The sequence below is a fragment of the Caloenas nicobarica genome, chromosome 16, assembly GCF_036013445.1.
Source record: "Caloenas nicobarica isolate bCalNic1 chromosome 16, bCalNic1.hap1, whole genome shotgun sequence".
Taxonomy (NCBI): Eukaryota; Metazoa; Chordata; class Aves; order Columbiformes; family Columbidae; genus Caloenas; species Caloenas nicobarica.
In genome coordinates, this window is record NC_088260.1 from 47,069 (window position 1) to 117,503 (window position 70,435).

The following is a 70,435-nucleotide window of genomic DNA, read 5'->3' on the forward strand; positions in this document are numbered from 1 at the left end:
AAAATCTTTATCTAAGGGTATCGTTTCCTGGTTCAAAATAGAACAAGATACTCCAGTATCAATTAAAAACTCCATTCCTTTCCTGTGTTTCCCTGGCTTTACTAGGACCGGTGGATCTGCTCGGCTGGATTCCTCAGGTTCCCGTCAATCAACTTTTGCCACTGGCCATTACATGCCATCGAGGTTTCTCTATTCACGTTATCCCCAGGTGGCCCCCCCAATCCTCCCGGTGAGCTAAAATACACCCTAGCGGGCTCTTTTTCGGCATTTTTTCTGATTGGCTGCTTTCCACGCCACCGCGCCGTCCCATTGGCTGCTCCTCCCCGTGTTCCGCCCCCACGAACCCTCCTCGGGGCGCAGCCGCGCGAGGACCGCGCCATTTGCGCCCGTTTTCCCCACAAGCACGGCTCCCCGAGCCGACTCTCCGGGGCGGCGGAGCCGCAGCGGAGCCGGCCGGGCCGGGCACTCACCGGGGCCGCGCAGAAACGGCGACGAACGGCGGCGCGGCGGGACCGCTCCGGGCTCGAGCGGGGCGCGCACACGGCCGCCGAAAGCGCCGCCCGCGCTTGGCAGCGGCCATCTTTGCGCATGCGCACCGGGAAGCCCGCGGGACACGCCCCCTCCTGCCCGCCCCTTCGCTTCCCTTCCCGCAACCCGATTGGCTGCCTATGCACGTCAATTTCCATTCTCCCCGCCTATCATCACCCCTCCCCGTTTGCCCCGCACTGCGCTCCGCTCCGCCCCTCCAGCTTTCTCGCGCGTCCCGATTGGCCCGCTCTGCACCGCCCTTCGCGTTCTCTCCACCCACTCGCTGGAACCTCCAGGCGATTTGCATAGCCGGCGCGGCTTTCCCTTCTATTTAATTTCTGCTTCCATTTCTAGTTCTTTCTCGGTCCGTTAGAGCCCTCGGATGCTCCATCTGCATATATATATATATATACACACACACATATAAAATATACATATAGGTATCTCTCTATATACCATCTATAGAAACTTAAAAATAATTTCATATGTGTGTGTGTGTGTATATATATATATGCATAAATATATATGACTAGAAATAGAAATACAGCTTCCCAGGGAAAACAACTGCCATGGGGCTGGGCTGCAGAGCAGCGAGTGGGTGGGGAGGACAGAGCTATGGGGGGAGACAACGGGCGCTTTGGGGCAGCGCAGCTGCCCCGGGGGTCCGCGGGCAAAGGGGCGACGGGGGGCAGTGTGGAACGGGGGGGCCGGAGAGGAGAGAGGAGGGAGCGGGGACACGTCTCACGGGGGAAAAAAATGCCCGCGGGGCACGTTTGGAGAGAAATCGTTTGGGGAGGGGCAGAGACACGCGGGAGGCAGTGCAAGTAGAAAGGTGCGCGGGGCGGGGGGGGCACGGGACGTGTGTGTGGGTGACCTGCACCTGGGGGGTCCACCCGGGACCACCCACAGCAGACGACTCACCTGGGACAACCCGCAAAGGAGAATTCGCTCTGAAGAACCGACCCACGACAGAGACTCCACACCGGATCATCCCCAGCAATGCCCCTGCAACTGCTGGCGTTTCACTCCGTATTTGCCCCAAAAGGGGGGTAGTGTGCCTGTCCGTAAGACAAGTTGGTTTTTTTTTTTTTTTCTTAACCTCTTCCAAAATGCCTAATTTTGAGAGGTTTGGGCACTTTTTCACAACATGCTTTTGGTTTAATGCACGAAAATATGGTTCATTTTGCTTTCCAGCTGCGCGCAGCCAGGGAGAGTTCGCTTTCCCCAGGGCCTAAAATTGTTCTTTTTCTTATTATTTTCCCCATTGCACATGCAGACTCAGGGTGTTCGGCGTGTTTCGCAGCTGCTGTGGCGGTTCATGCTCTCTGTGCGCAGCCCCAGAAGGGGGCATCAGGCGTTCACAGCTCCCCCTCTGAAAAACAAAAACTCCAAATCAGAGTTCAGCGTCTGAAAAAAAAATAGCGCAGAAGAAAGCAGAGGAATTCAGTCGGAATAAGGGAGAGGAGAGCAGCTGAGCTAACGGAGGATTTGGGGGAAATGAGCCACCTTGAAACACAAGGCATCTTTTAAAAGCCAGAGCGATTTGAGCAATTCAAGACAACATTAAGACAAACTGACACCATTTGGGACACACTCAGCGGACAAGGAAACGCTCTCGCTGGCGCTAGAAAGCGTCTCGCCCCTTCCCTCCGGCACCGCCGCAGGAGACAACCCCAGCGAGGCCGCGGGACGGGCTCGCGCCGCCAGCGGGATCTGCGCTCACGGATCCGCCGCCACAGCTCCGGCCCTCGCGACGCTGCTGCTGCTGCTGCTGCGCATCTGGCTCAGTCAGTAAAGCTGAAAGCGTGCAGCTCCAGAGAGTGACACTAAAAAGTAAAGAACCAACCGCGGTCATTCACTTTATACTAAAAAGGCGTGCGGATGGTTACCTACACCAGAAAAAGCCCTTCTCTTTCATTTTCCTTTGGCATTTCCATTGGCACGGGCGCCTGAGCCATCGCCCAGCGGCAGCGCTTGCTGGCCGTGCGCTGCAGTACCCGAGTTTCGCCACACGATGGCAGCACTGAGGCGCGCCGCGGCACCGCATTGGGGCGGCCGCCTGCAGTACCGCGCTTTGCCCACAGGGCGGCAGCACTGAGACCCGGCGCGGCAGCCCCGGGCGAGCAGGCGGGCCGCGTTCCGCGGGAATCCCGCAAAAAAACCCAAACCAAAACAAAACAAAAAATCCAGAGAGCCGCGGCAGGAAAGCGCCCCTGTCGCAGGGACGGCCGCAAGTCCCGAAAACGAACACCGCCACCCGCCAGCCCGGTGCCGGAAGGCTAACGCGCCCGGCTTGCTCTGCTGGCCGACGGCACCCGGAGGCAGCGCCTCTGAGTCCCGACCCCGGCTGTCCCCGGCCCGCGGCAGCATGCAAGCACGCGATCGGCCCGCTCTGCACTTGAATTGCCATTCCCTCCGCCCATCGCCTCCCCGCCCGAAGCGCAAAGCCACGTGCATATTGGGCGCGAGGTCTTGCGCTGTCTTTTTGTGTGTGCATTTTCTTTTTCTTTCTCTTGTGCCACGTTGTCCAGAAAGGGGAAGCTGAGCGCGTGGGTGCCACGGCTCCACAGGGCTTCTCTCCACGGGGAGGGCGCTCGGGCCGGGAAGGACCCTGAGCCTGGCGTGGGTGGACACACCCCATCGCACGTACAGACACAGAACCCGCCGGGCCTCGCCCTGAGCTTCCGCACTTCCGCCAAAGCGGCACCCCACTCGCCGCGCCGCCGAGCCTGCAACCGCACCTTAGCTCTGTTTTTAAACATTCCCCTGACAAAAGGGGGCTGCGCCGCTCCCGGAGAGACCGCAACACCGGGAACGGGCGCCGCACCGGAGACACGGCTCCAGGCCACAGACCTTTAGCCCACCTGCCCTAAGAGTCACACGCCTCTCACCAGCTTCGTGAGCTCAGCCTTGAGGGCAGGAGGGGGAGACCTAACTAAACACCTCCCCACCGCACTGGCCCATCCCGTTCCTCCCGTTCCAACGTCACGGTCACCCTCGCCACGCCCGCACTCACCTGCCGCCTATTTCGCCGCTCCGTTCCCCTCGCTCCCTCCCACCGTCCCGCCGCGCTCAGCGGGCACCGACACCCGGCAGGAGGTTCCCGCCTGTCACCTCATGCCCTTCTGCCGGCTCCGGGGACCTCACCAAGGACTGCCCTGCCCTGAACCGGCTGCCTCCAGATCCCCGGGAGCCGGCCGCGGCGAGAGCTCCGCAGCCTCTCGTCCCTCGCCCCGACGCCCGTCCCGTTCATTCCCGGTACCCCCCCGAGACACCACGGACACGCTTGCCAGGGAGCTAGCTATTCCAACTGGATTGAGTCGGCGCGCTCTCATTGGCTGCTTTCCACCCCACCGCGCTGCCCTCCTATTGGATGCTCCTTCCCGCGCTCCGCCCCCACAAGCCCGCGCCTGCGCCGGACCTGACTGAGGACTGCGCCACTTGGGCATGCGCAGCACGGAGCTCACAAGCCTCGCCCCTTCGCAACCCGATTGGCTGCCTACGCACGTCAATCGCCATTCTCTCCGCCTATCAGCGCTCCGCCCCTCATCCTTGCTCGCGCCATCTGATTGGCCCGCTCTGCATCCTCACTCGCCTTCTCGCCGCCCTGCCGGGACCCCGAGCTCACTTGGGCGTGCAGCTTCAAAGGGGGGAAACTAAAAAGTAAAGAACAAACCGCGGTCATTCACTTACACTCATAAGGTGTGCGGATGGCTACCTACACCAGAAAAAACCCTTATCTTTCATGTCCCTCTGGCGCTAAAATTGCATAGGTGTGAACTCATAAAACTACATCATCCATCTCCCAGACGCACACTTAGAACTCGACTAGGGTGGGTTTCTGTTTGTGTTACACCAAGGGACTTGCACATTTGTGAGGAAACAAATTCATTTTTAAGCATAGCCTCTCCTGGGGGGAAAAACACGTCTTAGGGATTGAAATAAAAAAAAAAAAAAAAATCTGACCTGGAGCTCCCAAACATTAGGGAGCGTTGGGGAAACGAATGAAAGAGAAGAGCAACAGCAGCGTGCCCGTAAATTCACTGTGAACGAAGAGAAGAGAAACACTCAACCCTAAGGAGCTCCGGCCAGCAGGTTTCTCTCCCCTCTGCCCGGGACCGGGGAGACGCCGCTGCCGCCTCTCCCGTGCCCCCTCGCAGAGGGGCTGCCCCGGGAGAGCCGGGGGACCCCGCCTCGCCACCGCCCCCAGGAAGGGCATCGCGAGAGCCCCCCCGCGCACAGAGAGGTGCAGATTTAATCTCCGAGGGGGACAGAGGCCGGGCTCCCCGCACTCACCTCCCTGGGGACAGCCCGGCCAAAGGCTGCTCCGGCCAAGAGCAGCTCCAGCTCCTCGCGGTTCCCATTCGTTGCAGCAGCCGCAGGTCATTTCGTCTCCGCCTGACGCAGCCCCCAGGCAGCGCGTGCCCCGCCCGGCTCCAGCTCCCATCTGTTGCAGCTCTGGCTCCTCGAGGCCCCGGTTCCGCAGCTCCTGCTCCCGAGGAGCTCTTCGCAGCAGCCTGGGCTTTTGACGAGGTCACAGATCCACCGCTGTCAGAAAACTGAGGATTAGGATTAAACGTTCTAAGGAGCCATTGAAGGAGGGATGTTGTTTTTACAAAAATGGGGACCTGACCCCAGTGCGGGGGACAGACACTGAGAGACATCTGACTATGAATCCTTAATGTAAAACAAAGTCCCTTCGAACTGGCCATGCGCTGCAGTACCCGAGTTTCGCCACAGGACGGCGGCACTGAGGCGTGCTGCGGCAGCCCCAGGCGGGCCGTCATGCGGCGTTTCGTGGGAATCCCACACAAAAAACCCCCGAAAAACAAAAAATAAACAAAACAAAACACAACACAGAGAGCCGCAGCAGGAAAGCGCCCCTGCCACAGGGACGGCCGCAAGTCCCAAAAACGAACACTTACCTCCCTGAACTTCTAGCAAGCTGAAGCCCAGCTCACCGCTCTCCAGCAGCTATAAAGTCAGACTTGGTGTCGAGTTTTGATTTCCACGTGGTTTAATAAACTCAGAGGGTCAGCCGTTACACACGCACTGGGATCGCTGCTCTACCGTGCCGCTCCCCATGAGCGGGGGGGCGTGGGGGACAAGGCAAAAGACCCCAAAAGACACATAGCCAGCCAGGCAACACACGAGCATCTGATTGGCCTGCTCTGCATCTCAGTTGACATTCTCCACCCATCGTTTCCCTGCCCAAAGCGTGAGGTGATTTGCATATTGGGCGCGAGTTCTTGTGCTGGGGTTTTTTTGTTTTTGTCTTGTGCCCTGTTGTCCAGAAAGCGGGAGCTGAGCGCGCAGGTGCAACAGCTCCACGTGGGCTGCGACAGAGCCTGCGCCTCGCGTGGGGGGACGCTCCTGATCCTACATACACCTGCAGAACCTGGTGGCTCTCAACCTGACTGGCCACACCACTGAGCCTGCAACCGCACCTTAGCTCTGTTCTTAAACATCCCCCTGACTAAAGGGCGCTGTGCCGCTCCCAGACAAACTGCGACACCGGGAACGGGCGCTGCACCGGAGACACGGCTCCAGGACCACGATGCTTAAGTACACCCGCCCTAAGAGGCATGCGCCTGTCACAAGCTTCGCCAGCTCAGCCAAAGGGCTGGAGAAACACAAACAACCCCTCATCGCGCCGGCCCATCCCGTTCCCCCCGCTCCAACGTCCGATCACCCTTGCCGCACCGACCTGCCGCCTCTTTGGCCGCCCCGTCCCCCTCGCTCCCTCCCACTGTCCCATCGGGCTTCACGGGTACTGGCACCCGCCGTGCCCCGGAGACCTCCGCAGCGGAACCTCCGGCGGCCCCTTCGAGACCACGAGAGCTCTATTTGTATGGCCATGCCCCGCAGTGGCATTAGCGGCAACCATGCATGCTCTTTGAAACGTTTGCTTTGCGCGAGCACGGCCACTACACAGAATAACTGGCCGCTGTATCAACTAGGAATTCTATTTCCCATTCCCCAGCTCAGCTATAACTAGAGGTTCTGCTGGGGAAGAATCCTCCAGTCCCCTTCAGTCATCATTCCAGATGGCCATAAGGGCCCGGCGTGTCTCTGCCAGCCGAGCAGTCTTTGGAGCCCACACTGACTGGAGCAACAGTTCTTTCACCAACTTTGTCCTTTTAACTACAAAGATCTGAAATGTAACCTCGGGATAGTAACTAGCTCAGAGTTAATTATCATCATCCACAGAAATGTGCGCAAGCAGTGTAGTTTGCAAGAGCGGACAGCTGGGCTCTGTTCACAGCCCTTTGTGTTCCAGGGCTGCGTCACCGACCCCACATGCAACAGGAGCACCAAAGCTGGTAAGGTGAAAATTTTGTGCATTTTTATTTGTGTGGGTGTGTACACATACCCTCTCACATCCGTACTCTTCTCCACCCCTCCCATACCCATAAATAGGTTCTTAACAATTCTTTGCGCATGTACAGAAATTAACATTTTCAGTGGCACTTAAGTTATGGGGACAAAGTATGGCATTTAAAATTAAGTACTATAAAGTATTCAGACTTGCTTTCTCTTAAACATTCTGAGACTGTTCTTCAAGCCTTCAGTGGCGTAATTCAGTGTTGTTGTGCACACACCCCCAGATGCACGTAGTTGTGTTAGTAGGTCCTAGACAGATGTCATGGTATCAACTCAGCTACTTACCACTGTGCCACATACACTAAACAGTGTGACACTTTCAGCTACTCCTTTATTTATGAATAGAAAGCAAGGTAATTCTGTATTTTTAACGTGACACTTGGCTAATTAAAAAAAAAACAAACCAAAACACAACTAATCTTTTGCACCTTTAAAAGTGAACTTTTGGCTAAGAAAACACAATTTGAGCAATATCAATCTGATGCAAGCTGTCTCCACAGGCTGTGCGTGGAAGAGCTTTCTTCACGATCATGAATTATCAAACCGCTACACAAATTGCTATTTTTTTAATAGCTAAAGTGAGTATATTGTTAGAAAAATTACCTCTTAAGATGCAGTACAACTGGACTAATGCACATTATACAACACAGTTAAAAAAATGTTCTCTTGACCGAACCAAAACAAAATTACCAAGTGAAAGGTAAAGGTGGGGGGGGTAGTGGGTGGGGGGAAGGCGTGGGGGGGGAGGCGTGTGCCATCTGACTACATGTACGTACCAGTAATACACATTTAAATATTAAAAAAAGAAAGCAAAGCATAACAAAGGTAAAAAGGACAAAAAAGAAAAAGAACTAGAATGTTAATGTCGGTCTCCTGGCTCTCTATCAAACTCTTATCAAAGGGGTACCACGGCTACATGGCAGCTGAAGGACCAGGGTGGAAAACAGCAGCTGCACACCCAGCAACTTACACGTGAATTTGACTTTAACATGGTATTAGGCAATTAAACATCTGAATAATTTATCCAGAATGACAAAGGCATCACGACATTAAATTATTAAAACCCCACAAAACTACCAAAAAACCCAACGTCAAACAAAATATCTAAATCCTTTAACCTGTAGGAATTTGGGATCCAAAAAAGTTGTTTGAGACCACAGAGACTGCTGCATCAAAAAACAGACCAAAAAAAAAACCAACCCCACAAAACCAAAACCAAACAAAAAGTGTGAAAAAGTCAGTTAATATACTTGGTAACATGGCGGGTTTTGTGTTTTTTTAAAATGCCTCTTAAAAAAATGACACCACCACCCCTCACCCAGTTGTCTGGAATATCACTGAATGACAGGCATTTGTGTAAAGCAGCACTTTCTAACGTCCAGCTCATTAGAAATAAGCTTAATTATAAAGAAAGAGCTAAATAAGCCTTTTTTAAAAAATAATTTCTAAAATAGGAATGCTCTCCCCCAGCAAAGAGCTACTGCACCAAATAATCCAACTTAGAAAAAGAGGCATTAAAATACATTCTGTTCAGAAAGCCCAGAAGAAAAACTCTATTTTATGTGCCCATAGTAAGTGGATGCCACTTTTTTTTTTAACTTCTAAAAAACCAAAAATTTAATCAAAAAGCATTACAAAAGGCACTATTAAGCTTGCGAAAGCATTAAGTGAATTTTTTTTTTAGGTTTGTACCAAATCACGAAGCTATTGCAGGGTGTACGGTTTGTGTACGAACAGTCACTGCAACGCGCAACAGCCACAGAACCTGTCAAGCTCCGGATTTTTAAATCCTGAGACCTCAAGGTGGAAATGGCCCCATCACCCTCGCCCTGCACCGTCCTGCCTGCAGTGAGCGCGGCTGCAGATGCTCGAGGAGCTTCCTCAGTTCTCACCTACGGGGTGGCACCAGTGAATCCAAATCCACCCCTTCTTACCAGCACGGCCCCGGCAGATTTCAGTTTTCTGATCATATTTCCACTGTGAGGAACCGAAGCACTATCAATACTAGAGAACTGTTTCTGGAAGCCACCTTTCAAGAAACATGACAACCATTAAGCTCGATACAGAAAACTGTCTCGAGTTTTGAAAAGCATTCTTCGACCTCAGCATTGCACTGTCGAAACAAGCCATTCTCACAGAAGGCTAAAGAATAAAATTATTGACTACTGTAAAAAACTCATTGCCACATCAAGACTAGAGACATAGTAAAAGGTTAGATTTCAGTAAAAATATTTTTAGTCCTTATTCCTGTCTTTACAGTTGGGAAATAAGGAGCCACATCATGGGTCACTGGCTACCACACTAATATATTACAAGTTAGTCCACTATGGTATCTTGCTGGTAAATTTGCTGAAATTATTGCTGATGTGCTTTTGTGTAATAGCTATTAAAATCTGCTACTGTTAAAAGCTTCTGTGGGGAAAAAAAAAACAAACAAAACAAAACACAGCTGATTTTTTTTTCAATCTTCAAGCTAACATTTAAAGGAATACCAGTAATTTCTATAGTGCCCCTTTTACTAAAACACTCAATGTATCACGGTGTTTTTAACAGCCTCAGAACAAGCAAAGACTCGAGGTTTCAGGGTGAACACGTGCATACATACACACCTGTATCTAAGTGTGTGCAGGTACTCAACTGTCTAGACCAAATTGCTGGTTTTAAACATCTTCTGTTTACGCACAGGATTCCTGTTCATACTCAGCACTGAGAAGCATCCTGTCCTTACCCACGCCTTGGTTTAGGCTTTTCACTTTAAGTGTTCCCCCTGCAAGCGGAAGAACATTCTACTCCTTGCCATCAATTTCCTCTCATAAAATTTCTGTTTACTGATGGTCTGCCTCCTCCAGACTATCCAAGCAAAGAAATGCAGTTGAAGGCTAACAGGTTCATTAGTACTAGTGACAACTGGCGACAGTAACATACCACCATTTCTAAGTAAAGGTTCAGCTTACTACTTTACTCGGAACAAGGGTTAATTCATAGCTACTAGACAACTGCACTGTCACTAACTTCTTGCTATCACCAGTAATCTATCTCATATATGGCATAAAGACATATATTCTTTTTTTTTTTTTTTTTAACATACAGGTGTCCTCAATTGAGGAAAAATAAATAGCCAAGTGCAAACCTCATGTCACTTCAGTAACATTGTAGTTTTTCCGCCCCCACTCCTAACAATGAAAACAAAATTGAAGTCCCAAGAAGATGAATCATATTTTAGCGGGCAGGAGGCTCTGAAAAATAACGCAGTTTTAACAGAGCATGGTTGACACACGCGGGACTGTAGCGCCCGGGACTCCCAGGGTCCGGAGAGAACGAGGCGGCACTGGCAGATTTTCCTGGACTTCCTGTTATGGGACTGTTTCTTCCCGAAGTAGAATACACCGAAGCATATGGAAGTCCAGCAGCGGTGGTTTGGGACTTGAATCTTGCCTTCAGTGCTGGACTAGGCCAACTGAAAGAAACATAAAGTCATTTTGCATGATGTTAAGAAAAACGCGATAAGGAGAGCAGTACTTGTACTCAGTGTCACTTGCAGATCTTAGAAATAGTGTACCAGCAGAGAAAAATCATAACTGGTAAGAAACAGGTCTAAGAAGAAACAGTGACAGCACTACGTATTATACGTAGACATACTGCCTCATCACTAAGATGACATTTGCTCCAAAATGCCCATCAAGAAAAGAATCGGGAGCTTGTGAAGCCCCTGGGAAATTTTAGTCCAATGCCCCCATCAGAAAAGGGCATCAAGTTGAAAGCTGACCCGATCTTAGTTAGTGCTACTTAAATCAATGAGAAGTAGTGTCTAAAATGTCTTTCGAAGCACAGTAAAATATTTCCTTTGTTAAACTGAAACCACCTTTTCTGTAAAAAACTTTCCTTTTTGCAGCAGCATTCAAAATAAAATGTAGAAACGGCATAATGCAGTCTGCTTCCATCATTTGTGTAGCAAAACATGACATTCTCTCTAAAAACTTAACACCATCGTTCACATTACCAATTCCTTTGGACTGGGGTAATAGAGGGTAAAAATAAAAATAGTAATAAAGAGATGCCTGAAGATACTAAATTCAGTTTAACATCACTCTGCGCAACCCAAGTACCTCAAAGCAAAACAACATTCTGGCACCGCATCCACGACAGGGATGAATTACCAACTGACATCACAACTACCATTGAGACCAGTGAAGGGTGCAAGTACTAAGTATTAAATCAGCAAACTAAGACATTTGCCACCTGGCAAACACTTCTGCTCTTCAGACCTTCATTTTCCATCTGATTTGTCTGTACAGATATGCTGAGGTTATTTGGAACCACAGCGTAATGGAAGGAATTTGACTGCAGCAGCAGTAAACTTTCCATATTAAAAAACACCAGCCAAAAAGGCTTGGTGATTTACTTCAGAAACACACTGATAGTCAATACACTATACAAATACTGAATATTTAAAACAAGGGGTTTGTGAGCAAGGCCTGAAATTCTAGCTAGTCAAGCTGTTCTGCAGCTGACCCGCTAAAAATATTATTTCAATTCATTTAATTGAATTTGCGGAAATACCTTTGCCTGTCAGATGAAGAGTACGACTGCACGGCATGTCTCCATTTGTAAATAATCGGGTATTTCTGTGGATCAATCTCTGCTGCTTCTATGGCTGCTAAGACATCACTATCCAGCTTCGAGGGCTGATCCCTAGAATATAAACAGATGAAAAGAGAACTATGTCTTTGTTCAGGCAATACCAATTCCAAACATTTAATTTTTATAGAGGCAAGGAAAATGGCCATGCTTCCCTATAAACATAGTTTCTCTATGAGGTTTTCCCAGCAGGCCCACACATAAATGACTGTCCATTACTACACAGTAGCTTCATAAAAGAAAAGTTTTGAAAATTTTATCTGAGGACATCCCAAGAGTGTCGTAACCAGCAAACTGATTTGGAAACTTGTGTTGTAGACATAGTCTCCAGGTAATTAGTTGCCAGAGAACTGTATGGCTACTGCACAAACATTGAGGCACTTTAAGATGATCATTCAAGGCTGACTGCAACTAGCGTTGCTTCATGTCACATCATCTCAACCTTGCTGTCAGGGATATTATAAAAAGCATCTTGTTTTGCGTATATAAACTAAAGGACAAATAAGTGTTAAAAAAAAAAAAAAAAAAAAAAAAAGACAATTCTTACCCAAGGAGAAATAACTTCTTAGAATTGTCATTTGTGGGTGAGGCCTTTGAAAGAAACTTCTGGGAAGAAAGTTCTTGATGCTGTTGTGCCCCATTAGTCTGAATTCCAGATTCCGCAGACAGTCTCTCCTTTTCTGATGGTATTTTGTGTTCTGTCCTTAACTTGGTCTCTCCAGGTTTACCTGTAACATTCGGCTCAGAAGAACTTGCCAGGGAAACTGCATAGCAGGTCTTATCCAGATGGTCCTTGGATATTCTCACTTGACTTGTTCCTTCAGCCAGAATTCTCTCATTCTCATTTTTTTCAGTGGTTTTATTTGATTCTCCTGCAACCTCTTGTTCTTGGAATGACAGACTTTCAAATTCTGACATTAAATTGGAAACAGGCGATACAAAGCATTCTTCTCCACCAAGCAAATGCTTTCGCTCACTGATTATCCTTTCACTGGACACAGGATTACAAAATCCATTTTTGCTGGAAGAGGCCGCCTTTTCATAGTGCCTGGGGTGATCTGATGTTTCTATAATGTTTCGTGTGTGCTCTATTGACAAGATATCACACTCGGCGTCTCCGATAGCAGCAATGCTAGGTTCCTTGGACGCAAGAGGTTGGCTGATATTCCGTGCCGCATTTTGTCTGTTTTTAATTTCTTCTAAGCTCATGTCATCATCATCCTCATCCAAAAACGCTCCAACAGAAATGGAATTGCAGCACTTTTTACTCTTGCCTGCAAACAATTTTAGTAAGAGTAACACATAAAAAGACTTTCAACAGAACACCAATCAAGTAAAGTAGGAAAAAATGCACTATCTTTACGACTTTTTATATTTATTGATGTCCTCTCTTATTTACACAACAGTATGAACTAACCTAACTAAAGCTACAAATGTAAGACGACAACATTACGGCTGCATCTTTTTTGCAAATAACCTTTTATATCCTTGTCATTTGAGAACTGTATTTCCTACACTGCCCACTTCGATAATTAATCAGCAACAAAGGATAAAGTCAGGATAAAGCAGAATAGAGTAGGAAAATGTCACTAATATAGAACAGCTTAAGTTTTCATGTCTTCCAAAGCACAAAGGCTCACGACCAGTCCAGCGACTGTGTTACCAGAGCCCCTTCAGATCCATAACCACACAAGGGAGGAGGAGGAAGCAGCGCAAAGATTTGGGACTAGCGTGTGCTTCCATAAACAGATGGCAAGCAGCGGTCTAAAGTATAAAAGCTTTCCTGGGTTTTGTTCGGCGTGTCTTTCACCCTCAACTGTAAAGAATTATTGTTTTATTTCAATAAGTTATTTATTCTGTGTCTTTGGATTAGAAAATTCTGTACTCTTAAGATTAATTCCCAAATGCTCTGAGTGAAAACATACTGAAGACAGTGGTTTTCTTAGAGGAATTTCATTTGGGGGCTACAATCAAATAAAGTACTTCATATGAGAGATACCAAGCAACTAATGAGGTCTGTGATAACTCGCCTACATTCACAGTGTTGTTAGCTACTTTTTCAATACTATAATCAGACTGTTTGGATAACAGATTAATAATAACAACCGCAACAGGTGAATGTGACTTCCCCTGGGCACCAAGCTTTTCTCTCCCTCTTCTCCCCAGGTACAACCTCTGTTGTTTGTAGCATCTGCCCTTTTCTTACCAGGAGGATGTGGAGTTTTATATTTATTGCAGGTTTCATTTTCCCCTGTTTCTTGCTGAGCCTTTTCGCTCATTTCCCGATGACTCAGGTACTCTTCTAATTTTCGCAACCCCTCCTGGGAAGACAGATCAACAAAACAGCCCAGAAATTCCCAGTATTCAACCCACGGGAACCCCAGTTCATGAGCTAACTCCCTGCAATAAATAAAATAAAACGAATCATTTGTGAAGACATAAATATTAGTTTGACAATAACTTTTCTGAACACACTTTATCAGCTATTAATAGGAGTATAAAGGTGCAACTAGGCAACACAATTTGCAACAATCAACAGTCTGCAAAAGCGATATACACATCCTTAGCAAACATAGTATCACCTAATTTTTTCTAGAATATTTTTCAAATTTAATCTACTATTCTTACAGTTAGGATCACAAACATTGCTATTTTTAGGCTGACTGTATCCAGATATCACATAGAGATGAATCCTCACTGATACAGTCACAATTTGACTGATACTCCATTCAACAGCTTTTTCTATTTGGGAATGGGAGAAGGTAGGAAGAAGCAAGGGGTTATTTCAAGGATAGAAATCTAACCAGCTTTTAGCAAAGCATGTTATTTCCATACATTGCCGACACAAGGTATTTTAACAGCAAGGACACATACATCAAAACACATAGCTTCTATGAAGCCAAACATACGCGTTAGGATCTTTTCATTCTGCTATCAACAATCCCTCCATTTTACAGAAAAAGTAGGCTACACGTAATTTTAGATCTTCTGACAAATTAGGCAAGTCAACGTTTGAGAAAAGCATTCTATACATACCATAAATAACGTTAAAATATCGTTTTATTCGTTTCCCAAGCTAAGAAAGCTAGGTCTCACATTTTTAGCTTTTTTGTTTAAAAAAAATACAGTAAAAATCCAACTACAATATACTTCATAACTATTTCTGCCAGTAACTTTTGCCATAAGATACTGTTCAGTAAGTAACAACTGTACTATCAGCACAAGTCTTTTGCTTTCAATTGCTCTGTCTACTGCTAATTCTTTATACTGACGCTCTCTAAGATACCTTCCAACTCTTTCAACACCTCTCTCCAGATCAGATTTCCTGACATTGTGAAAGAAGCCAGCTCTCTCTCGAGGTGGAGTCTTCCAAAGCCTGCGAAATTCTTCAGCCTTTAAAAAACAGAAATAATTTAAAAACCTACCCCCCATAGTATGAAGTTAACTCAGTGCTGGCTAAGTGTCTACCTACAGTTCTAGAAGACATTTAGCTGTTTGTGGTCTACATGTAAACAACCCAAATTCTGCCACAAGTATTGCTCAACTCTAGCTACGGAGAACCTTATTTTGGCTCTTAAGTTACTCCTCCCAGTAATACTGGTTTATAACTTCACTTTGATCTCATCACTGCTTATTAAAAGAATAAGGACCGTAACGCATAACCACCATAAAGTAAATAGAATAGACGCTAAGTCTGCCCGGTTTAAATTTGTGTGCAGCAGGAAACAGGTACGTCTTAGAATTTTGCCATGTCATTAGAATTTTATTTAATGACGAATGCTCTCTTGCTCACTGGTTTCTAGGATGCAAAGGTGATATTTTTATACGTATATATTCAATTCCACAGACTTGTCACAATTAACAGAATATATTCTTGCTGATTATTTTGAATTTGAACTCCTAGGATTTTGTAAAATCCCAAACTTCAGGCTTTTACATGACAAAAACCAGCAACAATGTCTAAGAACTACATTCAGACATCAAAAGTTTTTGTCAGCAATCAAAATAATACATTGCTTACATCCTAGGTACATTTTTTCAGAGTATAAAATAGATTTACATTTCTGTTAGGTGAACAGAAAATTGACCAATGAGCCTATTCAGAACAAAAATCATTAAGCATTTTGTTAATACTCAGTCCTGGAAGAATTCAAGCACTAGATGAAAAAAAGCCATCGGCTGTATTTATTCACTATTTCTAAAGCTGTCAGACTTCCAGCATATTCATATTAAAGAAATCAGTTGAAGAAACACCTATAAATTTATAATCTATTTACATGGTATCTAAGTATTCCCCCTGAGAACTGATGACTTCACTTTTCTTCTATGCAATCAATACCTTCAAAACTATCCCAATGCCTACTACTTGGTCATCAGTTCTTCCATTTAGAGAAAAATATTAATGTTAATTCAACAAGCAGAGGTGATAAACTGCTTCTAACATCCAATGTCAATTTCTAGAAATGAGATACAGTTAAGATTTTTTAAAACAAATCCATAGCTACATGGAAAGGCTTTGTTTCAGATTACAAAGAGCAATTATCTGTAGGACAATGAAAGGTTTGTCACAAAGTGCTCTTTGAATAGATTCCAATAGGAACAAAAATAACTTTCTTTCGACCGAACTTCCAACTCTTCTTATTTACACCACACATTTCTCTGTTTTCACCAATAAAAAAATATTTACAGGTTTCTGTGCTTCCCCTTCTTGATGGAGGAAGACCCACCTCTTCAAAAAGGAGTGTCACAATCTGTAATAAGAGCAAGCTACACCACATAACCAACTGTGGGTGGATCTTCTAATGGTTCTTTATTAAAAAAAGAAAAAAATAGGCATCAGAGTTATACAAAGTTCTCTCCTTACCTTTGAGGGGCTCATGGGGCCTGCGAAAGCTCTTATCGACAACACTGGATCTTTGGGGCTGCCAGTGTATTTAGATAAAGTTCTTTGGGGGCTATCATCTGTCTGATCGGGTGACCAGGGTGCACCAATGACAGGAGCTGAGGAATTGTCTTCTGCTCTCAAGAGTGGCACATAGTATCGACCTAAAATAAATAATACAAAGTGTTCTTAAGAAGTTTATGTTACATTAGCCTGCTGCTTCTTCCTAGAGTATCAATACAATCACATACTTAACCAGCGAACTTTATTTCGTTAGTACTTGTAATTCAAACTCATTGTTTCAATATTTATTGCCCGCTTACATATCGTATTTTAGAACAGGTTCCCTTCTCTCTCAAATACAAGGACACCTGCATTGATACGTATATCCCTTCCCTAAGGATCTTCAACAAATTTCAAAACCTCCTTTTGCGAATGCCTAAACCCACAGATGACAAAACAGGGAAAAGTTCTATGTCAAAGGAATTACACGACTCCCTAGAGTGACAAATAAATCTCTTGCTCTGTGAAGATCTTCTATTTGCTTTTAGATTAAACTTCCTGCTTCAGGCTCGCTGAATAAAATAAGGACCATGCCTACATTACAGAGCTATGAGGATAACCTTGCAATCCATACAATAAGAGTTCTGACCGTGTAATTTAAAAGACAGGTTTTCTGTTCCTTGCCAGTTTTAGAATTTCTCTTTGGTTTGCACAGCACTTTACAGTAGCACCATTTACGAACAAGAATGTTACAGAAAGCAAACAGAAGATGGTAAAGAGCCAAACTACATGCCTGTTATAGTATAAAACTCTGAATACAGACCTTTCAAGTACTCTCTTATTTTTTCTTTCAATTCTGCAGATTTATTCTTGCTTCTTTCACAAACTACCTGTTAACATAATTTTAGTTGTTTGTTAGTAAGGACATCAATGTCAAATGAACTGCAATGTGTGTTCTTTTTGAACAGTCCCATCATTTGCCTCTACCCATCTTATCCAGTACTTTTAATTCATAGTAGGACAAACCACCAAAACACAGCCACATCCATAAAATGGATACTGTAAAGAAAAGGCAGTGATTAAAATCTAGAACTTTTCCCCAGATACAATCAACATAAAATGTTTTTAATGCTACGAAAGATCTACACCCTAATCGTGACCCTACTATCTCACTACAAGCCTTCTATCTACAGTAGTTAGGAAGTGTTTGAACTTTTAAAATATTGATAAGGCATAACATTTTCAGTTTTGTTGCGGACACGGAGAGACTTACTTCTGCTGGAGTTTGATCATATTTGTTTCTTGGATTTTTTACAATAGCTGGGTGTGAGGTAAGCACATTAACAACGTCCAAATTCCCAAACTTGCAGGCAAAATGCAATGGAGTATCAAATCCCTGCAGTGGGAAAAAGGGAAAATTCACATGCATTTGGAAACACGATAAAGTCAAACCCATGTATTTTCTTTTGAGACTGGGAAAAGTAAATAAATGTCACGTCTAATACCCAGGGTTCTTAATTGATCTTCTCCCACCATACTGTGGAATAATGCTTGTTAAACCCCACAAAACTCATGAATAGCTCATTTTGCTACAAGTGTCCCCCTCTGTTCTCTTTCCTTCTCCCTTACACATCCTTAACACCTTCCAGTTGTTTCCATAATAAGAAGAACCTGGCAAACATTCAAATCTTACCATTTTATCTGGTGTATTAAGGTAAAGGTCAACAATATATTGGATGCGATTCTTCAACATTACGTCATTATCATCTGGATACATAAGCCGCATAAATTCGGGACTTTCCAAAGTGTCCAGTAATAACTGGCAGATACCAGGCTGATTCTCCTTGGCAGCAACGTGCATGACATTGTACCTGCACCCTTCCTGAAAAAATAAGACAAGCATTAGAATGAACTCAAATCTAAACAGCTTTCCTATGCCCACGCACTTAACTGATTTAACTGTGAAAATACAAAGGTTCCCACGCTGAGTCTTATATTTAGATTTTTGTTTCTTACTATCTTATTAGGAAAATATGCTTACAAAATAGCAGATAAGCATTCAGAACTGCAGTAAATTATACGATATTGTAAAGACTTCTGCATCTTTTTACCCACATTATTCTTACAATTAACGACACTTTTCTTATACTCAGCTATAGCCCCTTTTTACGTCTAGGAGAAAAATGTGGCAAAGAAGGTACACTAAGATATCACATAATAAAAGGAGATAGGACGTTCAGTGTATAAAAATAGCAGGAAAACAGGTGTGTATATATATATAAAATTCCATTTCCTGTAATATATTACATACAAAATTTCAACAACTGCACAAAGCTGGTCTGACGGAAATCACGTGTCCAAGAAAGATTGTCGGTGTCTGCTGAACGGTACCTTACACGGGGATTTTCGATGCAGAGCATGTTTTGAAATTTAATGGTGCTGTCTAGGTAAGCGGTGCTGTAGGAACACCTAGTTACAGCCTAGGCACCACCCCGCTCCTTAAAATAATTCTACTTTAAAAAGAGTGGAATTTCTTGGAGGAGATCAATACTATATGAAGACAGGACTATTCTTTCCCTAAAGAATTGCATACTCAGTTTCTTTTTCTAGCTTTCCTGGAGCAAAGTGGACTCTCAGTTACAATGGATGACTTACGCAAGACAGACAACCGCCATGTTTCTCTTCACTTTCAGCTGGCAAAAACAAACACTGAGAAACTTTGCACTGGTGGAAACAGGATATCTTGAAGGAAGAGTAGGAAACATTTCCAGTTCTGCTTATCAGGTCTCAAAGCTAAATCACTGAACTAGAACTTGGAATTTTCTGGTTTGGTTTGGTTTTTTTACCTGTACAATTGTTGGATTGTCTCCTGACCCAATCAGATAGCGAGGGTTACTCCAAATAAGTTCTGAAAATGTTGCGGTATCTCCTTTCTCGACAGCTTTCCGAAGTTTAGCAGTGAGATCTTGAGTACGTGGACTTTTATAACTGTTGGCTCTCTCCTTATTAGCAGTTTCAGTCTCAGGGGAGCATAAGCCATCTATCAAAACACAAGTGACATGCTTCTAGATGCATTCTTTTTAGTGATCACTAATTTCACACCCAGACCATAAAAATAAGCTTTTAATCTAAAATATGTATTAACTTTGTATGTTTAAGGTACGGGACTAAGAAACTGAGATCAATGACGAGACATTTAAAATTGCTAGTAGTAACAGGGAGGGAGGAAAATATGACTTAATCATCTTGCAAAACTGTTTCAGACTTTAATAGGGACGGGTAAATTTTATAATTACCAATCTGCTCCCATCCAAACTTAAAAAGCAAAATTCTACGACAAATCAGAATTTTCTGAATATTAAAATTGTCTTTGCAGTACGTGACTACTGAGACCCTTTAATCTAGCAACTGGCAACACTGTGAAATACGATCAGTGTTTGCCATTTTATTTTGGAACTTATGAACTTACTTAACAAGTACGTACAGTTTTAACATACTGTGCAATTTTATCAGCATCTTATTAAACTTGAAAATGCTGAAGTTCATGCGTAAAATAAAATCCTACCAAATATAACCATGGACTACCAAGCAACATATCTATGCAGGCCATTACCAGCATTTCATAGAATCGGAGAGTCATTTTGGTCATTTCAGCTTTGGAAGAACAGCAACAGTTTTTAGTACAAAATTCTTGTGATCCACAACGACAATTGCTTTTAAAAGTAACCAGTTTACTTTATCATCACATAGACCACAGAAGTCACGCATTGAAGGCCAAACGTTATGCTTTAAAACACAAAGAGCAGACTTCCCATGGATTCCTGAGGCTCCGGTTTACTTCTGTGGCAGTTCTTTACAAAAGAAATGGCAGGATTCCAACATTTTTATTCCTGTAAGTAAACTTCGGCGCTCCTTTCTTGGAAAAGCATCAGTTGACTTTAGGGACGACTTCTCCACAGACAGTATCATTTTAGACATAATGAAAACCAGATTTGAAATAAAAAATTAAAATATGCTTTTTATTGTCTGTTTCTAGTTCATTTCACAGAAAAAAATGTAATTAGATACTGGCTATCATATCTATTTATACATTATTTGTTGTGTAAGTTCTGGAGCTGTGATCTAGTATTTGTTTACAGTTTATCTTAAACACCACCACCCTAGAGAGACTTCAATTCATTAAGATGCTTCACCCTTTGAAATTTTTTCTGCTACTAGTATATTGGTTATTAAGTCGTTGCTTTTTCTCTCATAAAAAATTAACTGACCGTATATTGCGTCTACCGCACGTAGATGAATACCCCCACTTACCTCTGTTAAATGATCCCGTTTTCACTGGAGACAAACATACAGAGGACTTGCTTGGAGACGGGAAATAATCACAGATTCCTTTAGCAAATTTCTCGGCATCCTCTCTGTTTGAAAAAGCTTTAAAACGGGACCCCTTAATCATCTTAACAGCTTGGAGAGCTTCCTTTTTATCTTCATAAACATGTATTCTCTCTGCAAAAAAGTACAATCAAAGTTAAATTACTTCAATAACCTCAGATTTGTTCCTAGACGCAGATTATAAAATTCTCAGACTATTCTACCAGCTCGGTCTCAAACTGTTTCTCTACCAAACACAGCGAAAGGATAAAAAGTCCTTTTCAATTTTCTCTCTTGGAAACCGAGTAGAAGAATTTTACACACTCCAGCTAACATCAGCTGTTATGTTTACCGTGTTTGGCCATTCGTGCCGATCAATATCCGAGTATCTTTTTTAATAGATGGGCCAGCTTCAACAAGCACTTAGCATCCAAATTGAAAAGCAAACTCAGAGCTTATTCATCCTGCATTACTTTCCATGTTCTCCTGTTCAGAAAGATCAACTACGTCAGCAATCCACTGTCACAACTTTAAGACCTCTACACAGAACCTCAGACATTAATCAAATCCTTCTCCTTTTTCTCCTTTTGCGTTAATGTTAATTTGTTCAAATTAAGATATCTGAATATCCTTTCTACAAGAAAGAACACTTATTGTCTCAGAGTAAATGATCCTTTATGGACTACTGTAATCCTGCCACTAGGTAATTCAATAATTCCTTATTACAGTATTAATCAATAAAATGTGAAGAATGACTGATGCTTCCAGATACCATTTGTCATTAAGATAGAAATGAAAATATGAAATCTGTTAGAAGAGACTATTTAATCTTCAACTGACGATAGCATAAATAGCTTTTTGATTATTTATTCGTAGGATTACTTTTTATCCTGGGAGGGATTAAAAGCACGGGATAAGGTATGAGAGTAGCGGTAGGAAACTATCTTCTTCATCTGAGCTACATCGAGTAGAGGATCCTCACGTGTATCGAGTATTATGGCAGAACACATGGGATGTCTTATAACTGCGTTTCTGTGCCTCATTAGATCCAATAAATACTATTTATAGAAACAAAAAGATACTTCAAGCAATGCTTAAAACACAGTGGTGTTCATATCCCCTGCTATATAGAAGAAGATCTGTTTAGATACGATTGTTAAATGCTTATCATTGGAAATAAAGGAAATTAATATTTACCATTCCTTGCCAATATGTCATCGTAAACTGGACAAACACCATAGAATAGCGGAGGGTCCCTGGAGAGTGCCTGAGTACTGCTTTGTGAATCAACACAGCCCACTCCACAGATTGCAGCTGAACAGTTCATGCGCATCACAGCATCTTCTTCTGGTGGGTTCAGACCTACACAGTACCCAAAGTCCGCCTCTTCGGAAACACCTCCATGGCCATTGTGATTCAGTGCCACAGTTTTCAAAGCCTTTTGTGCTTCTGCCTGGCTGCCATCAGATGGGACACTTCCAGCGGCCTCCTCTGACAGAGCAGATCCTTCTTCCTCCAACGCTCCTAGCTGCTGCTGCTCTAACAATGCCTGAGCCAATTTTTTTTCAAAAATAAACCTAGTAGTCAAGGTAATGGGCCCACATTTCAGTCCTGCTCTTATAATTTCTTCTCTAAGCTCATCGGGGGTGAGCTGCTTCAATCGGGATAATATTGCATCCATTGTTATTTCACCTATAGGAAAGAAAAAAAGAATGGAAATAAACTAAAGAACAACACAATTTTTTCCTGCTATTTAAATGCTGTATTAAACCCAAGGAATACAGTGCCTCCTAACAATTCTTTGGATTCTGAAGAGATTATTACAGTTGCAGAGAAGACAACTCAACCTCGTCGCACAACTGCTTGAAAGATTATTTACAGCTTAGTTTTTATTTTCATTTGCCCTTTTCATATTTCATGAAGACTTGTGGAGTAAAAATTCAGTCCGGAGTATTTATGCATGAAAATTTATGACAGGCTGAGAAATATTTTATTCCTGCCAACAGAGGAACAATCTGTGTATGTAATGGAATACAAGGACGTGATGACTAGTTAGCCCCAGTAAGAGACTTCAGTTAGGCAGCACCTACAGCTAAAAGCACATCACTATTTCTATTATTTCTGTAAGAATTTCTAGCTGAAAAAAAGTATAAGGCATAAGTATGACACAGCAACCAGGGGAGTCTATCTCTGGCCATGGTGCAAGGCTGGAACTATTGACGCGACATGTTGCTTCCCAGCCCGCTTCGACAGCAAACAGCCAGAAGACAAGAACAGCTGATCTTTTCAGATTTCCTTCTCCGACAGAGAGGGAGCTGGAGGAATTTCCAAAGGAAAATCCTTCTCTCTGATATGATACTACAAGTCCCCCAACTCGCTTCCCTCCAGGTAATCCAGACACAGCTCCCGCACAGTCAGCAAGAAGATATTAAAACCAACACGATATCAATATAGATTTCTTGCTGTGAAAAACGCAAGTGAAAAATACAGGATTTGGGCAGCCCAAGGACATAAGCAGCTTTATTTTATGAGATACTGCATCAACGTGTCTCCACAAAGGCTGTGACTTTTTCCTGCTGGACACCAGTTAGAATTCTGTTCTAAAGCTGTCTAAGGCTGTTGAACTCCTTCAGCTGCTTTCACTCCCTACTTATATTGATCCTTCCTTCACCACCTAGTCATTTTACGTCTTGTACTGGTTTGGACAGGTATGTATGCTGTTAACACTTTCTTTTCAATTCTAGGTTTCATCCTCAGTTTATGAAACTTAAGACTATCATTTCCACATTAATTGATTTCTATTTCTTTAATAACATTATATTTAGAATAACACAACTCCTAATCTTACTCCATTAGTGACAAAGCAGGCACGTAAAATAATCTTTCTTCTTGGCTTGTGGTTAAGTAAAAAATGTCAGCAAGAAGCAATTTCTCTGGTATCTCATGTTCAATAGCACCTGGCACCTAAAACTTTCTTCCTCAACTATATGAGAAAAAGTAATTCTTTCACGTGTCCCCTACAACTCCGGCACAACTATATGAGAGAGCGAAACGACAAAGCAGAACAACAGTTTAAGCTTACTGCAGAAACAGGAAAGACACTTTGTTGGAATGACAACATAGAACTTGCATTAAATATGTTTGTGTTCTGACATTAAGCTTTCAAGCATTTATTAATTTTTAACCACATCATCTGTTTAGATCTGTCCAAAACAAAAGGTATGACTTGCAAACCCAAGAAATAGCAATTGCCTGGTTCAAGATAATAATTTCATTGTGTGCTACAAGCAGGTGCAAGAGTCGATTAGTTGAACCTTAAAATGCATTTTATGTAACTTCAAATGATCCAGAGTACAGCCAGCACTGATGCAGCTACTTATGCAGCTACTTTTTCTAGTTTAGCACACAAGGTCTTGCAAGCTACCTTTAGTGGCTTTACAAATATGAATAACTACTGTAATAACAACCACATGTTTGAGGTTTCTTTCAAATCAACCAAATCTGGGAGAATGAAGAAGGGTTTTATTTTGCCTTGTCTTACTGCATCAGTATGAAACAGTAGCATCTGTTTCCAAAAAACATCAAGATTGGTACCACCAGAGAATGAACAACTGACTTTTAAGGATGGCAGAATTTTATTCCGCTACTCATTAAATCCTTCAGTGAGAGAGTAACATAAGAAAACAGACCTCTTTTTTTTTATTTTCCAGGCAGGAATTAAGTGACACATATCCTGTCTCTGGCTATATTTCGACTGCCAGGATTTACACATGGCAGAATAATTGTGGCTGTGCAATTAGGTATTTCGTCTATACTGCCTGTTGCCAAATTAGCCAACAGTTATGAACTATGTAGCAGAAATAGAACCACAAAACAGACTCGGAGTAAGCTACGGGAAAGCCAGAATTTAAAAAAAAAAAAAAAACAAAAAACAAAAAACCACAGAAAAGAAGAGACGACTTCTAAGGAACAAGAAATGCACATATACTTCCAGACCTCGTAAGGGAGGGCAGGCTCGGCGTGGGAGAGGGTTTGGGCGGCAGAGCCAGCGCAGGGACGCGTGAGAAGGGGGCAGCCCGCAGCAGCCGGCCCTGCGGCCGCAAGCAGGGCAGCGGCGGGACCGCCCGTGACCAAGAGGAGCTGGGGCCGGGCCCGGTGCCAGGGGAGTCCCGCGGGCGGGCGGCCCCGAGCTCCGCCCGTGGCAGAGGAGCCCCGGCGCCGCGCAGGCAGGCAGGGCCAGAGGCCGAGCGGCCATCGGCCTCCCCGGGCGGTGCCCGCCGCCCAGCCGGCTCAGCCGCCGGGCGAGAGGCAGCGCCAGCCCCCGCCAACCTCCCCCGAGTCTCTCACCTGGGCGGCTCCCGCTGCAGCGCCGGCTCCCCGCAGAGAGCGGCGCCGGGGCGGAGCGGGCCGCCGCGGAGGAGATGGCGGCTGGCGCCCCGCGGCCGCGCGGCCTCCTCTCCAGCAGCCGCAGTAGCCAGCCCACGACGCCGATGACCGCGCAGGCGGCCAAGAGCTCCCAGCCCGGCCAGCGGACCCAGTCGGCTCCCCAGACGGAGCCCCAGCCCCCGGCGGCCCCGACCCACCGCTCCATGCCCCGGCCCGCTCCCGCCCGCCGCTCCAGCCGCTCCCCGCGGGCCTTTCGGGGTCGGTACCTCAGCGGCCTCGCGGCTTCCGCCTCTGCTCCTCCCGCCGCCCCACCCCGCCAGGCCCCCGCCCCGCGAGACGCCAGGTCTGCCCGAGCCGCTGCCTGACAGAAAATCCCGGCAGCCCCGGCCGGTGCCTGGCGGGGAGCGGAGCTCCGGGCTCACGTCAGAACGGCTGGTTTTGGTGAAAAAGGCATTTAATTAGGCCCCGAAGAGCTGTAGGTCTGGAGTCTCGACTGACACTGGCACTGCACAAAGAGATTCTTTAAAGAATGCAGTACTCGACGATTTCCCAGTACCTCCCTCCTCCACCAAACCAGATACATGTATTTTACAACCTCACTTAGCTCAATCCAGAATTTCTATTTAGAGGGCATTAGAAGTACATGACATGAATATAAGTCCATTCACAGACCAAAACTACTCATCCCAGTAGGTGTAACATCAGCTGGTATAGCTCCTTGCACTACAAACCAACTGAGCAGTTGCTGGTTTCAATGACAAAAAAATAGCAGTCCTGCAAGCTGACAACATCCCTTTAGCTCACGCTGTTTAATATTGCAAGCAAGGTACAGTAATAATTTCTCTCCTCGTCCTGGCAAGTGGCTATTTTATAACCGAGATGACATGTCTCTGTTGTTGCGTTTTGTACATGCAAACTTCAGATGTTGCCAAATTCAGGCCAAAGCAAACACACTCAGTATTTTGAACATGTTCAGCAAACTGAGAAAAAGCAAATGTAATGGAAATAAAAGCACAACCAATTTCAGATGTATAAAAATCAGTGAAAAGTCAACATGCAATAACGTAGTCTTTCAAAATATAGGTTTTTTTTTCCTTAAAGTTTCAGCATGTTGAGAATCCTAAACATAAAAAATTACTGTCCAAAACCAAAAAGATGCTATCAATTTCTCTTTAAAAGCAAAACCAACATGGAGCCCTTTACCAAAAATAGTTTATTGCACAAAACTTTCCAAGGAATTCCTATGCACATTTTTATAATCAACATGCTTCGTATGATCATAAACATTGATTGTACATAGCATAAATCCTCCATTCCCTGGGTTATCCACTCAAGAACATGAAATGACAAACTTCTATCGTTACAAATATGGCCTAAGCAGACATACTGAATGTCATGTCTAATACATACAATATTTTCTTCACAATATCCAGAACATATTCCTCTCCTTCAGGAAGGTGTGCATCTGTATTGGAAATCAGGCTGCCCTACTGCCCAAGACTGAAGTGATACACCTTAGTAGGAGACAAGAGTGAGCAGATGACAGCTGGTAAGCATTAGTAATTACTTTGGACTGTACTTGTTTTCACAGGAAAATATTTAAAGGCTCTGGTCATGGCAAGTTTCATGCAACTATTCACGCTTCCCCAGCAAAGTTAATAAAGCATACATCACAAGCTTTTGCTTCACCAGTAGCGAGTTTGTCATCTTTAATTTAAATGTATAATGACAATACTAACTGTGCCGAGTGCACCTTCAATGTTGTCATAACCAGCATCACACCACCCATGCCACTGCGGTTTACTCCCCTGAGGAGGAACAAGTAATCCATGGCAATATGAGCACTAGAACTTTCAATGTGGATATTACTCTACTCTATATGCGAAATTCTCATAGATTTCAGCTAGGATATTGCCTGAATAGACAGTATGGGATTGGATCCTCTCTTTGCATGAGTGGATAAGGGGCTCAGCTGATCCCAATACAGTGCACAAATATTTCCAAGAAATCTGGAAGACAATAGAATGGAGCATTATGCAATGTTCAGCAACACTAGAGACTCGGTAACTAACATTTTTTTTCCACTGTAGGGTTTGCTGGTTTTTTGTTGTGTCTTTTGATTGTTTTTTAAATTTAAAAAAAAAAAAAATTCAAAAGTCCTCAAAAACCCATTATAGCATCTGAAAAAGTAATCCTGCAGCATTTACCAACTTTCACCACTTGGGAAACATTCTCACATTACAGTGACATTTCTCCTCGATCAACAAGACTTGGTTTAGTAGCTAGCAACCGCTGAAGAAACAGACATAGAAAGTACATTCTATTGCAGTGCTTGAAAAAAGAAGAAAAAAAAAAAACAAAATATTATTTTTCAGTTTCTAAAAACACACCAGTGTTAATGAGGCACTGATTTTCCTCTGATGTATTTGGCAGGGGGGAGGCAGTTTTCATTCCTACCGTGTTTGTTTTATTGCCTAGAGAGCAGAGACCTGAAGCTTCGTAGTGCAAGCATGCTCAGCCTCAGGGTGAGGCTTTTTAATAAAACAGCAACTGTTTCTCTGGGTAATTCAGAAACATAGCTGATACACTTCAAAGAAAAGGCCTCGCTTTTATCACATGCTGCACGCTCCTCCTAGAAGGCTTCCCAGTGACTTCTATAACTTGACTTAGTACCTCACTGGATTTAGATCCTCAAGTCTCACCACCTGTCCTTCCTTTACTTAAAATGACATGGTGCCTCTGTTCCTAGAAGAAAAAAATGAAAATACCTAGTGTCCAAGTGCTTTCAGAGACAGACAGGTGGGTCAACGCAGAAATCTAATCTGAGCACTTCACAACAGCTCCCTCGGCTTTAAGAGGGAAAACACGCAGGCAAGGCTACTTGATTGTATAGCTCAGATGTCTTTATAAGGAGCTAGTGAGAAAATGCAGCACTGCACTGAACACAGAATGCAGCATGATTATTGATATGAAAAGGAGAGCAGACATTCTGAAGAACTATGAAGGTTTCCAACAATTATGGCTTCTTTTATACCATAAAAAACCCCTTTATCCATACAACTGTTGCCAAATTCAAGAGATTAAAACATAATGGATTCTTAACTGTAGGCAACGTATTTACCAAAATGAACACCAACATGAACGCTGCACAAGTGTTATTTTATTTAAAATTCTGAATGTTTGATAACTGTTTTGTACTGAATCTATTATTCATTATGTAGTTTTAATTTTGTTCTTTTACAATACCGCATTTTTTTTTTTCTTCAAGCTTAATATACAGGCAACTTCGAGAACATGACAGCAGCAAGATATTCAGGACCATTTACTCTGCAAAGTAGACTACAGCAGTATGCAGACATGAACATGTCTAAGCTTGTCTGTAAGGCTTTTGACTTTTCTTTGAATTGTTTGGTAATTCTGTATGATGGGCACCTAATGCCACACTAATGCATTTCTTCCTTCACCAACTTCAAAACCTTGACTTTTAGCATCACTTGACTTTGATCCCAATAAAATGTAAGGTAAAATACAGTAGCTGAGGGGCATTGAAATCAGTCAATATAGACACTTTAGGTGCAAAGTGTTCAACGGAACTAGAGCTTGAATTGATAATTATGAGAAATCAGACTTTGGATAAATATGGGGGGCTTTGGGTTTTTTGTTTGTTTGCTTCTTTTTTGCCTTACTGCTAAGCTAACTGCAATAATTTTCTCCCCCAACCAACCAAACCCATCCAAAAGCAGCAAAAGTCTCTTTGGAAAAATACATGTTTTGTTTGTTTGTTTTCACACCAACCTAGAGTGGACATAATTGAGCTATTCATGTTTTAAAGACAAAAACACGCTAGTACATGAGTTGCCACTAAATCTTCCAAATAAGCTGCCACATATGCTTTGATTTGTGCTTCAACATTTAGCACAAGGGTGAGGCAGCCCCTCCACACCGAGTTTTTGAACCAGGAGAGGGCGGGCTTATCGCTGCACTATGAGCCACATGGAGCAATGCGATCAAAGGTGAAGGAATCTAAAGTGGGCTGCTTTAGCAATAAACTAGTCAAGATGCTCTGCAGAGGAGCTGCCACAGGACCAACATTTCCATTCACGGTGGACACCTTGTCATAGAGGGTACAAAAAGCAGGGGAAGTGTGTAGGAGAAGATAAAGCTAATAAAAATAATTTTACAGGCATTATAATTTTGCCTTTTAAAATAAAAATAATTACATTTCTAAAAGCTCTTACACTTTAGGGGCTGATTTCCCTAAGCCATTTGTACAGTATGTCAAAAAAACAGCAAACTTAAATGTAACATTAAAACAATGACAGTAACAAAAACCCCTCACGTCAGCCTTAACTTACAGTACATAAGCATATTAAAAGATTTTCAAGTGAGAAAATTACGAGTTTTTTCTTTTTTATATATTTTTTTTTTTAATTTTTTTTTTTTTTTTTTTTTTTTTTTTTTTACACACATACCTTTTTCAAGGGTGTCTACTTCAAAAGTTGAACTAAAAAGGTGCAAGAAGTGTTTGTGCGGTGAAGCAAAGCTCCCTACTGGCCTGCGACTGTAAGAGGAAAACTGACACTTCAGAAAACATCCCAGGCAAATCTGTCAAAGATACGTACTGGTCTGCATTGCTTGTCTTTAAGGTCTCATTTCTTTTGCTATAGGTCACAGGTCATCTTCATAACTAGAAAGGGCTTCAAATTAATTTCTTTTCTTTAAATACAGGTATCTATAATCCGAATTTCAAGAATAAGAGATTATACGAGGGAGAAGAGAAGATGCTCGGAATATCCAATTCTCAACCACTGCTAATGGCTGAACATGAGCAGAACCTATTTTTACCAGTGATTTGGATACAACCTAAGATAGGGGAAAACACCACCACCCCACTCCCCCAAATTAAAACAAACAAACCAAACAACAAACCACAAACAAAAACAAAAAACCACCCCCACAACAAATACTAAAAAACAAAACACACACCACCCAAACCCAGATGTGACATAATTAAGAGTCATTCCTTACCAAACTCGCACAGATCAAACAAATACAGACCTGGAAACAGATGTTCCGCTTCACCTCATTTTAAACCTTCATCTGATACTCTTACTGAATCCCAAAATGAGCTAGGTTTACTACCTGGCAGTCCCCGACATAACAGAATCATCGTGGTAAGGTTTCAAACAAATCCTTGGAATAGCGTGTTATGCATTTATTATTCACCATTTTCTCAAAACCATGTCCTTTGCTTCTACAGGCAAATGCACAAGTCTGAACGCGATATTAAAAATGAAATAAATAAATAATTTTGATAAAGATTTGTTTACATACTTAAATCAATAGGAAGAAAGACAACTAATAAGGAGGTTATAGTGTCAAAGCTTCCTTTTCACTAACACTACAATTCCGTTTCTTTTCATCTACAGTAGGAATCTCCTGGTCTGATGCAGTTGCAGGACTGGTAGAGGTAAGGTCCATTAGCTGCCCCTCAATCTGAGTCCACGAAGACATTGATTCATGTACTGTAATGGTGTGTTCCTCCATTTGACGCTGCAGGCTGTCCATTTCTTGCCTTTCAAAAGTATTGAGAACAAAAAAGCAAAAATTAACAAGCAGAAAGCTAACTGCAAGATCAGAAAATTCATTTGTTATTCTTGACGCCTACTCTGAGTCTATCTAAGCTAAATCTGTATACAAAAGAAAAAAGTCTACAGAAAGTTTAGGAATTGCCCTTCTCAAATTTAAGGGTGGAAGAACTACAATATGCTTAATTCAAAAATAAGGGCAAATAATGCAGCAGCTCCTTTGCTGCACATACTCCTTGCCAGGGATGACGCACCACTGTTTCCTCAGAAAAGGCATTTAGTGACTGCAACCTGATGAACATAGTACTCCAGGTATAAAAGACAACATGGGAGGTAGAGGTGAGGAAAGCAGCAGTGAAAAACCACCAGATAAACGCTTCATGACTTTAGTCAGACACCAACTTAGCAAAGGGACTAGCCTGGTAATACAGGATCACAGAACATGTTTAAGGCAAGTGACCTGTGATCATCAAATGACGTGGTAAGAGCAGCTCAGTTCTAATAACCCGAACTCCCTGTCTTCCTGAAGTTGTAACTCTCCTGCTCAGAATCTCACGTGCAACCTTGTAAGTAAAGATCCGAAAACATTTTTTTGGCAGAACGAACTTCCCCTGTAGAGATTTCTTATTAACACACTGCCTGGGCTCCTATCAAGAGCAGCCTTTCTGATGCTGTGAAGAGAGAGAAACACGAGTGTTTCCACCAGCAAGAACAACTAGAAATAGCTCTGGTTTGTTCTACTGTTTACAATTTAGGGTGGACATTTCGTCTAGTTCATTGTAAAGGCTTCTTCCCCTATTATATAAGCTGGCACTTACAATGACAGAACATCCTGCTATCCTAAATATAGTCCCAGTAAGAAGAAAAGAATTCACTTCACAAATCCTTTTTTCCGTAGGCTGGCAGCTGGTTTCTTGCAAACATGTTTAAGATTATTTAATATGGTTGAAAATAACAGGTCATACTTCAACTGCTGGAGACAGCTGTTCAGATTTTTTAAAGGCTCCTTGCTCACAGCTGTCGGTGGTTTCAACAGTTCTTCCAGCAAGGCAGCAGGCACTGGACAATCAGGAATCTTGACTGGAGTCACAGGATTTGAAGAGTTGTTCTCCCCTTTCAGTTCCTTCCTCTGGTTACAAGAGCCAGAAATACAATGAAGTTATTTAATCGATGCCATTTTTACCACATAGAAAGAGTCTTACATCACACTACTGGTACAGAGCTGCATTACAGAGCAAGAATCAGAAGCACATTCATGTTAAATCTCATGTGTCACAAGTAAAAGTTCCTAACCTAATGTCACCTGCTAGCCATGCTCAGAAGGAAACAAACAGCATCTAGAAGGACCTACTCAAGAACTCACTCTACGAAAGAAATAAAATAGGATGGATTTAAAGCAAATTACTTGGATCTTCACAACAAATTTTAATAACATTCTTTAAGTATAGTTAAGAGAACAATTCAGAAAAAACAAACGAACAAAAAAACCAAACAAAAAAACCAGTTAAGTACAAGCAAATAATTCCTTTTGGAAATTCTGGAACCTGCAGAATGGGGCATCAGTATCAATGTCTAAAACAATGAAACGGAAGCTTCCATACAAATTCTGTCTCACTAAGTGAGAGAATTACTTCAGGGAGGGAAAGAGCATGAGATATAGTATTACTGCATTTTCTGTGCACAAGTAGCACATCAGAAAACTCGAAGAAACCACTAAGTTACCTTTTGAAGGAGAGGATAGACACATGAACATTGAGAAGGTATTGACTACAAGAAGATATTAACTCCATATTTGCCCATGACGCATTATTTAAGTGCTACTTTTTAAACTGTATTATTTTAAGTCAAAACGTAAATGTAAGATCATACACTAAACAAAAAGATTTCTGAAGTAAGAGGTGGGAAGTCAAGATCAGTACAATTACTTTTGCCTGCAAATCTTCCTACATTTATCATTTAAATACCAGAACGTCAGCAAGTCTGCATCACAGGCAGGCATTTCAGAGTTTTCACCAGGTTTCCTACAGCAGAGTATTTTCTGATATCATACTACATGTATTCTTCCTATTTAAATACCTTCTTCATCTTGTCATGCTTCAGGTCCAACTTCAGTTGCTGGTTCTGCTGCAGCAGCGACTTCATGCTGTTCTTCAGCTCACTCACTTTAGCCTGCAGCATAAACTTATCCTTCTGAGTCACCGACAAGTCTTCCCTCACCATTTCCAACTCAGTCTTGATATTCTAAACGGGAAAATAAAATCAACGTGATCCACAGAAACAGTATAAAAATTCCAGCCAATTAATGTTTTTGGTCATTTTTTTCAGTAACCAGAAATACATTAAAAAAGCTCAGTAGCCTATTTTAACAGGGTATGGTCAAGAAAATAAGCAGCTATCAGCACAAGGTGAAACTGTGAAAAAGTAGACACTGCAAACGCACAGTGACTAAGTTTTTATGAATAAAAATTTATATTAAAAAAGCGCATCAGAAAAATACCAGTAAATACACTTTTAAACAAAAAAAATATTGTTTTAATTGCCCCTCCCCTCCACCCCTTCAGTGATACCAGTTATTCATTAGAATCTCCACCACCTAGATTAAATACCTGCAAGACAGCCTGTACCCCTTCTAACTCCTTGTGGCTGCGCTGTTCACTCATATCCAACTGCCGCTTAAGTGTTTCAATGTCTCTTTCTTTCCGTTCTACTTCCCACTTGAGGTCTTCCACCTACCGCGGCAGGGGGAGAAAGTATCTTTAGAATTATTTATACATGCAGTCAACTAGAAAATCTGAAATACATTATTATGTCTCATGAACCCTTCCTGGTTCTAGCAAAACTTCATTAAAAAATATCGAATTATAGAAAAACTAAGTAATATACTACATCATAAATAAGGATAAAACACGGTAAATGTGCAATTTTTACCTCTTGGCTTACTACGGGCTGTTTACTAAGCTTGTCATCCAGAGTCTTCTGCAGAAATTGGAGCTGAGACCTGGCTTCTGCAAGCTCTTGCTGAAACTGTGATACCTCCTGGGAATGTTTTTCGTCCTCTACCCTGCACAGCAGGATTAACAGATATAGCAGTTATTCAATCTGTCCTTTAAAACAAATACTACACTGGGTAAGCTATGTAACCATAAGTGACGTGACAGTGCATGGAACCTGGTTGGTTATAGCTTTGACTGAAGGCTCTACCAATACATTCACAGCAAGAGTCGAGTCACGAAAAGCTTTTATATGAGACAGATGCATGAATAGCTCATTAAATATTGAAAAGAAATTCCTTGAGCACTAGTAATAGTCCAGTTACAAACAAAAGATTACACAGTAAGAACCAAACCAAAAAACCTGTCAGCAATTTTACTTTTAAGAGGAATACAGTTAACATCATATCCACTCTCATGGAGGTCTGACAATCTTATAATTCAAGAACATACCTTCTATACAAGGAAAAAAAATTGAATTTGAATATATAGTGGAATACATTAAAAAGAATCAAATTCATCCTCTGTGAGATGTGGTAGAGAGAAGAATAATAGAATATATATGAAGTGTTAATTCTTACTAGTAACATGAAATAGTAAAAATCTGTGTTGAAACAGTAAAAAAAAGCAGATGCTGAAACCTAAATACAGTGCACACTTCAGGTCTACCTGAATTATGAAGGAACAGAAAAATTCAAGTATCCTAGAGTCCAAACATGCATCCTATGGTCAGGGTCAGCTGGGACACATTTCAACATAATCTGCTCCAGAGTGGCAAAACCAAAAATTCACTAAGGTATGTCTTTTTCAGAGGATTTGTTTTATTTACTATTCTCTAAAAACTTGGACATATACTTACCGCAGTTTGTCCACTTCAACCTGAAGGGCTTGAACTAGCTTTTCTTTGGCATGTAGCTCTTTCTTGATTTCACTGAGCTCAAGCATGGCAGCTCTGTAATGACGGCGGTTATGTGCTGCATCTGCTTTGGCAGCTGCTTCCTACCAGAAAAAAAAGCAGCAATTTTTCTCTGTTTTATCACTGTAGGTGCATCACAAAGGGAGCTAGACTAAAGGGGTACAAAACAAATCAAGAAGGAAGTTGTGCAGCTGTTGACGCTTCTTGTCAAAAAAACGTACTCTTAGTGTTGTTACCCCTATTAATGCTAATGGCAGTTAATAACTATATATAATGGAAGAAGCATGTTTGCTATACTGCTTTTTGATTGTGAATTTCTGGATGAAGCAGCATCACTTCAGGGTATGTCCCACGCATTACAAATCAGAACGGAACTTTCCTGGTATGCTTAACACAGGGCACAACAGAAAAGACATCAACTCCTCTTTCAGCTGATGGCCATCACGACAGAGACCCTGCAGAAAACAGTCTATTACAAAGCATAGATTTCGTTTCAAGCTACTTTTAAAATACTTTACATTTAAATCACCTTTTAAGTAAATAAAACAAAAGATGAGCCATTACCTGTTTCTTAAGGTCTCTAACTTTTGCCTTTTCTTTCTCTAAGGAAGCCTGTAAAGCTTGAATAAGTTGTTGCATTTGCTGGTCCTCTTCCTCTTTCCGCTTTAGGACTGCCTGAACCTGTATCACATCACAAAAAACACACACATATTTTGTGTGGGCTCACTGGAAGACCAGAAATGCCAATAAAGGAAAAATAAACACAAGCCAATGCAGGGATTGCAATAATTCTCTCTGCTGTTCACTGATACCACTTTCCTCGTGGCACCCTTTCAACCTTAGAAGTAGCTAAGGTTAAAGGGGAGCTCACTGCTTACATTCGTGGGGTACAAGCAAATGGCAATGTATTACTACTGGCATAAAAATCATTGATGGCATCATAGAATCATTTGGTTGGAAGAGATTCTCAAGATCAGAGTCCAACCGTTAACCTAGCACTGGCACTAAACCATGTCCCTAAGAACCTCATCTACACCTTTTAAATGCCTCATCTCAACGAATCCGTATGTAGCACAGTTTGTATGTTCCAGCTAACTTAACTGAGCCACACTTTCACTATTGCAAATATTTTACTGTGATTTTTTTTTTCCCCTCCAAAGAAACAGCTCTGTTTAGTGAAAAGTCTCATTTCTGATCTCATGTTTGGCCCCCTATAATACTGCTGTTATGCAACACACGGAAGACCCAGATCTGGAGAAAACACACCAACTTTGTATCATACCAGTGAAGATGTCTACGTCCTGTTATCATAAATATGAGCTAATTCCTTTAACGTATCATATCAAACAGTCAAAGGTATTATATTTAAGGTATTCTATCAAATACCTGCAGATTCAGTTGTACCAAGTCTGCCTCCCTTTTTGCTAATGCTGTTTCTAGGATATTGTTGTGCTCCCTCAAAGCAGCGTTGGACTGACTAAGACCTGTAAGTTTTCCGCGTTCATGCTCTAGTTCAAGGGCCAACTTCTTATTAATTTCTTCTAAACGTTTTATCTTCTTCCTGAAGCCTCTAGATTCCTGAAGCTATAGCCAAAGAAAAAAAAAAAAAAAAAAAAAAAAAAATCAAACAAACAGAACCAAGCCATTCCAGATTACTACCACAAAAAATTGTAAGGTAAACTCATTAACTATCTTGCTTTCCTAGAGTGGATTTTTTTTTTCCTTTTTTCTTTTTTAAAATGAACACTTCCAAATAAGTTCAGTTAGGTATTTTTTTCATTTTGGAAGACTAAAATGATTCCTAGAAAGCAGAATCCAGGAGTACTGTTCAGGTGCAGGTCAAGAGTAGTGTATATATATACGCACACGCGCACACACGCACGCGCACACACGCACACTTTTTTCCTGCAACTCTACAACCGAACACCACCACCCTGCGCTCAAAATCACTGAGCATCCATGACTCCAAATACTTTCAAAAGATAATGACATCCTCACTGTCTCATGACCAGACACTGCTGGTATTTAACATAGGAACTGCTTTTCTCTCTCTTCTTCTTTTCCCCTATACAACAACGATTCATGAAACCACAGGGCAGTAAAATTAAGAAACATCATGTCACTGACACTTCCTATGTGAGATTCTAATTTCCTGCACTGTTGTAATAAAATTATGGTACTAAAATTTCTCCCTGCCTCTCGGGCGCTATTTACTGTCACATTCCCATCGACTGTGCAAATTCAAGCAATCACCTCATCCTCAAGTTCCAGCACTTTCTCTCTGTATTCTTCAAGCTCCTGGCTGGTAAGTGAAATCACTTCCTGCAGCTCTTTTTCCAGGATCAACTTACTGCTGCGAACAGCTTGCAATTCTGTCTCCAGAGCATGAATCTTTTCCTAAAGACAAACAGACCACACGTATGATTAATATATCACCCATCTACAGGAGCAATTTTTTGGTTGTTCAGACATCTACTTCTCTAACAAATATTAAATGAGGTGCTCGTGCTTAATGTAAAGGTCTTGCTCAGAGCTTTCCACCCTCGCTACTGCTGTTGTGTATTTGATATCTTGCTCCATTGGTCCAAGGAACTGGAGCTTCCCCCAATAAATTGATTTTCTTATCACAGGCATAACATATATGAGTAAATTATGACTAGGCTGAAGAACTTTTAATTCTCAATGAGGAAAAAGCAGCAGTAAGAGCTAGAATACTGGAAAAAATCTTCAGATGCTGAGGCTTTCAAAAAAATCCACACAACCAAAAACTAAACCAACAATAAAAATTAACCAGGAAATTTAGCACTAAGGCTGATCATCCTCATGATCTTGGATTACAATCGGTAATCTGAAAGACACAAATAAAATTAAAAGAAAAACAAGCAAAGCAAAGCTTGCCAAACCACCTCTCTCAAACGTAGTCAAGGAAATTCTCAGTGCTTACAACACCGACAACATGTTTTTATCTAGCTTTATATTCCAAGTATTGTCATCACCTCAGTGTAAAACAATATTTCAAGACTTATATTTAACAACAAGATAGCTCTATCTTTGTACTAGCAATGTTAAAAGATATCTGCATACTTGAGAAATCCGGTTGTTTCCGTCATCAGTGATTTGTGCTTTTAGTTTGCTCAGCTCCGCTTCAGCAGATTCCTTTGCAGCGAGAGATTCCTGTAGCCGACGACTAAGAATGCCAACTGCATTCTCGTAGGCTTTATGTTTTGCTTTCATCTCTTTCTGAGCACTGGTCAGATCTGACCCTAGATGCTTCATTTTCTGTTTCTGCTCAGTAATGGCCCTAGAGTGAAAGCAAAAACAAAACATCAGGTAAAACCAAAAACTGCCAGAAAACAGTACTAAAAGACTAATTTTTGACATGGCCCAACAGAACCCAACATCCACTTCTCTCCCCTTGTCCCGGAGTCACCCATCTCATCAGAGAAAGCCTTTGGCTGGCAAGGTACAATTTGGCCGTTTGCAAGACAGTACCTTGAAGACTCTTGGTAACATTCTAAGAAAATACTTACAGTAATTAAGGGGTCTTTATCTGAACTACAAAAACTCCATTATGAAGGAATATATACTACCCTCCCTAAAAATAACACAGAATTAAAGTAAGAATCTAATCCTGGTGGATATGTCAAGTATCATAAAAACCCTGTGATCACCAGTGGAAGAAAAAAATGGTTCTCATTAATGCCAATATTCAAGCTAGTAAAGGCTAAAATTCAGGGAATGGCAATCAGGATTAGCTCCAATATGTATGTTGTATGACATATACTGTTGGTTAAAAGCATAAGTGAATCAGAGGCGAAGCTGCAACACATGTGTAGCACACAACCAACGCTTTGCCACGGATATGACTATGACTCTGGCTCAATTTCCCAGAGAAAAGACTGGGAATAGGAACAGAGTGACTACTAAAATGGTAAATACGTAAAACAGATGCTGTAGTTCTTTTGTCTGTGCTAAAAGAACAGACTTACTTTTTTGCTTCTTCTTGCATTTGTTCTACTTGTTGTTTTAATGCCTGATTTGCCTCAGCAAGAGATGCCATTTGTTCCTTATCAAACTGCAAAGACTTAAGAAGGAAAAAAGTAGCCATGAGAGTAAGAACACAAGCATGTTTGCTCTATGTTTTCTTATAAAAGAATAAGCACAAAATTTCAGAAATACTAACGCCTCTAAATGTATACTGTTCCAAGGCGCACTCGCTCTCCTTTCTCTTTCTCTTCTTTTTCTTCTTTAATTCTTCCCTTTGTGGCTACCACCATAACACGGTGGAGTAACAGTTGGACTCAGTGTTGCTTGTGGGTCCCTTCCAACTCAGGACATTCTATGATTCTATGACAACATGTATGAACAGAGTTCTATTTTGGCCTTTGCTCTTAGATGGAATTCACTTTGGGACCAAGGAAAGTGCTTCCACATCACACCTCTACCACTCCTGTAGCATGCTTCTCCCCACTTACTTACGTGACATGTTAATAAGCAATCACATATTTACAGAATTTTGGTAGCTATATGCTCAAATGTCTAGAAAGTATTAAATATGTAACCAAGAACCTTAGCTTGCAGGTTGTCAATCTGTTTATTTCCAAAGTTAACAGATACAGCAATATATCCTGGCTGTACCACTCTCAAAGTCCGAAGCTTAACACCTTCCATACCTGTAGGTGTGTTTCCATATCGTCTCGTTCTTTCTGCACTGACTGAAGATGATTTTCTATTTCCACCATCTGCTGGTGAACCCGAGATACTTCCTTCTGTAGTTTTGAATGTTCAGATTCGAGTGACTGTTTTTCTATCTGAATTTTCAGTAGCTCTTGTCTTAATTCTTTCACTTCTGAGTCCAGCCGTTTCTTTGTAGCTTTCAGTTCACTAATCAGCTGGTCCTTAGAACTTGCATCTCTTCGATAAGCTTCCACCATTACCTTAGAGAGAAGAGTTTCAAGAGGACAATGTCACCTCTGTTACAGCTTTACAAGTTTAAAAGTAATTTACTATAAAGTATTTACTGACATTATTTTAGTTGGGGGTGTCAACGAATACAAACCAGCATCACCTTCTGTAACATATTTACTCCATTTCAAAGATTTTTATGTAAGCTCATACATCAAACACCACTATGTATCAGCAGTTCTCAACCTCAGAGTAAAAGTGTTTATAGCAATATGGGATATTCCTCACATTCCTTATTGGACTGCACTAATTACATTCCATTTTTTTAAACTAAACTAATTGCAAAAAATTAACCCTCCCATGCACACAATTAATAACTTTTGCCATGACAAGAGGGCTTAACTGCGACTGACAATTTAAACAGCCTTCCCAAACCCCAACTTGACAAGCTAAAACAACATGTGGCATTAGGTTAATCAGCAATCAAGCAGTAAATTAATGGTGCCACCCTACACATAAGACATGTGCAACACTCATGACTGATCAATTTTAAATTACTGTTTCAAAAGTGTGTAAATTCAGAATAAAATTTGCAATAAAGCACTTAATTTCAACCCAATTACTGAAGCAACTATTGTTTTTCAAAGCTGCAGGAAAATGACAGCACTTGAAAATTTTTGAGTGCTTTTTGCAAAGAAAGCCTAGCACGAACAAACCAGAGAGAGATTTTATATGGCGGATCACTTGGCAAACTGCCTGAAGTCCAATGAAAGCATGAATTGGTTGGTGGATCTGCTTTTACGTTAGTTACAGGTAAAAATTCAACTGTATAAAATACAGAAACTGTATAATTACGTCACAAAGTTCTTTGGCACAGAAAATCGATTCAAGTTTCCATAAACCCCTCAGAAGTAAATGCCTTCGCTGTGAAAAACACGTATATTCCTTGGGTTTATTTCTTAGACATAGTATGCTTTTGCTCACCTTCTGCTGCAGGAACTGTTCCTTCACTTTTTGAACCTGTTTTTTAAGGCTGGCATTTTCTTGTTGCAGATTTTCCACCTGCCAGAAGAAAAAAACCAAACAAAACAAAACCCCAAAAAACCCCACAAACACTTCATTTTACACGCCAAACATCATATTCTATGTTATTTCAAGCAGTGACAGTATCTTTTGTTATTCCTGCACCAATTTCCTGATCTAATGAGGATCGTGTTTCTGACTAGGCATCTCAATGGTACTGGCAGACAACACTACAAGGTTTTATACAGAAATACATTCACTCAGGTCACCACAGAGTGAGCCTTGTCAACCCTCAGGACTGCATGAAGTCCCCTTAACATCCTGCCATTAAAGTTTTAGTATGCATCACTAGTGTACATATGTTGTATCCGGACGGCACCCATTCACATATACATGATGACCAAATGAAGAAACCAGCTGGTTCTTTGAAGGAAAAAAAAAAACCAAAACAACAAACCCACAACAGTCTTTATGTTAAGCGTGTTTCCGTAGTTCTTCAACACTTTATTGGTAATACTATCAAGTCCTATTACTATCTTCAGAAGAAATCTCTGAAGATTACCAGGCACTCATCATTACCAGGATTCAAAAAGAAAGCTCTTGTTATGCAGCTTGGATGCTCTAGAAGATACAGAGCATACATGACTATAAAACTAAGGTGTGAAAGGAAGAGTCACCAGAATTTAAAGCAGCCACAAAAAAGTAAGGATATGCATTAGGCTTGATCTTGTAAAGTAGTTCAGTGACTAGAAACGAGCCTCAGCTGCTATACAGCCATATGCAAAAGCAAACCCTGGTATACTGTTTCAAGAGAAAGGGCAAAATTAAACATGACCAAAGTACTGCATAAGGAAAATGTTTGGTTCACAGTGCCACAGAAAAGGAGCACCCAAAAAATTCACTTCCAAAAACATGACCTGTACTCAGAATTATAACTTTTAAAAACCAGTAGACTTTAGAAAGATGGTGGCTCTTGGAAACAGAATAAGATCCACCCCAGCTTCCCATCCCATACCACACGAGTGCATAAACATATGTAGATACTAAGGGATATTAAAGTGTAAACTCAGTAATGATTTAACAGGACATAAAGTGCCAGACAGTTTACCAACAGTGAAAGATGAGAGAACCGATTAAAATATTCCCGCTATCTGAATCTCACAACTACAGATGTATAGAAACTCACGTGTACCTATCTCCTCTCACGTAACTGACCCTATCACGTGCCTGTGGCAATACTTCCCTGCAATGGCTATTTTAAATAAGATGCTTTTAGGGATTCATTACCTGGCTTGATGTGATTGCCATTTCTTGTCTCAGCTGTTCCAAGATTTCTGATGCTACTTCTCTACCTTCTCCAAGGCACACTGCTCCTTTGTCCAGTTGCTCTTTGCTTGCTTTTGCTGCCTGCAGAGCTACTTCCAAGACAATCTTCTCATTCTGCAAATACTGGATCATGTCATCTTTAGAAGTAGCGTCACTTTGGAACTCTTCTAATCTGGCCTTTAGTTCATCAAACTGTGTTTGCAGGTCATCCAGGGACTGCTCTTTGGTGTGCAATGTCTCTTGGATCAGAGTGAATTGCTTCATTAGGTCTAGGTGTTCTTGCTGTAAAGATTCAAGCTGCAGATCTCGCTGATGCAAAGTCAACTTGACCTGAGAAGTATTTTAATATTAAATTCATACAAAAATGAATGTCATCTTTGCAAATGCTCTCCAATAAAAATAAAATATTTTAACTACTGTTTTAGCTTCTAGGAGAAAATAGCAGTTGAAAATATTTTTAACTTTCCTAAGCCATTTCTTCTATTTCCTCTAATTGCATTGATTGCCTCCTTCAGCATCTGTAATCTTACAGGCTAAGCAATGACCAGAATGACAAATGTAAAACATTCTTAAATAAGAGTCACAGTATTCTAAATTTTTATTTAAAAAATGTGTACACGGTAGTTATACTGGGTAAATTCAGCATTGCTAATGATAATGCCATATAATTACATGGAATATAACACTGAGCTATTACATCATCTCCTTCCAGCGCGTGACATGCTGCCTTTGTAATGTTGCAAGGTACAATGATATCCTGACTGCCTAACAACTTGGAACATGGATCTATGCTTCTGGTCTACACACAGAATAATCACATAAAGAATTCACTAAAAAAAAAAAAAAACCCACCACCAAACAAACAACAAGCCAACATCTACAAGACAGTAGTTCTGAAATTTCGAAAAAGTACTGTTAAAGAGATGGTTGAAAAAAGGGAGCCTTTTCACCTGGGACAGAGTGACTTTGATAAGGACTTCATTTTTGCAGCAATCTTTCGGGTTTTAAAAAACATTTAGAGCTCAGGTTCTATTTACTATTGCTTTTTCACCCATGTAAGCATTTCTCCCGAAACCCTTGGGAAATTGCTTAACAACACACTACCTGTTCCAATTCTTGCCCCAATATTGCTGCAGAATCAGCCATTTTCTGAAGCTGTTCTTTCTCATCCTCAAACTCCTCTAGTTTTCTCTGCAAGTCTTCTTCCACCATGGTTTTAGCCTCCTGGATTTGCATGAAGGCAGCTTCTTGATCCAACATGTCAGCCTGCACAGGAAGAGCAAGGAATAAACTTTTACAATTTCCACGGAGAGAAAGTGTGTCAAGAAAAAAAAAAAAAAAAAGAGGAAAATAAAAAAGAAAGTCATCAATAAATTTTCTAGAGAAAAGACAAAAGCACAAATTATTCTGATGTCTGTCTTACACAATTTTATGTCTTTACTGAAGTCACACACATTCACAGACTTAAGATACCACAAAATGACAGTGAATGTCTTGTATACTTGTGACAATCTGAATTCCTCTTAAATAACACCATGTCCTTTCTAAACTGATGAAACAAGATGTAAAGAAAAAGAATCTTTATTAATATTAAGCTGTTTGGAAAAAATTCTGAAACAAGAGAGATCCCTTGGATGCTGCAGCTACTCCGTGAAATAGCCATTCCTGTCATTTACACAACCACTATTAGTAATGCAGGAGATGGGGTGCTTCCACTAACCTGCCGCTTTACTGCCCTTTGAGACTTAGAAGCAGGAATGTCACTAAAATTCAATGGGATTTAAGGTTCTCTACTTTGAAAGTCAGCATACTGCACTTCAGATTTTACTCATCTTCTCTAACTGGAGGGCAGGAAGGACAAACCTGAGTACTGAGCAATTTCACACATTTAAGAAGCACTTTACTGACTTAATTCAACTTCCAATTAAGTTTTCTCTTGAAAAAGTTGGGCAAAGGAGAACATTTACATCCACCTTTAAAATTCAAATAGAAACAAATACCAGAGCTGAAAATGCAAGTATCATCTCAGAATGGGAAGCATATGGCCTTGCCACCTCTTACTGTTTGTCATGTCATGCATATTTACTTGATCTGAAATATTTACTGTTTTTATAAGGCAGCAGTTGAATTGATTCATAAGAATTTATGTTACTTTGCCAGAATATCCTTCAGGAAAACCTAAATATACAACCTAAACAGAACGTAATTCACGAACACCACCTACAACCGTACCTCAATATTTTGAAGCTGTGCTGCAATACGTTCCTTCTCTTTAATGGATCTGTGCTGGGTTTCAGTTAGCTGCTGAGACAGTGTCACATTCTCTAGTTTGAGATGTTCCAACATACCTGCTTGGGTCATTTGTCCAGCCTAAAAGAAGGAAAAAAAAAAAACCACCAACAAAACACACCACACCTATTAATACCAACAGTCAAAATTTGGCCAACAAATTTAAGAATTTTAGAAAAATATAATCACGTTGAATCTATCTGTGCCTTATGTCAACTACTACTGTCACGACACTACAGATCTTCATCCACAGAAAGCGTTTTGGTTAAATTTATGCCTCAGCCTTAATGTGAATTAATCTCATGATGAAAAAGAAAACACCATCCCTGCCTGCTCTCCACCTGACGTGAGACTGGGTCCCTTGCCCAAGCTCATAAACAGTGTCCTCTGGATAAAACAAACATGAAAGAAGAACAGATTATCAGTCCTCCCATATGCAAGTAAAGCATAATACCTGTATATTGGCCATCTCACTCTGCAGCCTGACACGGGCCTCCTGTGCCAGTACAAGCTGCTGCTGGTACCACTGCCGCACATTCTGGAGCGATGTGATTTCTGTTTCAGATGCCTTTAGCTTATTGGTCAGTGTGGTCCGTTCCAACTGAACCTTCTGAAGCTGGTTCTGCAAGGAAGCCAACTGCTGTCGCAGATCGTGAACTAGAAAAAGAAAAATAAAGAACCTGGACTGGTGTACTCCATTGTTCTATTTTTATGCACACGCTTTCAACAATTATTGCTATATTCATATTTTTTCTTTCTTTTTTCCCTTTCTTTTTGAACAAAAACTTATGTCTACTTACGTAAAGATTGTTTTTTCCTGCAAAAGTGAGGGGAAGTGCTAGAATACAAAGTATCAGGTCATAAGCAGGACAAAATTAAAATACATTAATCACTTCTATAAGTATTCAAAGTTCCTTAGAGGCAGAAAATATCAACTGACTGAAAATCAGGATGCAGGTATCTTGCTGTGTAAAGTCTTCATTAAAAACCAATATCTGTAAAATTTTCTAAAAACCATTAGTCCACTGTCAAACAGTTACTATACGAGATACTTCTGACTCCCTCTCCAGGCTGGCAGTGGCGGCTTGCAAATTGTAGCACTTCCGTGACACAAAATATAAAAACTATCATCTTAAAATTCAGACCATTTCATTAGTATGACATCAATGAAACATAAATTAAAATTCATTTTTCTTCCTGGACTTCAGAATTATGTTGAAATAAAATGATTTATGGAATAACAAATTTTAAAGATTGTCATTTATATCACCCCACCTGTGCTGTCTCTGGTGAGAACATTTTTTTGCATATCTTCCACCTTCAGCAGAAGTCTTTGGTACTGCTCCTCTGCTAACTGCAAATCATTATTTGAAGAAGCCAAACTAGCATTCTTTGCTTCCAAGGCATTTTGCAGGTCAGCCATTGCTCGTTCCAGATCCCAGCAAGACTGTTTTAATGTGGCCACTTCTGAGCTCAGAGATTCCTGCTTCTGCTGGCTGCTCTGGCTGTGCTCCATCTGTGCCTGAAGCTTCATGTTCAAAGCCGCAAGTTGGGCTTGTAGCTCAGTCTTCTCTTTGAGAGCCTGAACGTGTCCCAAAAAAATCAAAATACAGAAGTCTTAAGAGAAAATACATTAATGGCTGACTAAAGAAGATGCCCAGCAAAATGGCTTTGCTAAGGCAAAGACCACTGCTTGTAAAAAACTATTTTTTTAAAGTGACATCTCAGCAGGTATTTCAAACAATCAAAGAGAATACTGAGGAAAGCCTATACAAGATGTATAGCTTTGTATGTCAGTAATCATATCAGGATTTTTAATATAATACATGTTTCCACACACGAAAGAACACCACTTTCTAGTATATGTGTTATACCACCAATCAACACAAAGAGAAAATACAGCTATATGGACATAGCTAGCATTACTCTGGATTTATCGACTCTCCTTTAATTTGACTATTAAAAAAAAAATTTAAAGCCTTTGAAGGACTTTACTAACTTTATATTTCTCCTCCTAAGCATCCTTGTACTTGTCAAGTTTTATGCATTAGCTTCCTAACATATAACCTTATCCAGCAATATTTTGTTAAAACACAATTCCCACGTAATGAGCAGGAGGCTCTTGAAAATTAACATACTACTATAATTTGTTAAATACAGAAATTTAAATCCATTTTCTACCTGATTAGCTTCTAGTGAGAGCGCTTCTAGTTGCCCTTCAAGCCTCATCTTCTCCTTCAGAACCTGCAACATTTCATCATGAGTTCCTGCGACAGAGCTTTCCATAGAAACACTGGAGACAGAGACAGCACATAGACAGTTCAAGGGTTAGAATACAACAGTCACCTCGTTGGAAGAAAAGTGAAGCTGAAATTAAGAGGTACTCAGGCTCCACATGTGACCTAGAATTTGGACATTTTTTCTGGCCTTATGATGGATCCAGAACATAGTTATTACCCAAAGAGATAAAGAAATTTTATTAATGCTAAGGTTTTATACATCAGTTTCCTATACTTGCAGCGACTACAATCTAGTGTGGCAGCCAAATGTTCGCTATTTTATACAAGTGCAATGGTTGACTTCACTGTATTCTGTATCTGCATATCCCTTTACAGGCAGACAAATGAGAGCACAAAATTTCCACAACTACTGTCTGCAATGTCTGCTTTAATATCAAAGTGCCTGAGAAATACCAAGAGCTGCTGCAATAGAAGAACAGGTATTTGGTATAAGGGATTCCTTATGCTCCTTCCCTGATGTACAGCCAGGAGGCTCGAGAAAAAGGGCAAGATCTTCTCCTCCCTCTCATTCCTATAAGAATTAAGTCTAAGCTGGAATAACTGTCAACAACTGATTTTACCTTAACATCTGGGGGCATCACACTTCATTCCAAAGAAGGGGAAAAAAAAAGGGAAATTTCTAAGTTAGCATGTGTGCTATAATAAAGCATGTGTGCTAGATAAAACATGTATCTCCAGACAACTGATAAAAAAAACCAACTGCACTTTTAAGGGCTTCACCAGTTACACACTCACTTCCTGGATCACAGTTTAATATGTACCATAAATCTCATTCTAAAGAGCTGAAGAGGATAAGAGCATGTAGGACAAGACTCTTGGCCTTTCACAACTATTTGAGGTCTAAAAGGTATGTGTGTAGATCAGGAAAAGGACTATAACAAATATCACTGAGTCAGTCAGGTCTACACTTCCAGACTTTAAAGACCAATGCCACATCAGTGATTCAGTGATTTTCCCAAGCAAATGCAGATCGAAGCAGGTGCTAGCAGAACATTTAACACACACTATTAGTGCTAAAGACATCTTTCTCTAAACAGACACTTTGTAAATAGGTACTCAAATGATGTGACCTTTCAGTTTCTTTCAGAATCTGTATGTTAACAACAGATTTGATCACAATGAATATAAGTTTTAAAAAGTTAGTAGAGGGTAAGAGTCATAAGCTGCCTATTCTAATAAAGTATAATGCTTAACAATGGCCTCACTGTACAGTGATCTCTCTTACCTGCTAGAAATGCTCTCTCTCCTGCTCCGTACTTCCCCATTAACTTCTTGCTCTTGGGCTTGACGCTCCACTGCTGCAGCCCGTAGCACCTCACTGATGGAAGGAAATTGCCCCATTGCATCAGGATGTATCTTCTGACCATTTATTGTATATGGAATACCCTGCCTGACTTCTGCATTCTGTGAGCTGTTATACAGCCCTCTTCCTGACACGCTGCTGTAGGTAGAGCTGTCACTCTCGTTTCCATCCAGCCTCATTCCTGCTTCACTCCCATCTATCTCTGAAATGACATCTCCTGCCAAGGAGGAATTCTCTATTCGATCATCTGTGTCAGAGGGCAGACTAATCTCAGAAACAACTGATGCTGGACCACTTCTGCTTTGCTTCAGAGTCCCACTAGATAAATCGGTAGCCACAAAATTCCCAGTAGCGTCTCCAGAGCCTGATTCTTCAGTTCTGTAGTCGGCCAAAGATCGGATCTTACTGGGCTTCAATTTTGCACTTCTTCTCTCTTTTGAGGATGCTGGAAGTCCCAAGCTACCCAGTTTTGGCCCCCTAGGGACACTGGTCCGCAAAAAGGAGTATTCTTTCGTCATTGCTACAGTGCTAGCTCTTGGCAAGATTTCTGGATTTAACATCAGCTCAGGATCTAGGGTGCTGGAGGGACGGGTTTTGGATGTAGACTGAATAAACAAAAAGAAGTCAAGAGTCAACAATAAATTCCAGAATGCTATGACTGAACTAGCAAAGACTCATTTTGCTGTAGAACTCCATAGGTAAAGCTCTGCAGTTTTACATTAATATTTAAATATATGCACCATCTCATAAACAAGGTAAATTCCATCAGCAATCAACCCCATCAAGGCTCAGTATATGTATGTTGAAAATGATCAAGGTAGACTCCAAGAGCTAAGCGAAAAATATAGGAAAAAATCGATCATTCAGGTTACTTAAGGTTTGGGTTTGTTTTTTCCTCCCCCTGTTGTAAGTAGCACCAAATGGTACATTACCCATGAGGTAACAGAGAACGAAATTTTGCATGTCCAGAAGAAAAAAAAACCACAACACTTTCTCACATTTGAGAAAGCTACTGAATGTTCAAAGCAGAGAAAACAGTAATTTAGAGCACAGAAAGGATAAAGTTTTTAAGCTGCTCAACAACACACTGTTGTGCGGTACTCACGCGTTCTTGATGTCTCTTCACTCTGTATTGTTTGAGCTGTTCTTCTAGCCGTCTTCTGGCTTGAAGTCTTATTTGTTCTTCTTTCTCCAATGGGAGTGAAGACTCTACTGAGCCTGTAAGTGAAATACATCTTTACAGTCAAAGAGAAAACTCTCGCACAGGCAAATCCAAAGCAAAAGGAAAGAGCCCCATCTCCCATCAGCAACATGCTTCATGCTTAAGCCAGGAACGCAAGGAAAGCCCGTTAGCATGCACCTCAGAATACCCTCTTCTAATATATCCCTCTGTAAGAATTGATAAAGCCTGTGTATTTCCATTGCTCAATTTGCAAATGCTGTAGTTCCTCCATGTGTATATGACAAGAGATTACACAGCAAGAACGAAACTATTGCTGTCATTTAATCTCACTTGTCCTGCACTTCCAACAGCACTGCAATTATAAAACTAAGACAGACCTACGCAGTCCACTCATTCCCTAGAGGTCAGAAAAAGATGTTCCCTAGATAGATTTTCTTTCTTTTTGTTAACTCACATTAAATCCTTCCCATAGCAGCAGGCTTTTTCAAAACATTATTTCAGAGAACTCCTGCAGTAGTAGACACCTTAATATAAAGGCTTCTCCCTTCTCTCACCATTATTGCTCTTCCCTTCTCCCCTTTACTACTTAGCTTAAAATCACCTGGTTCTGCTGTGCTTTTTTTTAACGTCACCTGTCACTCGTAATAATCAAGAAGATTAGAATAGCTTCAGCCCCAGAAAGCATAAATTGCCCTCCAGCATAAGAACAATTTTTAAATGGTAGGGCACGTGCCTTAGCTGTAGCAGATGGTGGTTTACTGAAACAAAATGAATTGTCGTTCAAAGTAAAAGCTTACTGCAAAAATGAAGTTTAGTCCAAGCTTAAATGATGTTATAGAATTCTAGAGCCAGGCTCAGAGTGAAAAGCTTTATGCAGCAGGAGAAAGCAGGGGCACCACCGTAAACAGATGCTTACACAATTCAGTTTCTTGCATGGGAAGACTTAGTTTGAGAGACTGCAAAGCTTCTTTTCTAAGAACTATGCCCTCAGCACTAGTTCCCTGAGACTTCCTTAGGCTGTCATGGAAACCAGTCACACCTGGGGACGACTCTTGACCCTGCGCATTGCTGGTGGGGTTAAAAGATACAGGAGAGTCGGGGAAGAGCGACTCTGGCCCATTCTGATAGGTGTCCACTTTGCTGTATATCTCCAGACTTCCCTCTTCATTTGGCACTTCGTTGACATCAATGATGGTAGCTGGAAAAGAAAGTTTCACTGACTTACACTCTAAGCCACCACATTTATCTTCACATCTCCAGCGAAATACAATGCCATCGCTATTGCCTTCAGACTGGAAGAATATGGAAATTGCAAGTGACAGCATCTGGCAGGAGGAAATTCATAAAGGATTGCTGATTCTTCATTTAAAAATACCAGAACAAGTACCTTTCATTTGCTTTACTACGTTGCCTTCAAGCAAGACCTCAAAAGCAATCGTAAAATATCTTCAAAACCTCACATGGGTTTTTAAATCATGTTAGGTTTAGAAGTACGAAACGCTGAGTTTAAGCAACATGATCTGTGTCACACCGAGTGGCAACCTACTACAAATAAGATTCAGGAACTGTGGGCCTGTGCCGAATGATTCAGCTATTTGCTATGCTGCCGGGCACCCAGCGAAAGCAGACACCATCCTGACTTCCAGCCTGGGCCAAGCAGAGTTTCTCAATTTTAAACTGAATTTAAATTTTTCAAATAGAACATCTTCATCAAGAGTACAGTAGCAAAGCTCACATATCAAAATAATAAATCTACCAATTAAAAGGCAATTCAAGCACCACTTTAACACAAAATTTATCCCCACTTATTAGGACATTCTATGATTCTGTGATTTGATTTTTCTTTTCCATCAGGAAAAATGCATCTTCAAAACCTAATTCAACACTTCCCAGGTTTATGCTTTGCATTTGTCATACATTTCTACTTCACTCAGTTGGGGGCGCATTACATTTATGAAGCTGCTGTTGGAACAAAACCATGTTTCTAACTTAAAATGCATTATTATAGATCTCAAATGAGCAGGGCCACTGTCTTTCTGTTCATTCCCACATCATGTATCACTGGAGTAACTGGAACTCATTGGAATAACATGGAAGATTCCTTTTTTTTTCCAAAAAGATGTTTGAAAATATTTAACATTTATGGCCACAAAGTATTTGCAAGTGGAAAAAAAAAAAAAATCAAGTTTCCTCTTTCTATTTATCCCTTCTCTCAGAGCTACAGACTTGAATAAGCAGTTTGTTGTTTTTTCTTTTTTTAAAGTCTGGTCAAAGATGATGGGGGGAGAAAAGAAAAAAAAAAAAAAAAAAAAAAAAAGGAAGAAACCACACCCCACACCTCCCCCCCGGCCCCGCAACACAACAAACCAGACCTGAGAAACAGATACTCCCAAAACTAAATGTTTCTAAGATTCATATGCAGAATTATTCTGTAACCAGGAAGTTGACTACAACAATTAAATAAAACTTCAGTTATTGATTTAGACCAGACCATTAACATATTGCTGTTAAACTTTTTCCCCCATATAATGAATCACTACAAAATTCTGAAAGCAAAACAATTCCAGAATAAAGCTATTGTCATTCATGTATGTGGAGAACATCAAAGTGCATCCTGAACTTAAATAAACCAAGTTACAGGTAGGAAGAAAGGACTGTTTTCCCTTTTGTCATCAAAGAAAGCAAAACATTTCAAGTACAGTCGACTTTCACTTTAGAGTATTTTAAAGAGGAAAAGATAAATTTCCACTCCCAACCATTTGTTCCCACCTCTGTGGTGCATCCTCCCTTAAGCCATCACAGATGTCAGCACAGTGAACCAGCTCAGAGGAAACTGAATAAGGAAACTGAATGTGGGTAAAAAGTTTTCGGCCTTAGGCGGCCAAAACACTTCATCTCTCTAAGATTTTAATTAAAACACTTTCGAGTATCTTATTTGTCACACACACAACCTTTTCAGGGCATTTTAGCCTAAATCAGTTCTCTGATTTAGTTCACCGCATGGTCACAAAAACACTTGGAGGCACAATGGAAGGGATGCAAAGAAGGACAGAGGATGTGACTTCTTTTTTAATGACTGACCAAAATTAGAGTTTAAGGCATTTTAAAAGATAGTCAAAACCAAACTTAAAATAAACGTTAGTGCCAAGAACAGCCACAAGAAGCCAAAAAGATACCTCGCATATTCAGAAACATTGCTTCTGCCTGTCTTTTGGAAACCTGTATCAGGTTTATACTTTATTTACATTTTTATCTTCATAACTCTGAGTGGTACATATAGATAAGAGATGCTGGAGCAAAATTCTGGAGGAACAGTTTCCTGGCAACTTCCTGAGGCCATAAGACACTCAGAATCTAAACGCTGCCTTGAACTAAAGTAATTTAATTGCAGTAGCGTCACTACAACCGCGGTCTTTTTAGAACAGTGGAGGAGGAGATGCAGTTAAACTGAAAACAGTAAAGAGACTATCTGTTTGTAAGCCACAATTCAATCGTTTGGATGAGGTCCAATACAGAAGACTGGAATGTGTGATCTCCAACTTCGTCAAAAATGAATGAATCATCATATAACTACACTCTGCCAGTTTGATAACACGCAGTGTAAGAACTGCAAATAAAGTCTCAAGCCTCCACTTTCCTGTACGCGATAAGATGACAAATCTGCAGTAGGAAAGGAGGGTGGAAGGCCAACAACTTCATCACGCGATCGCCTCCTTTTACGTAAGGAACCTGTGTACTTTCATGTATCTACACGGCTGCAACATTTACATTCCCTCCACCCATCTACCACTACATGCTTATATACCAACATATCTTCAGTTACCTGTAGGGGAAACACAGATTTCAATGCAATTCAAGGAGAAGATTTTCCCAAGGAAAGCAGTTAAATAGCGGAATGTGTAGAGAGGCTGTTGAACCTCCCTCTCTGGAGATTTTCAGAATTCAACAGGGGAAGGCTCTGAGCGACCTGATCCAGCTTCAAAACTAGGTCTGCTCTGTGCATGAGGTTGGACTAGATGACCCACGGAGGTCCCTTCCAACCTAAGTCTGATTCTGTGACCTACTCGGACCTGCGGTCTCTTAAGTTTCTTGTAAACAGCTGCACAATTAATTTATTTTAGAGCTTGTCTACTGATAAAAGTTATTTTGAGATAATTTGGACAGTACATGCCAACATTTCTCTTCCATAAATGGCAGTTTAGAGAGACTTGGAGTACATCTGGATTTTTACCTAATCGATTTATTAGGAAAATTTATTTTGCCAGAATAAATACTCCAGTGATGATCTTACTCCACAACAGTAACTGCAGAATTATTAGTTCCAGTAATTTCAGGTATATACTCTTGGAAACACTATCAGAAGACAGATTAACGCCCTGAGCAGCACATACCCAACTGATAGCCAATAGTACTTAAGAGTTTGGTTTCGTTTCGAAAGAATAAGTTTTAAAACAAAAGAGAATCTTGCCATACAGAGAGCCATAACCTTCAAGCTTGCTTAAAACTGCTGTACAAGAAATTCCTGACCTCAAGAAAAAAAGTCCTTCAGCATCACCTGAACAACAAAATAGGTAGTTGTAGAGAAGCCTAGGTAAGAGCAGGAAACAATTTGGTGCATATGAAGTAACTTACTGTTAATTTCATCTGTTGTAACTGGCAAATCTGACTTGGCGTTACGATCCAGAAGTTCTTCAGAACTGCTAGAGGCCCCATTACTGCTTCTGTTGTCCAAGTGAATGTCCTGCTGGACAGATGAGGAGTCCATGGTAGAAACAATCCAGATCCCTGGAAAGTTTTTCTTCCAAATAATTTTCCGCCAAGTGAACTACCAAGTCCTGTTTCTCTCCATCAGCAACAACAGCATCGAGATGTTCCACAGGAGCACAGCTGTCTACAGCTTTACAGCTGTTGGTGTGCAGCACGCAGCCGGTAATTCCAGGAGATCATGAAAACAGCTTGCGGGCAAAGCTGTAATCACCAAGGAGCTGCATTCTCTAGAAGCAAAACGTAGTACATTTACAAACATTTCTCAGAGCTTTGAAAATGAGTTAAAAAGCAAACAGTGCCCACAGATTACCCACCAGCCCAACTACAACAAACAGAAACAGGACATGGGGTAATAACAGAGACAATGAAACACAACAGGTATCCAGCTTTTGTGAATAAGTAGCGATCTATTTAACAGCTTTTTTAGAACTTACTTTTTTTAGTAGCATTGACACACCAGCATAATGATGCAACAAGATAATATTCAGCCAGACAACTGATTTAAGATCACTGTCCTTTTTAATGGAAATGCCTCTTTGGCCTCTGCTTTAATAAGTGAGCCAGTATTCAAAGTAGCATTTTGCCCTGTAAACTACAGTCTGGATTTTCATAACATATTTCCTTTCGAGGACATCCTGCCATTTAAGTTTCAATAACTTCAGTTAGAATGCAGCATGGAATTCAGATTTATTTTTTTTAATTAAACGACATCATTACTGTTTACTTGTCTGCAGAGCAACCGGTATGTATCACCATACAGAGCCTGAACTACTAATTACAGCCTGTATTGACAGTCAGAACGTGGCCTGGGCTGCAGTTCAATGCTGCCTTCTTCTATGGCAAGTCAAGAGGAGGATTTCCAAACACAGTTTATAGAATTTACAAATGATTCTCCAGGCATTCAGATCTTACTTTGGGGTATGGACCCAGCTGACTAATACAATACGATAGAAGCTGTTGGAAATAGTAATTTTGAATATTTCAAATTTGTTAAAACAGTTACTGGCAGCTGAATTTAGACTACAAAATGTTATAGTTCCTATTTACAAAAGAAACTTAAGAAATCGCCAGTTTAAAAAAAAAAAAAAAAAAGGGAGGGAGGGAATGAGGAGAGAATGTCAAGTCAGGGATATTTTAATTGCATTTTTACATTAACGTAAACATTTTGAGCAACATTCCTTCCATATCTCTAGACAGTACTTGTGTTGACTTCTACTGTACCAAACTGCCCCGGTCACCCAGCAACACCACCAGACACCTCCAAAATGTTTCCGAAGCTGCTAACAACTCAGGATACACAGGACTAGATGATTATATAGGTGACCGTCATGTAGGTGAACCGTGAAGGAGCCAGAAAGCTGAAGTACATTTCTAAGAGAGAAACCTCCACCAAACAGACAGATTAATACCTTCACTGTGATTTGTTATTGATTTTTAAAGCTCTTCTGTACAATAAAACTTCTGGAAGCTGTTGTATGGCAAAAAGATACTACACGACAGGTCTCAAAGAGGAATTACAGACAAAAGGCAAGCACAATTGACACTGCTTACACTGTGGCAAAATCCAGCCAACATTATTAGATGGTTTGTTACTCTTGTCATAAAACATCTTTGAATAATCAGGGTCACGAAGAACAGCTTTCCCCTGTGCAACCCACTCCCAAACATCACAGGTTAGAGTGTTCTGGCTTCAAAGGCCTTTTGTATCTCCGTGCCGAGCACAGGCAGACACGCGCGCGCACACACGGGAACCCAGCAGTAGCCTCACAGAGAAATGAGTTGTACGAAAACAACCCATTTTGTTTAAAACACCAATAACTAGGAGGGCAACGGAGTCCTCTCCCAAACTGGGGGCGCCGCCCGACGAGACACACCCGCGGGGTCCCTGGGCAGGAGCCGGGACACCTCGCCGGGGCGCCGGCAGAGGCAGCCGGAGCCCGCGGGCCGCAGCCCACGTAGCCGGGCCGGACGGCTCCCCGCAGGCCGCGGGCAGGGAGGGCAACCCCGAACGCGCCTCCGCGGCCTGCAGCAGAGCCCGGCCGCCCCGAGCCGCGCCCCCCCCGGCGGGCGCCCCGCCTCGGCCGCCCCCGCGCCCCGCCGCCACCCTTCCCGGCGAGACCCCCGCAGACCTGGGGCCGCCCGCCTGGCGCCCGGCTCCTGCCCGAGACGTGGCGCTGTCCTCCACCGGGAAGGGGAGGGCGCGGCGGTGCAACGCGGTTCTCCCTCCCCCGCCAGGCGGGCGCCGCCGCTGCTGAGGCCCGGGGGCGGCACGGCCCGCTCCCGCCCCGCGGCCGCGCCGCCCCCGCACAGCCGGGCCCTGCGCCCCTCGGCGGGGAGCTGCGGCGGCCTGGCGCAATGGGGAGGCGGCCAGTGCCGCCAGGCCCGCTGGAGAGCCGGCGGCTTTTCGGACGGACTCTTCCGGGAGCGGCGGGAGGGACGAAGGGAGGGAAGGGAAGGGGGAGCGGCTTTTATTGCCCGCACCCGGGCCGGGTTTCCCCTTTGCTAGGGGCCTGGCAGCAGCGGCGGGGCCTGGTTTCGGGGGGAGCCCGCGGCGGGGCAGGGCCAGACCGGGCGAGCGGGATTCGCCGGCTCCCTTCGGGCTCCGTGCAGGACCCCAAGGCCAGCAGCAGACTTGCATAAATTAAAAATTAAGTCTGTGTGTAATGCGTTGTGCCCCTCGCAGCCTTCATTATCTAGATCATTCACATTCCTGCATTAGCATAACCATTTACTGGATTAGAGTCTAGGGAGTTCAATGACGTGGCTTGGTCTCAGCACTCCTGATGGCCCTTTCCTCATAAATCAGTCCTTAAAAGTTTTCAGCATCTTTCCGGCATTGGGCACCCCACAAGTCCTCTGGGATACTGGGAATTGTCAAGTCGTATTTCACACACCTGTTACCTCCTACACTTACACTGGTGGTTTTTGCTTTTCTAGATTTTTTCTTCCGTTAGTATAGTGGCTCATCTCGTTAAACTGGGATTATTTTGGGCTTGCTGGAGAGTTTATTGGTTGGGTAGATTTCACTCCTAACCTTGCTAGAGTATCCGTATGGACCAGAATGTTTAGTAAATGGATTTGGAAAACCAGATGTCTCTGTGAAAGGTCATATCACTGCCCCTTTTCTCTGAACATTTTTATTTTCATAATTAAGATGCCTTCTAACATCACCCAAATTATAATTGCCAGGTAAACATACATAGTCAGCTTTTCCAGCTATTCCTCTTTGCTTTTATCAACTTGTCCAAATTATCCTTGATATGAACATGAACCCACTGAGCTGTTTCTCTAGGAAGACGTGAGGCTGTTCAGCAAGTCAACAAGATAGTTAAACCCAAACCATCGGTGAGTCGAACTTGGTTAAATTGCAAACCTGTTAACCAAGCTCCTGACAGATTGCTAATGACAGTATGTGGGTGTTTTCCTGCACAGATTATGCAGAGGTAGTGCCCTAGGTGTGATTTGGAAGAAAACATTACTTTACAAAACATTACTTTACAAACTAACTCGGGAAGCGGACTCTTTGCAAGTGGAAATGCAGGCAGGCGTGGGTCTGAGAGAGGCTGGCAAGCCAGACGACCTAAAATAGGGACTAGTTGAGCGTGATCAAGGACTCAGTGCAATCTTCTTAGAGGCTCTACTGAATGAAACACCTTTTACTGTTCACAAATTCACACAGTCTCAGTGGGTGATCGCACAAATACCTGGCGAAAGTATATTTGGATTTAGAGAACAGCAGCCTCCTGCTATTATGCTGCCTGAGCCAGATGTCTGCACCAGTGGCCAATCCCAGGCTGTGGCTCAACACCAAAGTTACCTGAAGTTTGACCTTCCTGGCTGGATGCACATGTTCGGCATTGAGCTTGTAAACCACATGTAGGGTTTGCATGGGTGAAGGAGAGCTGAGCCAAAAGGGATGTCAATAGAATGAGTCTCTGCTGAGATTTGAGAGGAACCCTTGAGAACTTGCATATACAAATGTGTGTTTCAAATTCCTTAGTAGTGACTTTCACTGGGTACTCGTCACAGAAGTTGTCAAGGACAATACGGTGAGGAAGACTTGAATGCTTAATCTTTGTTCAATCTGTTGCTTTGCTTTTCGTGTAAGAATGTAAAAAGTTAAGAGTTTTGCCTCCCACAGTGAACTCAAAATGGATGAGTTGCTAATCTTGACTTTGATCCCAACTCTCTAGGACAATTTATTACTTGGGTAAAGCTCCAAAGTATCTCTTTTTTACTTACAAGTCTGCCACAGCACCAAGCCCGCCAGCTACAGCAATAACCACTTGTTTAGAGACAACCTCCCAAGCGTGGCACAAAGCTGCAGCAGGCTTGAACAGGCTGCCTGAACAAAAAAGAGAATCCTACTTACTGAAAGATATATATCATCAGCTGCAGTCTCTGTCTCCAGCAGAGAGAGCGCCCACGGCTTATTCCAAAATCTATTCAAGTTCCTCTCACAGAGCACTCTTGTATTCTTCAAATATAAAAATCTGAAGGTACAGCAATGAGTCCTTTAACCACAGCCAGCCACAGCATTCTTTCACCCTGCAACCAGGCTGCGTGCAGGAGCTGTCGTGCCACCTTCTCTCCTAGTAAGGTCTCTCAGACCTCAGTAGAAATAGTATTTTTCAGGAACTCACAGGGCCTTGCCCTAAAAGAGGAAGGCAAATTTATTCATCTTTGCTCTAGCCAAAATAAAAAGGCATATAATGCCAAATTAAAGACCTGAGCTAACAATTAAAATTAACAGAGAATGTCAGATCATTTGCAGACTTACCTACCCAGCAGGGTATTTTTGTAACTCACTTTGTGTGTGAGAGAATTGCACTAGCATAAGAGTCAAGTGAGAGAGAAAGGCTTCATACCCTGTAGAAGCAGAGGGTGGCACTCTCTGCACAGTACAAAGCCCATGCATGGTGCTTTCAGTTACAGCTATTATAGTACAAACATGTTTTTCTAAATATTTCCCTAGCAGAGATCTTCTTCTCTAACCACTGACAACACCATGTTCCAATTCCCTGTGCTTATTGCATCTATTTCTGCTTACATATTTCTATTATGTGGTGTCACTCAGACTGCAAAAACTTCATTAGGAAAGATATTTGTGCTAACCACATATAAATAGCTCTGTTATTGGCACATGGCAATCTGCCCCAGGCATCCAGCTCTCCTCTCACAGTCACTGAGGGAAAAAAAAATCGTATTAAATACAGGCTATGGAACTAGAATTCAGGTCTTCAGAAATGTGCTTTATTGAAGACTGCCTTAATATTTTATTTATATATATTACTTACTTACACATTTTATTTATATATGTGAAACATTTACACAGCATTCTACCTAAGTAATTTTTAGCATGTCTGTTCTAGCATGGGTAAATACTTAAAATGTTACTTTCCTGACTCATTTCTATAAACAGGGGAGACACTCAAATGTAACTGTGGCATGTCTGATATAACAACATAGCTCAGAATGGCTTTAATCAACTTCTACTCCACATAAGAGAAGGCTGGGAAAGCATGAAAAGCCACGTTTTGTAACCAGAAGGTCTGCAGATGAAAACTCTTGCGTACAGAAAATAAACTAAGATTTAAGGCCTTGTTACTGAAAGTATCTCGCCAATGCCCTCCCCCTGTTTAAAGCTGGATTCAGTTTGGTCACACCAGCTGTTTTGAAAAACAGAAACTGCTAAGAGCTACATTCACTTCTATGGGACATTCCGCTATAGTCTCCCTGGGCGGGAAGGGTTACTTTTGGTATCAGGATGCCTTACATATTTAAGGAAATTAATTCAGTAAATTATCTTTCCATGCATCAGTGTGTGAGAGTGGATGGAAATTACTGGATTTTAGTGGTTTTAAGCTTACATTTCCCACAAAAAATGATTTTTGCTGCCAGCCCGGAAACAGTAAGTTTCTATTTCCCCTCCCCCCGCCCCCCATAAATGACTTTCCCAGCCTGGGGCTACTGCTTAAGAAAGTGCTGCCATTACACACACAAGTCCTATCCACTAACTTCACAAATGTCACTGTTCCACCGAAACGTGCTGTTTTCTTCAGCATTTCGAGAGCCCTCAAAATGGTACAGTACAGCAGGTAACAACCAGTCCTTGGAAGGACTTGCTAAAAGATCTTGGAAACCTGGAATTTTTCAACAGGGAGCCCAACACAAACAACAGGATATTCGCTTTCTTAAAGATGTCTCAGTGACTGTGGAAGAGGCTTGGCTTGTCCATTCAGGGATGTGCACAGTTGCACCTGCATCTCCCCTTCCTGATGCGCAGTGGCAATGGGGTACAACTCTGATCTGGGCTGTGTGGCAACTGTGAGAAGTGGAGCTGTAGAGAGTGTAATATAAGGAATAAAGAGTAGGCAGGAAGCAAAGTTCCTTTTACCCTTCTGTCCTTTCTTAATCCTTCCATTAAATCTATCCCTGGTCTATCTCCAGCTGCCTTGTGTGGCTGGGAAGCCAGCTTACCAGCTAGATGTTCCCTGGAAGGGGCATCAGAGGCCATGCTTGCAGGCTTGGTGCACCACCTGCAAGCTTGGCTTCATGGCTTTTACTTTCAGTGGGCAGTTAGACAGCTTTTGGACCTAGTCTTCCATGCCTCCTGGTGTGGGAAGTTGTCCGTGCCCGTACAAAGTCGCACTGCCTGCTCACAAAGGGAGCTCATAAATGTAAAACATAATCTTCATAAAAACTACAGCTTGAAAGGGTCGCCGATCTGAGCTGACAATACTTATGAGCGGACTGCTGTAAGTTTTATCCTTAATTCTAGATGCTAAGTCATTGCTAAGCCACAGCGATGAAGTGTTGTGTGAACAGGTCCTGCTAGCACAGGGTTGCTGAGATAAGGGAACAAAGACATATCGTCAGAATTTGCTGGGCCAAGAACAGAGTAGACACAAACATGAGAAATCAGCATACATTTGTGTCTGTGCTACACGCTCAAGGTCTACAGCTTGGAATAGCAGCGTAGCCCACACGGCAGCCTCTCTGCCTCAAAAGGATTATGGATGCCTGCACTCAGATGACCCCTGGAAAGGAATCCAAATAACAGGGATGTAAGATCTGTAAAAAGAGAGCTGCATTGCTAGACTTGGGAATGTTCTCTCTCTTTTTATTTAGATATTTTTATGTTTTTATTCCAGCCCTGTCCAAGTGAAGAAAAATCACTTTTTGAATGCTCCTTTCTGCCCGCTAGTCCTTGAATTGTGTCCTCGACAACTGTGCATTAAGGAAACAGCATATGGAATCTCCGTATTTACTTCTGTCACATTGAGCGTCATGTGGAAAAAAAGGAGATTTCTTGTTTCAGGGATTTTTCAAAGCTTAACATGCATTTATGGTGACATCGCCCTAAGATTTAACTATGAGTGTTAAGAAAAGCAATGCTCCAGAGTGCTGTGCTACAGATGCCAGACTGCCCTTCAGGCAGAAGTGTTCTGCTTGGAAAAATCCCTTCCTGCTCAAAAGCCCCTCCTGCCAGAGATGTCAAGTGTCCTGGGTTATGTGCTTATTCAGAATAGATATGCTTTTTCGGTTGACAGGTAACAAAGAAATATTACCCAGGAGGAGCAAAATGTAAATTTGAACATGAGCAACCACAGTAAATAACTGACAAGGTCATAGCCTAGGAACACCATTTACACAGAATTTGCCCTGAAAATGAAAGGATGAAATAAGAATTGGCCACAAAAAAAATTATTTACATCTTCTGCCGTTAGTGCAAGAAGGATAAACAAACCAATTAAGCTATCAAGATGTTCTTTATGTGCCCCTCCATCGAAGGGCTATTTCTACATTTGCAAATGCAAATTTCCCAGGGAGGCAATGTGGTCCAAGAGGGCGGCAAGTGGAGTCCTCCCCCTCATTCCCTCTCAATCTCGGACTAATCATGTCTTTACTTTTTCTAGGTGTCCCCAGTTTGTACAATGAAGAATAAAAGGCAGATTCCTCTTACAAGCACTGCAAGGATTACGTGGATATCTGTTTCACTTCTTTGGGAGTCAAGCATTTTTTTCTATATACAGGACATCAAACCCACAGAGTAGGTGAATAGCCCTGGATTACATGTGAACTCAGTGTCAGCGTGTATTCAAGGTAGGACTGCTGCCTGTGCCCAGCCTCTTCTGCTTTCATTACAAAGTACAGATTCAAGACATTCCTTTCAATTTACACAATGAAATGACAATAAAGAAAGTAAAACATAAAGTACGTTCATGCATTCATGAAAATTAAAAAAAAGAAAAAAAAAAAAAGGCTTTCTTTGACACCAGTCCTCCAACCTCATGCTTATTATATGCACCCACTTGGACAACACCTGAAGGTATTATCCAACTGTTTTCTGTTGATTACATTATCCTCTGAAAGCCAAGTTAATCTCTTCTCTTTGGGAAAAGGGAAATCTGGAACTGGGATGCCAGCACAGCCCAACAGCTTGGCTAGTCCACTGTCCCTTTTCTAGCAGTGTCTGGCACAACAGTTTTTGGGAAAGGTGTACGAAACTCTGTAATAACCTGCTGCTTGCCAGGTTCCTCTCTCAGGAAGTTAGAGCTGGATATGTAAGGACTCCTGCTGCCGCTTACTGTGAGGGGTAATCGAGCTACAAAAGAGCAGGTAAACCCACAGTATTTTGTCAAATACTTTTAAAATAGATTATTTCAACTCGTCCTACAGAAGAGAAAAATTAACTGCAGCTAGCAACGTATACGTGCTGCCACCTGCAAGGACAGAGTAATTTTCGGTTCCTGGGGACTGTGGGGCTGCCCAACAGTCATTGCAGCGTGTGGCAGCTCTTCCTCTTTGGGCTTCCCAGGACGATCGGGAATATTCCTTCCCTGTCGTTTGCTCTGTGCTCAGATGAAGCCGGGGTGATTTTTCCTCCTTGGGAAGACCTGAGCTCTTTTCCTATTTCCCATTGACAATTCACCCCCCTGCCTGGACTCTGGGGTCTGGCAGGAGACCGGAGCACCGGCCGGATACGCTAGTGCCAGGACAACAGCCCCTCCATCTCCCCCCCACCACACAGCAGAGGAAATTTTTCCCGCTGGAGCCCGCTCAAGCAGGCTGCTCGGAGACGTTGGCTGCCTCCGTCCCCGGCGGTTCGCAAGCCCGCAGAGCATACAGCCCGGGGCACCCTGCTCTGACCCTGCGTACGGCGGGGAACTCGGACCAGGCACCTACGCGCCCCTCCAGCCCGGGCTGCCCCGCGGCCACCCGACCCCTTCCGCTCCCGCGGCGCCTCGCCCGCTCCCCGCCGAGCTTCGCGCCGCAGGTGATCCCCCGGGGGAGGGCAGGGGCCGGGAGCGGCCGGGGGAGGGGGCGAGAGGCGGGGAGGCCGGGCTCGGGGGGTCGCTGTCAGCGGCGCCCGCTGGGGCACGGCTCAGCTCGACAGCTCGAAGCTCCGCTCGGCTCGGCGCAACACGGCTCGGCACGGCGTCCCGCGCCATGGTCCGCAGCTTCCCCGGCGTGGGGCTCGTCTTGGCGGCAGCTGCGGCGCTCTGCCTCGGCGAGGCGGGAGGCAAGGTAACGGGCGGCACCGCGCGGCCCCCGCCGGCACCGGGCGCCCAGTGGCGGGCAGGGCGGCAGCGGGCTCCCAGCGCGGCGCGGGCAGCGGCCAACCCCACGGGGACGGGGTGCCCCGGGGTTCGGCGTGCACCAGGGAGGGAGATCCGCGAAACGAGAGGAAGTACCGGGAGTCCCGGGCCACGGGATGCAGCGGAGCTGCCGGGAGTCCCGGGAAGAGGGATGCGGTGATGCTCCCGGGACAAAGGATGCGCCGCGGCTCCCGGGAGAAGGGATGCAGCGGTGCAGCCGGAGCGGGGGCGGCTTCGCTGCCCCTTTGCCCGAGACCGCGGGCACGCCTCGGCCCCTGCCCGCCCGGCGGCGGGGTTTGGGGGCGCCTCTCTAGGGGCCGGCTGGTGACTCGCCTGGGAGTCCAAAAGGCACCGGGAGACACGATGATGCGGGAGTCTGTCTCTGGATCACCCTCTCTGCTTCGATACAGCCAGACCCGAAATCCGGTGCGAGCCCCGTGGAAACCGACAGAACAGCATTTCCAGCAGAAACCTGAGCAGTTGCCCAAAGGCATTCCTAACAAGGGGTAGCCTGGCATAAGGAACCCAAACAAACCACTTTGTGCTATATTACTGTCCCCGTTCTCTCCGGTATTGTGGACCTCCTCTGTAGTCCCGAAAGCAGGTTTGTGCAAATGACAGCTACAACTCTCAGGGCAGGGACCTTGGCATAGCCTGGGAACCACTGGGTGAGCCCTGCGGGGACCAGAGCAGTGATAGAAAGGCTGACAAGGAAGCAAAGAGTACCCCACAACTAGGAGCAGCTGCAGAACAAACAGTCACTCTGTGCTTTGGGAAGGGTGAGCAGTCCTAGTCCTGATGAATTGTGACTTTTCCTATGGAACCTGATAGAAGCAAGATTTGACCCTTCAGGTAGCGATTCTCAGATCTATAAAATACGAGCCACTACACTATAAGAAAATAATATTCCATGCATTTATGTCTTTTGTCATGTGTGTGTATATATATATAAAGGTGGGGGTTGCTTTCCCAGGTGGAAAACAGCATTGTAATTCTGCCTGATACACCAACTCCCTGCCACAGCACATATGAACACAGCAATGACTCTGTGGTTGAAACAAAGATGTTTTATCTCACCCTGGTATTCTAGTGAGGATAGCTACAGTGGAAACTTCTTAATTAAGCCACATTTCTGGCATTGAAGTACCAAGTATTAACTTTACAAAGGTGCACGCTTAAATCTATTGAATTGTACGGTTGTGGGGTTTTGTCTTTTGTTTCTCTTTTAACTCAGAATGGCACCTGCAAGCTTACCCTTTTGTGTTGGGTTTGTTACTAGAGATGAATGACTCCCTCATCCAGCAGCATACTTCTCTTATCAAACTACACAAGTTGCTTGCTGCTCTAAGTTATTACATCCTTCCTGCGCTAGTTTTGTTTTAACTTTGCCTGTACAGTCATGAGGTGGACCAAGTATTAGCTGTGTGTAGTGCCTTTGAGTGTGAGTGGCAATGGTGGGACACTGAATGCGTCAGCAAGCTGTATCATTTTTGCTTGATTTTTCTTTTTTTCTATGTTTCCTACCCAACTTCTGTGGTTCTCTAACTCTGAAATCAGCACTATTTGATTTCCCATCAGGCAGTATCTGAACGAGCTAAGTAGTGACCAACAGCACTATAGAAAATAAACTGACTCCTTAATGAAGAAGCAGCAGCTTCCTGTATAATTTCTCAGACTTCTTTCTTTTGCAGAATGAAACTTAGGCGTTTTCTGTTGCTTGTCATCCTAAATGTGACAGTAAAATCTGTGTGTGTGAAGATCTGTGTGTAGATCTCTCTTGCTCCCTCTTTTTGCTATTTTTTTAAGTTGCACTTGCTCTTCACTCATCAAGGACTGCACTATGCTGCATAGGCTTCATTATTTTTATCTTTTTTGGCTACATTCTGACAGTGTTGCTATGCTAGTAAAAAAATACACATCCCACTCTAAGTTGGTGGTTCAAATGCAGATCAATTTTGGAGTTGAAAAAAGGTATTAGAAGATTTATGATAAATGAATTGTCTTCTGGCTTAGACTTTAACAATATAAAAACATAACAGAAACTCCCTTGGCAAGGACAAAGTCTGCATGAGGTACAGGAAACTGAATTGCTCTTTTCATCCAGGAAGGTGGTCTCTACCGCTCAGAGCTGAGGAACTTTGGGATGCTGTGAGGTAGCGTGGATGTTTGAAACATGTTTTCTGGCAAAGCAGAGCTCTCTCTGGAATCCTTCACTGAGTACTACGGCAATATAAAAATAGGAGGTAGATCAAATGAAAGAAAATTTGAAGATAAGGTGCATGGTGTTTCCTCCTGCTCGTCTGTATCAAATGAAACAAGATGTGCAGATAATTGGCTTGTTTATCCTGAAGGAAGAGCATAAACCTGATGAAAGAATAACATAGTCAAAGTTATGTCTGTGTATGTCCATAAAATATTATCTGTTTAATCAAACCCCTGTGGAGGAGGTCTCTATACCAGTGCCATCCTTCATCTGGTATTCTTCTGTTCACTTGCTGGCTTAAAGAAGAAATCAAGCCTCTCTTCTTCCTTTTAAGAGAAGAAATCTTAGTGATCCTAGACCCTCTAGAGAAAGTCTTAGTCCTGCTCCCAGTGAGGACTATGGCAAAATTCCCGCTGGTCTCAGCGGGAGCAGGATCCTTCCCAAGATCAGTGAAGGATTTAAAAAAAAAAAAAAAATCAACTACTAAAATATGCACTTCAATTAGCAAAGAATGTGGCCTGATTAGTAAAGTGTATGAAATTTCAGCTATTAAATTCTACAGCCCCGATCAACAAAGCATGCTGCACAATTGGCAATGTATCCAGAATCTCAACTGCTGTACTAGTCTCCTGCCAGATCAACCAAGCATGTAGCTGAATCAGTAAATTATGCAACTGGAGCAGCAAAATATGCACTTCTGATTGGGGGGAAAGGATATGGAAATTCTCAAATGTTTTAAATTGACACAGAATAGGTCTGTTAGTGGTCAACCTCTGCCTTAAGAAAAGTTGAGGCAAAATACATAACTTTTGTCAAGTCTCTCCAGACGAATGCTGGGCTGGAAAAGTACGTCCCTCAAACGGCTCACTGTCTACTAGCAGCAGCCCCGTTCTTTACCAGATGTACTGCACATCTGGTTCCAATCCCAGCTGCTGCCAGGTGCAGGGGTCATTTTAGTAACATTTTAATGGGATTTTTAGATCCAGGTAGTTTTTCTTTATAGGTCCCTGTAAAGCACTGTATGTGCACACCAGACTGTCTTTCTGTCTCAAGAAACTAAGCCAATCAAGGCAAATAAGGCACCTTCAAAAAACCTGAAAGTTTTGTTGGCAGTGAGCGTAATATCTATTAATGTCTTCACCGTTTGTGGAAATACTCTGTGCTTTAAGAGTAGAAAAATGATAGGTCTTCCTATTTTCTTTATACCTTGATTAATTGCTGTAGCTGCTTCCTATTGTGTTTACAACATACCTTGGTAGATATTTACTGTGTGGAGAGTTTGGATGTTTGGCCATTTTGAGGAGCAACTATATTCACATATCCTGAAGCAGTAGAGCTGTTTCTCACTAGCTTGTGCATATGTGCTTTAAAAATTGAGCCACAGTAGCTGGTTCTGATTTTCAGAAGTTGTTTTTGCTTTAATTTATTATTTTTGTTCTATACAGAAGACCTGCAGGTTGTCCTATTTTAATAAAGACCTTCTCTTTTAATGCCTGGAAATAAACTGTGTAACACTGCCTGTGCTCAAGGAGAGCATAAGAATTGCTTTGTTTTATTGTACTTTTCACTTTAGTGCCCAGAAGTCTGAAATGTTATTTGAGTCTAAGAAATATCTGGCCTATTTTTTTTTTCTTTTTAATCCACTACAGTTGGTACATAAAACTGGCTTGCACTGAACTTCTTATTTACCAAATTTCTGTCTCATTTCCATGTCATTTCAATGAATGATGCTATTTAGTTCTTTTTCCTGTTTAAAATATTTCCTACTGTGTCCAGAGCAGTGCCCTTAAAACATAACTGATTTGGGTCATTGAACTTTTATTTTTCATGCATGTTAGTTTGCATCCTGCTACTGGTCTGACTGGTATTTCAATTAGAAAAATGCAGGCAGATTTCTCCTGGAGGCTAAAGTTCACGTGGAGTCTCTGGCAAAATAAGATCCTGGAGTATATATCCCTGGAACTGGGCAATGATTTGTAACTTTATTTTAATTCTCTGTCTGGCCAGAATGTTGTAAATCTGGCGCTCCCTTGTTAGCTTTGCACTAAGCAGCAATAATGTTCACAGTGTTTTAGTCCTGATAATTCTAATTACTGAAGCACTGAAGAAGCTGAAAGCTGAGAAGATGGATGAGGTCGGCCTCAGGTCCTGCACAGCACATGGGACTCTCCCTTTGTAGCACTGAGTCATAGTTCTCTTGTTTGCCAAGGCCAGCAACGGATGCAGCAGCCAAGGTAAGAGAAGTAAGACAGTGGCAGATTTCTGGAATGATGTGAGTAGTCTTTAGGCACAAGGAGCTAAAGAGTGCAGTACCACTAGAGATGCCAGCCATCCGTGGGATGAAAACACTGAAGTCATTTTTGTTTCTTTACTATCTAAGTAGGTTGAAGCAAACAATCCTGTTGCACTGGTTTAAAAAGATCCAGCAAACAAACTTTCCTGTGGTAACTAAGAAACAATTACTATTCTCCTCATCTGCTTCTTTGCATGACAGACCAGGAATGGTGATAAAAACCTCAAGTCTTTTTCTTCCTGCCTCCCTTCTTAAAAAAAACAAACAAACAACAAAAAAACCCCAACCAACCAACCAAACAACAACCTCATGGCACGTTTGGTACCGGAGAGTAGCTACCCAGCAGCATCAGTGTAGCTAGACCTGGTCTGGTATAGCAACCCTTCCCATTACACACTATTATTATTACGAGGTCAATCTGTGCACTGATATCTCAGGTCTATAAATAATAAATATCCAACTTGGTGGTTAGATACTTGAGTATGGGAAGTACTAAACAGAAAAATAATCTTCTTCTGCTTGTACAAATCCATGGCAGGAGGAGGGTGGAGTAGGGACAGGGCACTATAGGATCTTATATTAATACGTGAAACAATTATATACCAGTAGGGAAGAGCCTTACTGGCAGCCTTAGTTCTCGAACTGAATGTGAGAACATCATAATTCCTCTTACTAGCTCTCAGCAGCAAATGGCCTTATGGTTCATTTCAAATATCCTTACTCGTGTCATTGCAGACGAAAAAGAAGTTCCAATTTTGAGAGGAGAAAAGGCTAATTTGCCTATATTTCCTTTCTAGAATTTTTGGGGCCCTCCTGGAGCTCACAGAAGTCACCTGGGACTTCAGGAGGATTTAAATTAGGCCATAAGTACTGCTGGCTTGGGTTAGTGATGATGTACATTCAGGATAACTTCTGTATTTGGCTTTGGGTGGAGTCCTTTAGTGGTAGAACAGTTGGTATACTTTTACAGCACCTTTCATCAGAGGATTTCAGAGTTTCACAAATGTCTAATTACAGAAACTATTAAATTAGGTGAAATCCTTGGTCCTGAGGGAGTACAGGCAGCACCATTATGCTTCAATATAAAGCAGGGGTGGGTGGTGTTCAAAGCGGCAAAACAAAAGCAAATTTGCCACATGCAAGCCATAACCTGCTGCACTATCTCATTTTCATCCGGTATTTTATTCTTCTCATTTCTTTATATTAGCAGCCAGGTTGTAACATCAAAACACCTAAACGAAATGGGCTGGTACAAGTCTCCATTCAGAACTACCATTAGATTTGAAGAAGGGACTTTTGGAAGTTCATTGACCTCTTACTGATGCATTTTCAGTGTGTTTGTATTTCATTATTCTGTTAGGAGTAGCAGGACTGTAGCAAATGCCAGGAACCAAGGATGCCCATAAGGACAGCTTCCCAAATACAGGAGATCTGGGACAAAATGCCTCTGAAAGTCCGACCTGATCCAAATCCCAGAAAGTTGGTTGCTCAGCCCTTCCACAAGGAGGGTGTGCCTGCTCAGTACTCTACTTAATTTGGGATTAGCAATGGGAGATCTAATCCACTTGTTCTACCTAAATCCAGTCCTTGCCTGGTCTGGGTTAGGAAATATTCCGCTGTTTGGAATGACTGCTTATGTTTTAAAAAGTGTTGTGTTTGGGTTTTTGGTTGGGTTTTTTGTGTGTGTGTTTTTTGGTTTGGTTTTTTTTTTTTCTGGAATTGACTTCAAATGTGGAGCCTTTACTGCCAGAACTGGGGCTTGAATCCCAGGCCGTCCATTCCCTTGTCTTCCTGCCTGTATTATACAGGGTGTTTCACAGAGATGGACCCAATTTGAAACCACTATATATCTGAAACTGGGTCCATCTTTTTGAAACATCCTGTAGATATGCATGGGTGGGCAGTTCAGGTGAATCTGAGACCTCACTATTTGAATACAAGGGCCCCAAGGAGTTGCTCATCAAGACTAACTTTAAATGCAAGCTTAGCAGGCTGAACACTTTGATTTGCCTCTAAAATCAACAATAACTTGTTCCAGGTTTCCTAGTTGAAACTTGAATGGGGAAAAAGAAAGGATGTCTGCAAAGCAGATTTATTTGGAAAAATAAACTCTCTGGTTGGGACCCTGTAACAACAATCCCAGTGCTTAGTTTTTCCTCTGGCTGTAATATCTGTGATATTTTTTCTGCTTGCTTCCTGCTGTGCCCTCACGGTCTCTCCATATGTGTAGGCAGTAAAATTTACAAGCATCCTGCTCTCTGAAATCCTGGCAAAGGTGGAGTCTTGGAAATTTCCCTTAGCATAGTGCACGAGAGGAGACTAATCCTGGAACAACAAGGTGGGGAAAAGCACTGCTGTTTGTCTGCCATCCGAAACTAAGGTTGTGCGTTCAGACCATAACAGACCTCTGAAAGGCCAGCCTCAGCTGTAGCAATGGCTCATTTAGAAGCCTAGTTAAAAATATTGCACGAAAGGGAGAGGGTTTTTCTTTGTTTGCTTTTTAAGGCTCACTATTCATGTCTTCTGCATAAGCCCTCTCACCTGTTGGTACCATTTAG

The 70,435-nt window shown here is 42.4% G+C and overlaps 2 protein-coding genes across 5 annotated transcripts; both read right to left on the reverse strand.

The window, feature by feature from the left end:
* Positions 1 to 6,873: 6,873 nt before the first annotated feature.
* ANKLE2 (ankyrin repeat and LEM domain containing 2) lies at positions 6,874 to 25,502 on the reverse strand. Of its 3 annotated transcripts, none has more exons than XM_065646637.1 (13): positions 25,456 to 25,502; positions 22,001 to 22,495; positions 20,747 to 20,938; positions 19,282 to 19,475; positions 18,129 to 18,317; positions 17,709 to 17,831; positions 17,259 to 17,325; positions 16,415 to 16,596; positions 14,837 to 14,943; positions 13,757 to 13,950; positions 12,098 to 12,824; positions 11,473 to 11,604; positions 6,874 to 10,369 (listed from the first exon to the last, which is right to left on the reverse strand). In XM_065646637.1, the coding sequence occupies exons 2-13, from the start codon at positions 22,482 to 22,484 to the stop codon at positions 10,132 to 10,134; spliced, it is 2,829 nt and encodes a 942-aa protein (XP_065502709.1). In that variant the 5' UTR covers positions 22,485 to 22,495; positions 25,456 to 25,502; the 3' UTR covers positions 6,874 to 10,131. The 3 variants fall into 3 exon arrangements, with proteins under 3 accessions (XP_065502709.1, XP_065502708.1, XP_065502710.1); XM_065646636.1 differs by lacking the exon at positions 25,456 to 25,502 and adding an exon at positions 25,151 to 25,445; XM_065646638.1 differs by lacking the exon at positions 25,456 to 25,502 and adding an exon at positions 25,387 to 25,428.
* An 887-nt stretch (positions 25,503 to 26,389) lies between these two features.
* GOLGA3 (golgin A3) lies at positions 26,390 to 56,095 on the reverse strand. 2 transcript variants are annotated; one of them, XM_065646186.1, is made up of 24 exons: positions 55,909 to 56,095; positions 53,645 to 54,006; positions 50,052 to 50,210; positions 48,935 to 49,047; positions 47,752 to 48,434; positions 46,408 to 46,519; positions 45,502 to 45,808; positions 44,681 to 44,883; positions 44,170 to 44,307; positions 43,042 to 43,203; positions 41,899 to 42,267; positions 40,573 to 40,650; positions 39,357 to 39,620; positions 38,673 to 38,767; positions 37,768 to 37,984; positions 36,937 to 37,080; positions 36,070 to 36,267; positions 35,248 to 35,364; positions 34,627 to 34,766; positions 33,706 to 33,838; positions 33,384 to 33,506; positions 32,854 to 33,018; positions 31,743 to 31,906; positions 26,390 to 30,764 (listed from the first exon to the last, which is right to left on the reverse strand). In XM_065646186.1, the coding sequence occupies exons 2-24, from the start codon at positions 53,775 to 53,777 to the stop codon at positions 30,560 to 30,562; spliced, it is 4,422 nt and encodes a 1,473-aa protein (XP_065502258.1). In that variant the 5' UTR covers positions 53,778 to 54,006; positions 55,909 to 56,095; the 3' UTR covers positions 26,390 to 30,559. The 2 variants fall into 2 exon arrangements, with proteins under 2 accessions (XP_065502258.1, XP_065502257.1); XM_065646185.1 differs by having other exon boundaries at positions 49,929 to 50,210.
* Between the last annotated feature and the right edge of the window lie 14,340 nt (positions 56,096 to 70,435).

What these genes read in the sequence shown, in the direction of transcription:
- GOLGA3 (XM_065646185.1), bottom strand. Translation starts at nt 53,777, where the DNA reads ATGGACTCCTCATCTGTCCAGCAGGACATTCACTTGGACAACAGAAGC. An exon ending in GAAACAACCGGATTTCTCAA is followed by an intron (nt 37,081 to 37,767) that starts GTATGCAGATAT and finishes GTTTGTCTTTAG; the next exon opens with GAAAAGATTCATGCTCTGGA. An exon ending in GTTGAAGTGGACAAACTGCG is followed by an intron (nt 33,839 to 34,626) that starts GTAAGTATATGT and finishes CCTGCTGTGCAG; the next exon opens with GGTAGAGGACGAAAAACATT.
- ANKLE2 (XM_065646636.1), bottom strand. Translation starts at nt 25,394, where the DNA reads ATGGAGCGGTGGGTCGGGGCCGCCGGGGGCTGGGGCTCCGTCTGGGGA. An exon ending in AACGGGATCATTTAACAGAG is followed by an intron (nt 19,476 to 20,746) that starts GTAAGTGGGGGT and finishes GTGTTTTGATAG; the next exon opens with ATGGCTTATGCTCCCCTGAG. An exon ending in GGTGTTGAAAGAGTTGGAAG is followed by an intron (nt 13,951 to 14,836) that starts GTATCTTAGAGA and finishes TATTTATTGCAG; the next exon opens with GGAGTTAGCTCATGAACTGG.